Here is a 71,054-nt window from a genome sequence, read left to right on the forward strand (position 1 = left end):
CCAGCTAGTTAATGGCAGAACGAGAGCCTCAGTTCTTCCGGGTGTCCCCTCCCCTCTCCCCACCTATCCCAGTCCCACGCCTGATGCTCCTGAGCAGATCTCACCTGGCCCACGAGCTTCCCAGAAATACCTGTTTGGAGACAGTGGATCCCATTAGAAGTTCAGGGACCTCAATGTCAGACATGCCTCCTCCACCATCTCTGCACTTGCCCTCTGGAGGTGAGGTGGAGAACCATGTTTTCAAAATCCCCCTAGAGGATTTATGTCTTAGGGCTTCCCAGAAGCAGAACCTAAAATAAGGACTCACATGCAAATAATTTATTAAGGAAGTGCTTGCAGGGGAAACCCTTGAGCAGATGGAAGAGGCAGGACAGGAAAGGGGAGGAAGCCCAGCAGGGGACCTCTGAAGCATAGCTTCGGCCTGGTCCCCAGACAGCTCTGGAGTCTAAGCCTGACTGCAGGCAATGAGCTGGGCTTTCACAGTCACCTGTCAGGGTAGGCGCACCCTGGACATAAAGTCCCAGGCTTTCCTCTTGTGAAGGGAAAGGGCTCCAGCAGGCGGAGGGCAGTCCTGCAAAGAAAAGCCACAAGCACTGGTTGTTGGGAGAGAAATCACAGGGAGGAGGTTAGAGGGCACATGCATGCAGCCAGGAACCCATGGAGATGTGGAGTACTGACACTCCCTGCTAGAGACGGGAGCGCTGGAGTCTCCGTATGGGGGAAGAAGGGAAGGCCAATTGGTCATTCCCTTCCCTCCCCATCCAGTCTTGCCTCACTTTAAGAAGTGCTGTCCTAGAATTCTTCAGTGGGTTGGTTACAATGGCTTGAGGAGAGTAGAACTCCAACAGGAAGTCAACCAAGGATAAATAGAAGTTATGTCCCAGACACTGAGGGCATTGCCTATTGGGGGGTGGCTGTGTGACATGCCTTGTGTTAAAAGCTGCCTATGGATTAGCTTTCTTAATCCTCTCCCCTGGCTGTCTGAATCCAAACCCCCCTATATGCCTCCCTCTGTGATGAGGTGTATCAGTCAGAGTTCACTCAGAGGAGCAGAGCCACCATTCGCATTGCAGAAAGAAGGAAGTTATTAGGAATGAGACTACCCAAAGGTGGGAGGAGCTGGGGAAGAGAAGGTCTAGAAGGAATTGTGAGATGATCGCAGAAGAATCACTGCAGCCTTGAGGACTAGCTAGTATCTATCTGATGGCACATCTGTCTGTCACAGTATCTGACTATGGAGAACTCCCAAGAGGAGTTGCTGAGGCTTCCATTGCTTTTCAAATCTCACACTAGGTCCTCTTTTGGCCAACTCTAACTCACAGCCCCGTCAGGAGGGGATTCCAGGAGCGTACTTCCCAGCTTCACCAACTTGAGTCAGCATAGTCCAGCACATCAAGATGTCCTTGATGTAGAAAGACTGTAACTGACAGGATGTCCAAGCAGAAGAAGAAAGTCAGGGTCACATTTGTGTGTATTTATCTCCCCATTTTTAATGGCTGCATAAGCCTTTTTGTAATATGAGTCAGTATTTTATTTGTCACAATAGCACTTAAAAAGCATTTGAAAATAGTAATGCCTTCAGAGCTGCACCCCAAGGACTAAGCAGAGTGAATGGTGCATAGTAGATGCTCAGTAAATATTGAATGATGGAATGGATACTGAGTGGCTAGAGTTTATATAGGACAGTGAGCTCTTACTCATAAACTCCAGCAGATACCTGACAATCACCCAGGAGCAAAAAGTGGCCTCATCCCTCTAGGCAACTGGGACATAATTCTGCTCACCAAAATGCCACTACTTTCTGTCTCTGGCCAACACCTAAGGTGGGATAAAAACCCCTTGTTTACTACTTCTAGGAGGAACTGATCATCACCTTTTTTAGATGTTGACCTTGCTCACAATGATCCCTTTAATAGGCCTTCCTCGTGCACAAGGGTGGGGACCTAATACTCATGTTTGTTCTCTGAGACCCTATCTTTTGGGCATAGCTGGGCCCATCAGATCCTTTCTTCTGGGAATTTGGAATTAAGACCAGAAAGATATTGAATTTTCATGCATGGTATAACAGAATAAAGCAAGCATAAAGAAATAAAGGGGATAGAAGAGTCATCACTAGAATTGAGATAACTGACAGGCAATTTAGGCAAAAGACATTTTTGTTTCTTATGTTACACTATACATAAAAAAATCTGAGAGCTTTTAGGAGCAAGAAACAGAGAGAAAATATTCACAAAGGACACATATGCAACATATATAATGAACAATAACAATAAGTAAAAGACAGCCATTAGAAAAATGGGCATAGAAAACTTAAACAGGTCCTTCACAACAGAGGTTTCTAAAATAAACATATGGAAAGGTGTTTTACTTCATTAGTCATCAGGAAAATGCAAAGTAAAACTATAATAAGACACTATTACATTCAACAGAATGAAAAAAACACACACGAAAATACCAACTGTTGCTAAGAATGTGGAATAACCAGGGTGTGTGCTCACTTATTGCTGGTGGCAGTGTCGACAGGTACAGTCAAACACTGTGTACCTATTTATTATTTAGGAATATTTACTGAAACGGAACATGCAAATAGCCTATCACATAGCAGTTGGTATCATAAGTATCTACCCAAGAGAACTGCATAATTAACTTTACTAAAACACATATTCAAGAACATTCATAGTAATGCTATTCATAATAGCCCTAATCTAGAAATTCTCAAATGTCCATCAGTAATAAAATGGATAAAATACATTGTGGTAGAGGGAGATAGTGAAATACTGCACAGTACTGAGAACGAATGAACGACAGCTACAATCTCACAGATATTATGTTGAAGGAAATTAGTACTTACTATATAATTTCATTTATATATAGAACAGGCAAAACTAAAGTCTGCTGTTAGAACTCAGGCTATTGTTTTCCTTGGGGGAGTAGTAACTGGCATGAGAAATGGATTCTGGGGATGCTGGTAATGCGTTCTTTCTTTATCTGAGTCTAGTAACAAGGATATATTCAGTTTTGTGAAAATTTTCATTAAACTGTAAACTTATAATACATGCTCTTTTCTTCACTACATACTATACTTCACTAAAGTTTTGTTAAAATAATAACTTTTAGGAGCTTCAACTTTTAGGGGCAGGTCGGTTGCCTGTCTGCACATAAACCTGCTGACAACTTCCTCCTTTAGCCTTCACAGAGACCCTGAGGGCAATGAAGCAGCGAGACCTCGAGGGCCCAGAGAACCTCTCAAACATTGTTGGATGAATATTTTCCCAATCTGAGTTTACTTAGACAAAGAAATGTAAATTTTATTTATTTTTTTTTAATAATCATCACCCGAGGATATTTTTTAAATGATTTTTAGAGAGTGGAAGGGAGAGGGAGAGACAGAGAAAAACATCGATGTGAGAGAGACACATGGATCGATTGTCTCCTGCACATGCCCCGACCAGGTTCCAGGGGATCCAGCCTGCATTGAGCTTGCAACCAAGGTACATGCCCTTGACTTGAATAGAACCTGGGGCCCTTCAATCCACAGGCTAATGCTCTATCCACTGAGCAAAACTGGCCAGGGCAAGTAATAATTTTACACAGAGGTGGCTGTGGGAGTGGGGATGAATCAGACTTTAGCTGTTCCAATATTCATTAGTACTCCACCCAGGTTATCCTAAATAAATGTACAATCTATTTTTTAAAAATGTTTAATATACAAACGTCACTTCAACTATTATATAAACATCAATAGAGGAAAAAGGGCTTGTGCTTGCTATGCAAACAGCCTCAGGACAGGTGTCCCAGGCATCCACCCTCCCCACCCCCTTGCAAGCCGGTCTCTGCTTCCTAAAAGCTTCCACCTCCAAGAGTGCTGCCTGAATGCGGTGTTGCCTGTTGACTCTCGTGGTTAAAGCGCAGAAGGTGGAAGCACCCCCTGACGAGCCATAAATCTGAGGTCGTTGGGACGTTTGGGGGTGGCAGGACGAAGCCAGTCAGGGCCGCACTCAGAGCAGCAGCTCAGAACTGTCCCGGCTCCCCTGCAAAGCAGTTCTCCATCGACAGCAGGACTCGTTTAATACACCGGCGTGTGAGTCCCTCTGTCCCCGGCTCTTCCTTTTACAAATCCCATTCGGAATCCCCATCACTCTCCCCCCCCCCCTCCGCCCCCCGCACGTCACCCCCCCTACCCCCACTCCCACCCCGCAATTGTTCTCCCCGACAGAACCCAATCTACCAAGTTTAAACCAGTTCCAGTCACTTCCAAGCCTCCACCCACTTTATCCTAATGGGATTTTTGGCTTCTACGCCAATCGGTTGAGCAAACGTTTATTTATTCAAGAGACAAAGTTAAGAGGTGGGATGTAGTTGAACTCATTTGTTGATTTATTCCATAAAGTGCCAGCATTGTGCTGCCGCGTTACAGGGAATAGGGAAAAAGTTAATTTGTGTAAATTATTAGATTGCATCATTTTCCTACTTAAAAACGTCCAGTTTCATCCCATTTTAGAATAAAAGCCAGACCACAAACACCTGGAAAAAAGAAACCTCGTTTAAAATTACAATTACTAAAAAAAAATAATAATAAAATAAAATTACAATTACTTTGATTTGTCTTTTGTTATGAAAATTATTTTTAAGTTATACAAAAATGCAAAGGCGTTGGAATTGTTATGTCTCTTTTAAAGTGTTGTTTTCCAATGAGCAAATGCAAAGGGGTTAATCGCGCCCTTGGTATCAGCAAACTTTCCCGCATCCCAAAACCGAACTTGACTTTCTCACAACGCTTCTCGACAAACATCGCGAGAAGAGAGCGGTCCCTTTGGCCCCACCCTCTCAGTCAGCTCAACCACGCCCACTTCCTGCCGGGCGATCTCTGACGTCAGAGGTGCGCTGTTGTGCGCGGACGACAGTACCGGGAGCGGAAGTGCTCTTGGCGGAAGTGCTCTTGGAGGAAGTGCTGGTTGCGGAATTCTGGGTGGGATGGCCGCAGGCAGGCGCTTTCTAAGGCTGCTGCGAGCTCCCTCCAGTTCCATGGCTCAGAGCCCCCTCCAGGGCGTGCCCCCCTCCAAGGGCCTGCACGCGGGGCACGGGCCCCGAAGGCTCTCCATCGAAGGCAACATTGGTAAGGGCCGGAAAGGGGCTGCCAAGCCTTGGCCTCCGCTAAGCAGGTGTCTGAGAGGCTGTGAAAGGGAGCTGGGCCCGGAACCCCTTCCCTACCCCCTTCTCCCCCGGTCAGTGCAGCGAGGCTGCCAGTTCTGAGGACCATTCCCCTCCCAAAATGCACTGCGAATCCATCCCTCTCTGGTTTTTAGGACGTCATTCCTCAGTACTCGCCCACAGGGACATAAAAGCCACGCAGTCTGTTGGTAGGACAAGAGTTCAACCAGCTTGTTATGGATAAATCTAAATGGAAGCGTCAAGGCGCTTGGTGTGATTTCTTTGTCCTAAGAGAGTTGCCAGATTTAGGGGGAGGAAAAAGAATGCCCATTTAAAACAGGATTTCAGATGAGTAATTTCTTAGTGCCGTTGGGTGCCATGCAATATTTGGGGCATACACTAAAAATACCATCTATTATTTATCTATAACTACTTTACCTGGTTACTCTACCCTAAGAGAGTTCTTAAACTTCAGGCATTCAGATACTACTTTCACTATTTTTGTCATGTTTCTTTGCTAGTCCCAATAGAATTTATTAATGTCTTTCTTAGAAGAGACTCTCGTTTTAAGCTTAAAAACATCTATTAAGTTAAAAACTGTTACAAGAACAAATAGAAACCCCGTGTCTTAAATAAAAAGCGATTGAAAAGAAAATGCAAGCAAAACATTTTAATTTAATGTTACTAAATTCTGACTTTATACTTTTACCTGATAAGGTGATGAACTCTCAAAGAGGATTAGCAATGTTGAGGGTCAAAAGACATGCTAGCAGTAAACTGAGAATTTCTCATTTTATTCATTCAACAAATAACCTTTTGAGCCAGATCCACAGGCCAACAGGGTTCTTGGCCCCGAAGCTACAGCAGTGAGCAGAACAAATATCTCTGCTCTCAAGTGGGGAGAGATAGACAATAAAATAAATTAAGCAAAGTAAACCGTATGTTAGGTAGTAATGAGTGTGATGAAGAAAATTCAGGGATGAGGGATTGAGGGAAGTTGCAATTTTAAATAGGGTAATCAAAACAGTCAAGATTGGGAAGGTGACATTTGAGCAAAAACCTGAAGGTGAGGGAGCGATCCATGTGGAGAACTGGGAGAAGAACTTTTCAGGCAGAGAGAAGACCAAGTGCAAAGGCCCTGAGATGGAAAATGTATTCAGGGAACAGGAGGGAAGCCATTGTGGCAGGAATGGAGTGAGCAAGAGGGAGAGGGAGGTGATAAGGTTAGAAGATAAGGGATGGCCAGATTGGTTATAAGCCTTGTAGTCCTTAATGGGAAACTGTTGGAAGGTTTCATGATCAGTCAAGTGATATGATCTGACTTAAATTATAAAATGATCACTTTGACAGGTATGTTGAAGGTAGAATGTGTCAGGAAGTTACTGCAGTGATGAGTTTCGGTGAGTTGGACCAGGGTGAGAAGTGATTGGATTTTAGTTACATTTTAAGGTAGAGCTAACTAGATTTGTTAAAAGATGTGGAGTGAGATAAAGAGAGGGGTCAGTAATGACTCCAATCATTTTGACCTGAGTAACTTGAAAGATGGAGTTCTGAATTTTCTTAAATGGGGGAGAATGGGAAGAACATATTTGGGGCAGGGGATGGTTTCAAGATTTTGTTTTTAGTTTTTATATGGTTATTAGATATTTATGTAGAGATGTGGAGATGTTGAATAGGCAATTGAATGTATGAGCCCAGAGTGCAGAGTCTCCCTGGACTGGAGTTACAAATGTAGATGGTATTTAAAGCCAGGAGTCTATGTATGTTGATGGAAAGGACTAACCCCTGGGGCAAATGTTAAAGAGATTGAGGAGATGGGGAAGGAACTAGCAAAATAGACTGAGAAGGAATGACCACTGAAAAGCCAAAAGAGAATGATATCTTGGGACCCAGCTGAAGAACCTCTTTGGGGGAGAGAAAAATCAACTGTGTAATGCTCTTTAATGGAGCTCTTTGGTGAACTTGAACAGCTGTTGGGAGCAATAAGAGTGAAAGTCTGATTGGCGTAGGTTCAAGGAGCATAGGAGGTAAGGAATTGGAGACATCGAGGTAAGCAATGGTCTGGAAGTTTTCCTAGAAAGGGGAAGACATTGGGTGCTAACTGAAATGGAAAGAGGGTTTGAGATAGTTTTTATTTTTTGGTTTTTGTAAGAGAAATTAGAAATAGTCTCAGAGAGAGAGACAAAAATGGTGAAACAGAAGAGGGGATAGAATTGCTGGAGTGATGTTAGTAAACAAGAAGGAGTGGAATCTATAGACCAAGAAGAGCAAGTTTGGTCTTAACTAGGAGCACAGTTTATTTCTAATAATGAGGAGCATGGCAACTAAATGAGTCCTGACTTGAGTGAGTGAAAGGGAGAAATGTAGAATTTCGGGGAAGCATTAAGGACCCACTTGGACTTAGTTGTCATGAATTTAAAGTGAGGCCAGTCACCATGGCTGTGTGTGTTTCTCCGGTCAAATCAGAAACACTGAGAGGAATGAGAAGGGAGGGTCCTGCTTGTCTGCCTGATGGTGTGCAAAGCTGTTTTGTCTTGTACTTTGAGAAACATGCCCCCAAAGGAAGCTCTAGCCTTAGAGCCCAGAGAGGTACAAAGTACTTCACAAAGCAAGTACTTTGCACAGGACATCAGGTTAGGTGTGAGCTGCCTTTCCCAATTTTCCTGACCTTTGCTTCTTAACCTTTCCAGATTGCTATGCTTCTTCCTTACTTTTTCATGCAACCAAAGGTCACTGAATGTCTACAGTGAAGGTGGACTCATGTGTGATACAGCTCCTGTCTTGTAAGGAGCTCACAGCCAAGTGGAAGAAGCAGCCTTTTAAACATGATTTATATACCATGTGATGAGTGCCACGTTTGGGCAGGGAAACTTGGAATCTCTGGGGTAAGAATCCCCAAGGGGGAGAAGAGGAAAGAGTGTTCCAGCCACAGGAAGTAACATTTGCTAAAGCAAAACCTGAAGAAACATGAGGTTTTAATAACAGGGAAGTAGCTGGATGTGCCTGGAGTTTAAAGGGCCTGTGAGAGGATGGCAGAACAAGAGGTTGGAGGGGTAGGATTTGCCAGATTTTCGAACAGCCTTGTGGTCCATGCTAGGAGTTTCTCCTTTAGGTAGTGAGAGGCTACTGAAGACTTGAAGCTAGTATGTGTCAAGGCCAGATTAATTTAAAAAAGAAATTTGGCTGGAAGGAGCAAATAGGAAGTCAGGCACATTCTTTGCATGTCTTGTTTGCTGCAGTACCCACAATGCCTTGCATCCAGTTGAATGGATAAATGGAAACAGTTTGGAGAAGATAAATTTTGTGGCTACCATAGTAGTTGGAGGGAGGAAAGTTGTAGGCCTGCACAGAAGGAATGGAGGGACAGAGAAGAAGTGATGGTTTGAGAGAGATTTTGGAAGTAGGATTGATAGGACTTGATGGCCGCTTGGAGGTGAGAGCTAAGGAGGCATAGAAGATGACAATGAGGTTTTATAATTTGGCCACTGACTGAAAACTGAGGATGGGAATAAAGGAAGAAGTCTGGGGAGGTAAGAGAGATAGATGTCTTTTATATGAGCTACCTCTGAGACATACAGAGATAGGTGTTCTGAGGTAGATGAGAATATGTGCCTGGAGTCAAGAGAGAGATGGGAGCTGAGATTTCATAGACGGAGGTTGTTGACCTGGGGGCTTGTTGAAGCCTTGGAAGTGAATGCAGTTGCCCAAGGGAAGTGAATAATGAGAAGGTGATTAGGGTTCTTTAGTCCGGCTCTCCCTAGTTGTATCTCCCATTATTCTCCATCACCCCACACTGATGACTCTCCAGACAGAATTAGTCACAGCCTCCTCTGTGTGCTTTCAAAACATTTTGTACCCACAACTGCTGTAGCACTTGAGTTCTGTTGAGATTGTTTGCGCATTCAACATCTTCCCTGGGTTGGCACTTAGTGTCTTATTCATCTTTGTGTCACGAGCACCTAATCCCCTGCCTCATCCATTGTACTCATTCAGTGTTTACCAGATGCGTGAATCCTGTGCTGTGATATCCACATGGAAGTTAGTCATTGGTACCCACAAAGGAAGTATTTGAAACTGCTCATATAATCAAATCAAATAATTTTTTGGTTCTTTATCACAGGTGACATCTTTAAACAAATCAGAAAAAAAGTACCCATTCAGGAAACCTGAACAGGGCAAGGTGAACTCCTGTTTTAAATGAAGTTAGATATCTTTCAAGTAGCTTTTCTTACAGGCCTGCTGCTCTAAGTCTTGTTATTCTGATCCTGCAGGTGTAGACAGCAGCATGTGTAAGGGAAATAGATAAGTAAAGTAACAATTAATGGCATCTAGTTTGAGTTGTGAAGCCATATGCCATGTGTGATTGAAAGTGAAAAGCTTGGGCCCTGTCTGGGTGGATCAGTTGGTTAGAGCAATGTGTCATACACTGAAAGGTTGCAGGCTCGATTCCTAGTCAGGGTGTGTACAGCAAACCGGTATCTGTCTGTTTGTATCTCCCTCCATTCCTCTCTCTAAAAAATCAATAAAAACATATCCTCAGGTGAGAATTTAAAAAAAAAGAAAAAGTAAAAAGCTTGATACTTAAAATCCCTTAAAAAAGAAACTACCCAGCCTATTTATTAATTTATTATTATTATTAATCCTCATTTGAAGATATTTTTCCATTGATTTTTAGAGAGAGTGGAAGAGAGAAGGAAAGACAGAGAGAAATATTGATCTGAGAGAAAGAAATATACTGATTGGTTGCCTCCTTCATGCGCCCTGACCAGGGCCCTGGCCAGGGAAGAGCCTGCAACCAAGGTATGTGCCCTTAACTGGAGTTAAACTCGGGATCCTTTGGTCTGCAGGCTGATGCTCTATCCACCCAAAGTGGCTAGGGCTAGCGTATCTTTTTAAATATATTCATCACTAAAGTGATATATTAAGTATATCAGTTATTTTATGACTATAAACCTAGATTGAAGAAAGGAGTGCGATTTGAAATTTGTGAGTCATCTCAGACTATTCTTACTTTGATTTTAGAGACCCTACCAGAAAAGAGGGAAGTGTTTTACACTTTTGCAATCTAGAGACTTGAACATAAAGCTTTCCTAATAACATGTTTCCTCTGGCATTCAAGATTAGTAATTTAAGATCACCAATATGCATCTTTAACTTTTTGCTGTTGTTAATCCTCACCCAAGGATATTTTTTTTCCCATTGATTTTAGAGATAGTATAGTGGAAGGGAAAACGGAAAAGGAAGAGAGAGAAAAACATTGATGTGAGAGAGACATTGATTGGTTGCCTCCCATATGTACCCTGACCCGGCAGGGATTGAACCTGCAACCCAGGTCCATGCCCTTGACTGGGAGTTGAACCCAAGACCCTTCGGTGTGGGCCAGCGCTCTAACCACTGAGCAACCAGCCAGGGCACATCTTTAACTTTTATTGAGTATAAACAATTGGGCAAAGAATCCTAGGGGAAAAGAAGACCTATTTATTCCATACATTGTAAATTGGAGTCTGTTTTATATGATTCACTTCATTCCATCTATCCATCTCCATTCTTTTTTTTTTTTTTTTTTAATATATTTTATTGATTTTTCACAGAGAGGAAGGGAGAGAGATAGAGAGTTAGAAACATCGATGAGAGAGAAACATCGATCAGCTGCCTCCTGCACATCTCCCACTGGGGATGTGCCCGCAACCCAGGCACATGCCCTTGACCGGAATCGAACCCGGGACCCTTCAGTCCGCAGACCGACGCTCTATCCACTGAGCCAAACCGGTTTTGGCCATCTCCATTCTTTGTACCTGGCTAGATACTCAGGATGTAAAGGGAATAGGTGAGTCTGTGTCTTCAAAAAGTGAGTTGGTTGGAGAGAGTGATGAGTCACAAATAATTACAGTGTAATATCTTGGTAAACCAGAGCAGGCAGTAATTAACTCTGCCTAGAGGTGAAGGAGCTGGAGAAGTTCAAGGAGAAGGCGGCAGTGAAAGGATGAATCAACTGGTGGGCAAATGTGGGGGAGGGAGGACATTTCAGATCAGTGAGGTTCTCAGGCAGGATGGAAGATTTTGGGTTGTACTTTGAAAGCTGTGAGGAACTTTATTTTCATGGTAAACGGAATCAGGGCAAACATGTACTGAATTTCTTTTAAGCCTGCTGAGTGGTTTTTTGGAAGTTTCCCCAGAATGCCTATAGGCTCAGAACCTACATAGTGATCGTGGATAAAGTTCCTTTAGAGCAGGGTCTCAGCCTAGGTTATCATTTTAGTTATAGTACCTACCACTTAGTAGCTACATCTCTTGATTGAATGACTGAGTAAATGAATGCAGCATCAAATGAAGTTCCGGAAATAAAGGCTTTAATTTTCTTTAAAGAACTTTTGTTTAAAGATAGATGGTTTTATATTTACTGCCATTGTTTGCTTTTTGGTAGAAAGTTTTAAAATGAATTTTTTTTACCGTGTTTTTCATTTTGTTTTGGAGAAGAAAATGCTTGGAGGTGATGATATACTTAAGAGTCTCCCATGAAATACAACTGTATGAAATTTAAAAAAATATATTATTTTAGGCATTACATCAGATACTATCTTACTACTAGATTTTAGCATAATGTAGTTATAGCAGGCAATGTAGTTTATAGAAAAATTTGTGGGAGGAAAATAACCATGACTTAGGAATAAGATGACCATTAACAATAGAACTCTGGTCCAGCTTCTGAAATGATAATCCTGGTGCCAATAAAAATCAACATGTTGAAGTAATATACTCTAAGAAAATAGCTCCCACCCCTTTTCAAGTCATGGCACATATAATAAAGTACAAGGATATCCAAGACTCTCAGGAAAGGTTTGATACTGAGATCTGATACCTCCCAGATGTAATATTAAAATATTTTGAATGGTAACAGTTAAGCTGGGATATAACTAAATTATGATAATGATATCATAAAAGGATGATGCTCTGCATAGAGACCAAAGAAAGAAAGGAATTTGTCAGTTGGTCCAGTGCTGCATGAAGAAGAGTGGCTTTCCGTAGACACGAGGGTTCTGGTCACTAGGAGCAGGGCAGTGTAGCCGTGGAGAGCCAGCCAGTACCACTGGGAAGCCCCTGGGAACACTTTAAAACATTTATCTTAAAAAAAATCAAAACCCAAGCAGGAGGAAGAAACTATTAGTGTCAGGTATCACAGCACTAAAAATAATTATGCTGTGTCTGGTTTTAATATAAAAATATAACCTTTAATTATTTTTTTAAATTAATTTTTCCATATCGATGGGTGGTGCCTAGCACAGCGAGTTCCTTTATAATGCAGGTTAAGGACTAGTGCCCTGTGGTAAATGACCCAGGTTCTCCAAGCCCTACAGCAACATGGATGGCACAACTCTTAGGACCTGTCTTTCTTTGCTGAAACCAGCTTCTGATTACTAAACGGGCTTTCCAGAAGCTTTGGAGTGGAGAATAGAGCGCAGGGTGGAGGTGTTGCCCTGCTGTGATTGTTCCAGTAATTGGAACTGTGTTTTTCCCATTACATCTAATTTGTTGGCATTCCGGGTTTTGTGTGTTTAAATGGCATGAGTCGGTTTCTGAGAGTCCTGACTGCTTTTATTTATTTATTTATTTATTTATTTATTTATTTATTTAGTGTCTGACTGCTTTTAAATGAACTAATAGTGTCTGATCTGGGAGGTAAAGTTGGCACTCCCTGGCCCATAGGGCTCTTTCTTTCCATAGGCAGCAGTTTCTTACGTAATTGTTTTTAACTTTAAAAAAATTTAAGTAATTCTAACAATCACTCAGTGTCACCCAGCTAACAAGTACCTTCATCTTTCATATTAATTAAAATAGCTTTTCAGCTGAATAGCAGAGACCATGTTTCAGATTTAATCAACAACTTGCAATCTAAATGTTGATCATCTTTGCCAGATATTTTAAAATAGGGGCTACTTGGGGCAGGCAAGTATCTGATAATATCAAACTCAATCAATTTGTAATTCCTGCCACTCTTAGGTGCTCCATGGTAAGCATAGAAAGTTGTATTTAGTAGTTTAGTATGTAGTTTCAGAATCTGTGTATTTCTTGTTTTACTCAACTGCCCCAGTGTGGTAGGAATTTGGTGTGAGTTAGAGAAGTCCTGAGCTTATGGGAGAGGTGGGACCTTAGACTTGGTAAGGGAGAGGATTTAGACACTGGTTATTCACTGATGTGTGGGAAGAGCAGAGGCTGAGTAAATGTGCACAAGTGGTGACGGGGCTGAGAGAGGAGCATGACTGTACAAAATGCATAGATTCATAGTGTTTGTTCCTGCCCTGTGTGTTCAGAGAGGAGTGGAGTGGGGTGTAATAAATGTCACATTGGATGTGTGGGCTCTTCTGCTGAGACATCTCTTCGCTCCTGTCAGTAGCCGTGAGTGGCTGATAAAATTGACTAGAAGGGCATCTTCCTCTTTTCTCTGGGTTCCATTTGGATTTTTCCTAAGGGTAGAAGTCACTTGAGAAAGATCAACTTCAGTAGAGGAGGTTAAGTTCCAAAAGCACTCTTAAGGTTTTTTTATTTTTAACAAATGTGGGTTTTAGAGGGAGCTAAAATTAATAATGTTTAAAGTGTTTTATTCATTCAATCAGCTCATTAGGCTAGGCTTTGGTTCCTGCCCTGGAGGAGCCCCATCTTCTACCTGGAGAAATGCAATTGCAATGTCAGTAATGGAGTCTTACCCAGCATGCCAGGGCAAGCACAAAGGAGGATTAGCTAATTCAGTTTAGGGGTGTCAGGGCCAGAAAGGCTTCACACAGGAGTTAAATCTAAGCAGATTCTTGCAGATTGAGTTGGAGTTAGGCAGCTGAGGGGAGGAAGTGTACCAGGAAATGGGAAAGCATATGTATGGTCACATCTGCAGAGAACATGGCATGATTGGAGTTGTAAGGAGTTTGGTCCAGAGGGAGCTCAGGATAGCTAACGGGAAGCTGAGGCCAGAGAGGTGTCTGCAGGGGCTATTCCATGATGTGTCTCCCAGGCCATGCTATGGGTTTGGGTTTTGTCATGAAGGCGCCATGGAGCTGTCAGAGAGTTTTACGCAATGTTATTCTGTGTTCACTGTGGCTACGGTATGAATGATGGACTGAAGAGGGCAAGGCCAGAGTTGGAGAGGCAAGAAACGTTGAGAGCCTGGTCTTGAGCAGGAGATGGGAATAGAGAGAAAAGGACAGATGGGGGAAATTAAAAGGTGGCCCCTTGAGGTTGGGCAGAGGAGGAAGTTCTGACAGTGAGTGGTTGGTGCTGCCATACTTGAGGTGTGGAATAGGAAAGAAGTCAGTTTGGTGGTGAAGATGATGAGGTCATTTAGGTAATATGTTGACTGTGAGGTGTTTGTGGGCCATCCAATAAAGATGTCTGGAGGGCTCTTAGACAGTGAAGTCTGGAGCTCAGGAAAGTACAGGCCAGACCTTGGTGTAAATGGGAAAAGATTTGAATGTTGTAGTACTAGGTTGATTTAACCTCCGAAGTATTTCTCAAAGCACCTTGGTTCCAGCTACTGTTGCCTTCTAACTGGTCTGCCTACTTTCATATCAGTCCATTCTTACACAGCTGGCAGAGGAATCTTTTAAAAATTAGTTGGAAATTTGACATTTCCCTGCTTAAAACCCATCATCATTGACTTCCCATTGTCTTTAGAATAGATTCAAATTTCTTACGATGGCCCAGGCCCTACATTACCTCGCCCCAGCCTGCCTTTCGCCTCTCCACACACATATCTTGAGTCACACTTCTCCCTCATTTCATCACACTATCACGGCTCTGGCTTCTTCAGGGTCACACATAGACTTCTCTTCTGTCTTGCTATACGCCTAGTTCTTTCTCTTTTCCCATGCTGCTCTCTCTGCTTAGGTTACCGGTCCCCTACCCTTGTTCTGGCTAACTCCTTGTCTTTCAGGTTTTACCTCAGATGCTTTTCAGAGCCTTCCCTGACCTCCTGAGCTATATTAGCGCCTCCTGCATTTTTCTTATCTAGCACTTAACACACTTTGTTATTAGTTCCTTGAGTGTTTGTTTAGTATCTGTCTCCATACAAGCTCTGTGAGGGCAAAGTCCGTCCTGTGTTTATCATTATACCCGCAGTGTCAGACAGTCCTGAGCATTCGTCACATTTGTTGAATGAATAAGGGTCATAAATTATTCTGGAAAACTTGCAATTTTTACACTTTCACAGAATAAATAGGACTGTGATTAAAGCTTTACAACAGCTGATTTCATCAGCTTTTGATAGTCTATTACATTTTTAACTCTTATTAAATACTTTTTGCTTCTGGGAGGTTGGGACAGTAAAACTTCAAATCAAATGTTAGGGGTATTTTTCCTCCCTGTTGCCTGCATTCATTATGGTGACTCTGGCCCTAGCCGGCTTGACTCGGTGGATAGAGCCTTGGCCTGTGGACCAAAGGTTCCCAGGTTTGATTCCGGTCAAGGGCACGTACCACATACCTTGGTTGCAGGGTCCTCCCTGGCCTGGGCCTAGGGCCCGTGCAGGAGGTAACCAATTGATGTGTTTCTCTCTGTCTTTCCCTCTCTCTTCCACTCTCCCAAAAAATCAATGGAAAAATATCCTCAGGTGGGGATTAACAAAAACAAAATATTGTGATGACTGTGGTTAGGGTGGCCTTGACCCATTGTCAGTCTGACAGTGGTAAGGCTACTGTTGAATTTTGAAATTAGAAAAACTGGCAATTGTTCCCTTAAATTGGGCAGAATTTAATAGCCGCCTTTTCCTTCAGCCCTGGTTTGGGAAGTGTCCCAATACATGCTGTTTGCATTGCAGCTGTGGGAAAGTCCAGCTTTGTGAAGTTACTCACGAAAAGGTACCCAGAGTGGCACGTAGCTACAGAACCTGTAGCATCATGGCAGAATGTCCAGGCAGCTGGCCCGCAAAAAGTAAGTTTTCAGTTGTGCATAGGTGGCAGGCATGGGTGAGTAACTAATCGTAATAATCTAATTTGCTCTGCGTAGGTGAAGTAGCCCAGTTTGAGTCTCCTTTTTAAAATATCTTCCTTCCAGAAAGCATACCAGAGAGGATATGACTTGTTTGAATATGTTTAGCTTTGATTTTTGTGGTTTTTACATGTCTGCATAAGTGACTGCTTCTGTTCTGTGTGGGTTCCCAAAGCATGTCCAGCTCTTCTGGCTTTGAAGATTAATTTTGTCATTCCTACCCTTAAATATATTACTGAAGCTGACCATCAGGATTAATAGTTAATTATAGTGATTTTAACTTAATTATGAAGTCTTAAAAATTGGAAAGGACCTTAGAGAGCACCTTGTCACATTTTGAATGAATGCAGATATAACTAACATGTATAAATCACATACTGTGTACCAGGCGCTCCATTATGTTAGGCCAAGCACTGTACATTTCATTGATGCCTCGTGGCTTAGGCCTTTGTATTAGGTCTACTGCCTTTGGTAAAGCTATAACGTTGGTTTCACACCTCACTCGGTGTGAGTAAGGAAATAGACGTTTGGACATGAACCTTAGAGGTAGCGAGGGCGTGGCAGCATCATGCTCAGTTGCCACAGACCCCTGCAGCCAATGGGAACATCCACTGAGTGGCTCATTCTGGTTTTTAACAACTGTTAGAAAGTTCTTGTATGAACCACTTTGCATACCTGTGACTCTGAGTCATTGGTTCAAGTTCTGCCTCTTAAGTCCTTTTAACTTTCCTACGTGGCAACCCTTCATATAGTTGAAGGCAATGATTTGCCTGCTCTTTCTCCCCTTCAATTCTTGTCTCTTTCAAGCCAAATACCATTTTCTTCCAGACTATTCCTCATTCTGAAGTAACTTTGTCTAGGTGATGAGCTCCAGTTTGTTAGTTTTCCACCGAGAATTTACTAAGAGTGGTACTCAGAGCTGAACAGGACATTCTGGATATAATCTAAATGGTCTACAATATCATAGAACTTGTTCTGGGTGCCATTATTCCAACTCAAGGATTGTGTTACCTTTTTTTTTGGCAGGCACATTGTGCTTAATGAGAATATTTGTTTTTTAAATTGTCTTTTTGTGTTGTGTATTTGTGTTTGTGAAATTAACTTCCATTTAGAAAATAAATTATGTGTCTTTTTCTGAGTATGCCACAGGTCACCTATTGTGGGATTTAAAAATATGTCCACACATTGTTTGATACCCTTCCCTTCAAGACATGAATCTTAACTCCCTCCTTAATGTGGACTAGACTTAATAACTTGTTTCTAATGACTAGAATGTAGCATGAATAACAGTATGATTTCTGCAGTAGGCCATAGAGACATTGTCTCTTTAGTCTTGTTCTCTCTTAATCACTTTTGGCTCTGGGGATGCATCCAGCCAGCTACCATGTCATGACACATACCCTCTTGTGAAGAGGCCCACAAAGCAAGGAACTGAATCCTGACAACAGCTTTATTGAGTGAACCTTCTTGGAAGTAGATCCTTCAGCCCTAGTCAGGTCTTAGATGACTGTAGCCTCCGCCAGCATCCATTCTAAACCTCATGAGAAAGCCTGAGGCAGAACCACCCAGCTGAGCTGGGTCCCAAATTCCTTGCCCACAGAAACTGAGATAATGAATGTTTTTGTTTAAACCACTAAATTTTGGCATAATTTGTTATGCAGCAATAGATAACGAATACTCCCATATAATGCCATTATCCAGAGGTAAAATTAACATTTTGTCCTTTTAGATTTTTTTCTACAGAGAAAATGCATTTATTTACATATACTTACATAAATATATAAAACATATGCATTTACTCTTTTTAAACAAAAATTGTGATTGTCACCTGCACATCACTATATACAAGGTCTTCCTTTCATGGTAATGTCATTTTAATGGTGGCATATACTGCATAATATATTCTATTATTTACTTATCTGGTCTTTCTTTAATATTTAGTTTTCTTATTTCTCCCTATTATAAGTGTTACAGAGATGAATAGCCTTGTAGCTACATCTTTATTCTTTTTAATAGCTAAATTTTGTGCCTCCTTGTATTTTCTTAGGATAATCTTGAACTGGAATTTTGATCTACAAAAATTATGCACTTTGTTGATACTTTTGTTATAATTTCCAAAATTTCCAGTCAGAAAAGTACCAATTTCATTTTGATATACAAAAATTATGCATCTTGTTGACACTTTTGTTACAATTTCCAAAATTTTTCTTCAGAAAAGTTGTATCAGTTTCCTCATGCTTTCTGCAACACTGGATATTATTCTTTTTCATTTTCGCTAATGAGCGTGGCAATAAAACGGTGTGTTGTTTTATTTTACATTTCTTTGATTACAAATGAACTAAACATCTTTTTATGTTTATCAGCTGTTCTTTAGTGAATTCCCTATTCAAGCCTCTTTGGGTTGTTTTTTTTTTTCCTTATCGATATCTTTACAGTTTTATAATGGCTTTCCTAAGAACTTATCATATCTTAAGTATCTTAATTGTTATATACTGCTACTTTCCCTAGTTTGACATTTTTTAAATCTTTATATGTGATGTATTTTTAAGTATAATACTTATAAGTTTTTATGTACTTAAATCTGTCTTTTTCTTCATAGTTGCTGCCTTTGATGTTAAAGTTTAGAAAGAACTCTCACAGACCAAGATTATAACAAATGCACCTATATTCCTTACTCTTGCTTTTTTGGTTTTCCTCTTTATGTTTATTTTTAAAGTTATACGAGTCTAGGGAGTGCCCTTCCACTTGCTACATGGGATGCTGCCTGATTCATGATTGCTAATAAAGCCAATTAGATCTTCAAAAAACAAAAACAGAAGTTATAGGAATCTAATTTTCTCCAAATAGAATTTACTTGTCCCAGTAGTATCCTTGTTTAGTTTATGCCTAGGTGGTTATACATTTTGTTGTTATTGTGACTGGGATCTGTTTTCCCATCATCTTTTTTAACCTATTGCTTTTTTATTTATTATTTTAATTAATTAAATTTATTGGGGTTACATTGGTTAATAAGATCATACAGGTTTCAAGTGTACATTTCTGTGATACATGATCTATATCATTGTGTGCCCATCACCCAAAGTAAGATAATCTTCATCACCATATATTTGGCTCCCTTTACACTACTCCCCACCCCCCTTCCCTCTGGTAACCACCATACTGTTGTCTGTGTCTCTGAGTTTTATATTCCACATATGCATAAAATCATATGCCTCTTAGCTTTTTCTGACTGATTTATTTCACTTAGCATAATATTCTCAAGGTCTATCCATGTTTTCGAAAATGGCAGTATTTCATCTTATGGCTGAGTAGTATTCCATTGTATACATGCACCGTATCTTCTTTATCCAATCATCTATTGTAGGACACTCGGTTGTTTCCATGTCTTGGTCACCATGAATAATGCTTCAATGAGGTGCATATATCTTTGCAAATAAATGTTTTGAAATAGTTTGATATAGTCCCATTCATTTATTTTTGCCTTTACTTCCCTTGCATTTGGGGTCAAATTCAAAAAATCTCCTCTAAGACCAAGGTCCATAAGTTTAGTACCTATGTTTTCTTCTATGTAATTTATTGTTTCAGATCTTATATTTAGGTTTTTTATGAATTTTGAATTAATTTTTGTACATGGGGACAAACTGTAGTCTATATTCATTCTTTTGCACGTGGCTTTCCCATTTTTCCAGTACCATTTATTAATGAGGCCTTCTTTTCTCCTTTATAACAATATGCACCAATAAACTAAACATCTTTTTATGTTTATTGGCCATTTATCAGTATTCTGTAGGAATTCCCTATTCAAACCTCTTGGAGTTTTTTTCCTTATCAAGATCTTTACATTTTTGTAATGGCTTCTTTGTCAAAAATGATTTGCCCATATACATGTGGTTTTATTTCTGCTGCATTCCTATATACTAACAATGAAATTTCAGAAAAGAAATGAAAACAACAATTCCTTTTGCAATTGCAACAAAAAGAATAAAATGCCCAGGAATAAAATTAACAAAAAAATGTGAAGGACCTATAGTATACTGAAAACTACTAAGCAGTATTAAAAGAGATAGAAAAAGACACAATGAAATAGAAAGATATTCCATGTTCATTTATTAGAACGGGTGGGCAACCTTTTTGTGAGTGCGTGCCAAAACCAGCAAAATCTCTGACTCAAAATTCTTCGGCATGCCAACCCTAATTTTTTGAGAACATGTTACGCCTACTTGATATCTCTTAAGGTGTACATATGTGAAGAACCTTGACGAAATAATAAAATTCATTTGAGCGACAAAAACACAGCATATGATGATGAAAAATACATTTATTTTTTAATGTATACATGTACACTGATAGTCCGACAGAAAACTTTATGACTCCGTTTGATATTATCAGTGGGACTTTTGCTGCTGCATCACTGATGACAGAGATTTTACATCAGGTTTATATTTCGTGACCTTCAGAGATATGAACGAACTACTACTTTCATCCGTCAGATTACTCCTATTATGAGACTTAACAAAATTCATCACTGAGAACAAAGATTCACAAGCGTATGTGGATGAAACCAAAACACTGGTCGGATCTAGGAAGGCAGGGAGAGTTAAGGCAGAGGCATAGAAATTGCTCTTCCCCTCTCTCGTCAATCCATGTCTATGGTCTTTAAGATAACTTGTTATGTAAAATTACTTATTTATCTAAGATGCACCTACACTGAATTTATCTGAAAATAAAGTCGATATTAAGAAAAAAATTGTAAATGGAAGATTATAAGAGAGGGTTTCGCGTGTCAGCAAAAGTTACTGGCGTGCCATGTTTGGCATGCGTGCCAGGGGTTGCCCACCCCTGGATTAGAAGAATCAACATACTGGTAACCACCATACTATTGTCTTGTATTGAGATTTTCAAATTTAATACAGTAAAATTAGTACATGTATTCTTTTATACTTTAAACTCTTCTGAATCTAGAATTACTTTTGTCTAATGTTGCTTCTTTGAATATTTTTGGGAGGAATAGATTTGATAGATTTTGTCTATTTGCCTTGTTTTATAAAGACCTAATTAATGGGTTTTATTTTTTAATTCTATAGGGGCTTATAGTATTGTTTTTACCTTTAAATTTATTTGTTTCTTTCTCAGAATTTCCTGCATTTTTAAAGTTCTTTGGTTTGAATGATTAGTTTGTGTACTTTTCCTTTTTTTCTGCTTTAATAATAAAAGCAGTTGCAACTGGAAATATTTTCATGGGATAAACTTTGGCCCTATCTTCTAGATTTTGACATACAAGATTTAAACTGAAATTTCTAGAGTTTATAATTGTAGTTTTGACTTATTTTTTGTCCAAGAATTATTTTAAAAATATTTTACATTTTCTGAGTAGATTTTGTGTGAGCATTCTTTTGCTATTCTAATTTTGTTATGGTTAGAAAATGTGGCTTATATAGTTTCTAATTGAGGGAATTACTTAGATTTTCTTTATGGTTTATGTATGATCAGTTTTTATGTATGAGCAATTTTCATAAATGTGCCATGAACTTGTAAGAAGAATGTGTATTATCTGTAAGGTATAGAGTTTGATGTGACATATTTTGTAAATTCTAAGATGCCATTGATCATAAGACACAATGAATTTAATAACCCGTCTATGGAATAATTAAAATATCTATTAAGTTTAATTTAGTGAACATTGTAAGATTCATCCCAGTTTCAGATATGTGAAAAAAGATGATTTCGAGTTTTATTCTCCATGTTCTCATTTTTGGGATCTACTTTTTATATTCTGAGAGAAATATGTTATTTAAAGCTTTGTGCTTTTATTGTGTTTTGTCCATTTCTCATATTTTTAATTGTCTTTGCTCTATATTTATATATTTCAATGCTTTATCATTCCATGTAAAAAGATTCATGACTTCTTTGTGGAGTCTTTACTGGTTTATTAGTATTTAAAAACCTCTTCTGGCATTTAATGCTTTTTTCTTTTTTAAATGTTTTTATTGATTCAGAGAGAGAGAAACATCAAATGATGAGAGAGAATTACCAGCTATCCCCTGCACACCCCCTACTGTACTGGGGATCGAGCCTACAACTTGGGCATGTGGGAATTGAACCGCAATTGCCTGTTTCATGGGTTGACACTCAACCCAGCCGGGCTAATGCTTTTTTCTTAGTACAATTTTGCCACATCTTTCTTTTTATTTGCATCTACTTAGTGGATTTTTCTGTCCATTTGTCTTTAACCAATTTGTCATCTTAATTCAGGTTTTTCTTGTTTTAGGTATTTCTTTTATGAACAGGATTTTTAGTTCTTACCCAATCTCAGAGTTTGCCTTTTCTGGGAAATTTTCTCTTTTATTATGATTATGTCTTATTTCTGCCACCTTATGTTGTGCTTTCATCTCCTTTTTTTTTTTGCTATATTTGACGTTTTCTTTCATTTTTCTTCCCTTCACTTATATTGCAAATTTACTGTTTTTATTCTGCCATAAACATTTAAATTCTAAATATATACATGTTTAAACCTACCTATCAATGGTAATGGAGTCTCCGTGAAAGAAAAGAAAACCTAAACCTCTACTACTTCAAAAAAAGTTTTTTTTTAATTGATTTCAGAGAGGGGGAGAGAGACAGAAACATCAATAATGAGAGGTAATCATTGATCAGCTGCTTCCTGCATGTCCCCTACTAAGGATCGAGCCCACAACCTGGGCATGTGCCCTGACGAGGAATCAAACAATCTCCTGGTTCATAGGTCAATGCTCAACCACTCAGCCACCTAGTAGATGCCTAGGCTCTACTACTTTTTTATTACTGTTTTCTCCATGCTCTATCCACCAGGTATATTGAAATCAGCTGAAATTTTAGAGCTCCAGAATGTTTTTACGTTGTGAAATTTCTCTTTTAACAGTAGAAACTGGCATTAAACTTTAAAACCACATTAAAAATAGTTACTTTATACTTAACTCTGCTCTAGCAGTTGATCATTGACCACTGTTTTCTCATTATCACATCCTCCCATTTCTTAAATCTTTATTTTGATTAATGTTTTAATTGGTTTTAATGTTTTAATTAAATATATTTCAGAGAAAGTTTTGTTTTGTTTTTTTAAAAAAGGTATGTGGGTGGAATAATTTTTGAGTGATTGTCTAAAACTATCTTTCTTTTGTTTAGATTTTTTTGTTTGTTTTTATGAATTGTTGACATTTTGCCAGGATAGGTCCAGGTGTGTGTGTGTGTGTGTGTGTGTGTGTGTGTGTGTGTGGTGTGTGTGTGGTGTGTATGCAAGATATATATATATATATATATATATATATATATATATATCTCCTATCTAATAATAGACAAACATGGTAATTAACCATACCTCTGACACGCTTCCCATTGGCTAATCAGGGCGATATGCAAATTAACTGCCAACCAAGATGGCGGCCGGCAGCCAGGCAGCTGAAGCAAACAGGAGGCTTGCTTGCTCCAGTGATGGAGGAAGCCAAGGTTCCCCGCCTGCCGCTGCCGGCCTCTGAGCTGCACTCTAAGAAACAATGTTGCAATTATAGAAGCTAAACAAACCCCAGAAACCTGCTTTCAGCCAGCCGGGCCTCAGAGCTGGAGCTGCAACAGTGTTTCAGTTATAGAAGCCAAACAAACCCAGATAACTGCTTTCAGCAGCCGAGGTCTCAGAGCTGGAGCCGAGCCTCAGAGCTAAAGCCAGCTCTCAGTTCCAGTGACAGCCATAGAAGGTAAATAAATCCCAGAATAAAAAAAAGAAAAAGAAAAATAGGAGAGGTTGGGAGCTTCAGTCACCCGACAGCCTGAAAACGGCCCTCAGCCCCTCACCCAGACTGGCCAGGCACCCCAGTGGGGACCCCCACCCTGAAGGGGGTGTGACCAGCTGCAAACAGCCATCATCTCCTCATCCAGGCTGACCAGGCACCCAAGCGGGACCCCCACACTGATCTGGGACACCCTTCAGGGCAAACCAGCCGGCCCTCACCCGTGCACCAGGTCTCTATCCTATATAGTAAAAGGATAATATGCAAACTGACCCTAACAGCAGAAGGACTGGGAATGACTGGTCACTATGACACACACTGACCACCAGGGGGCAGACGCTCAATGCAGGAGCTGCCCTCTGGTGGTCAGGGCGCTCTCACATGGGAGGAGCTCTGCTCAGCCACAAGCCAGGCTGATGGCTGCCAGTACAGCGGTGGTGGTGGGAGCCTCTCCTGCCGCCTCAGCAGCGCTAAGGATGTCCGACTGCAGTTTAGGCCTGCTCCCCGCTGGCAAGTGGACATTCCCCGAGGGCTGCCTGGCTGCCAGAGGGATGTCTGATTGCCATCTTAGGCCGAATCCCCCGGGGAGCAGGCCTAAGCCAGCAGGTGGTCATCCCCTGAGGGGTCCCAGACTGTGAGAGTGCACAGGCCGGGCTGAGGGACTTATATGCTTAAGCAACCATTCGACCAGTAGCTATGATGCACACTGACCACCAGGGGGCAGACGCTCAACTCACAGGCATGGAAACATGGAACAGACTCAGAGTTTGATGAATCTCAGAGTGAAGGGGGGAGAGGGGAAGGCAGGAAGAGATTAACCAAATATCTTATATGCATAGTAGAGGCCCGGTGCATGGATTCGTGCACCAGTGGGGGCCTCGGCCTGGCCTGCAGGGATCGGGCCAAATTCATGCACCAGGCATCCAACATCCCCCAAAGGGTCCCAGATTGCGAGGGCGCAGGCCAGACCAAGGGACCCCACTGGTGCATGAATCCATGCACTGGGCCTCTAGTATATTTATAAGGTGTCCCCAAAAAATGTGTACACACTTAATAGTTGATAGCTCAATTGATGTTTCTCTCTTTTCAGATTTAACCCATTGGAATTAATTATTCAAAGTGTATATACAATTTCTTTGGACACCCTGTATATGTAAAATCTTTTCTGGTACTCAGTGGATTTCTCTGGTGGAAAATCTTGTGTCAAAAAATTTCTTAAAAATTTTTTTAAGAATTTAAACAGCCGGAACCGGTTTGGCTTGGTGGATGGAGCGTCGGCCTGCGGACTGAAAGGTCCCAGGTTCGATTCCGGTCAAGGGACTGTACCTGGGTTGCGGGCACATCCCCAGTAGGAGATGTGCAGGAGGCAGCTGATCGATGTTTCTCTCTCATCGATGTTTCTAACTCTCTATCTCTCTCCCTTCCTCTCTGTAAAAAATCAATAAAATATATTTAAAAGAAAAAAAAAAGAATTTAAACAATTCTTTAGTTTTTTTAAATAAATTTTTTCATCTGATCAGTTACTTCTGACTATAACTCCGAGTTGTACCATGACTTTAAACTTTATTTCTGTTCTTACATACCTAGAGATACAAAGGGTTTCTATTAGACAGTGATTCTCAGTGATGGTGACATTTCATGTGCAGGAGACACACATCTCATGAGGAGTGGTCTTCTCTGTAGGTGACTCTTGTTGTTATTGAGGGTTGCATTTCATCTCTCTGTATGAGAAGAAAAATTGTTTCCTTGCTTGGGTAGCTTTGTCTGATCTACAGGTACTGTGGATTTGCAGATCATTTTAGCCCCTGTTTGAAAAGTTGTATGATTCGCAATTTAATTAATTGCTTGAGATGAAGCACAGGTGGCATTACATGTTGATGCATCTTTTCAGAGTAAAGAAAGAACAAGAAAAACCAACCCTCCCACGATATTGCAATATACACTAGATGTCCTTCTGACCTTCATGCATGTCTTTTCATTCTTCATAATTTCCTGCCCCCCCCCCCCCCCCCCCCCCCCCATTTTAGGGAGAATTTCTTGAGCTGATACTCTATATGACATTCAGTCATCAGGTTTACTGCAGTCTTCACTGGGTGTTTTGTTTTGGAAATTGTATTTTTCTCCTCTAAGTCTAAGAATGTTCTTTTCACATTGCTCCCTTTTTTATGACAGCCTGTTTTTATCAATGTGGCCATCTCTTGAATCTCAATGAGATTCTTCTGTTTTTTCCTGTTCTTGGCAACAGCTGTCTCCTAAGAGGCTGCTTGTCTTGAGCACACAGATTGATCCTCTCCTTTTGAATTGCTGAATATTTTTATATCCAATGATTATTCCTCTATTTGTTTATATGTTAGAAATGATGTTTGCATTTGTTCTGTGGCTGAAATGTTTCTTTCAGAAATTATATAGGCCTTTGTGCAGTTTTTTGTTCTGGAACAGTTTCCCTTTGGTGACCCAAAGCTCCTGGTGGAATAGCCCCCTCCCAGTCAACCTAATACATCTGTCATTACAGCGCCCCACTCGTTCAGTGGGCTTCCATGCCAGCTCAGATCTGTGCCACACCACAGGCTGGTGACATCAGAGGTGCCAGTTGATTCAGATTTGTTCCCCTGCTTCTACCTCCAGCTCTTAGCCAGGGACTGCTTGTCAGGCTGGTGTGTGTTGTGGTTTGGGGGAACTGGAAAGAGGGGAGATCATTTTGTGACTCACTCTGCTCTACATGTATTGCTCCTGCTGAAGCCTTCTGAAGGTCTGGGACCCTTTCGGGAATGTAGGGATGATAATAAGCCAAACTAGACCACTTGTGGTTATCCAACCTTTTCTCCCCTTTTGTATCGTTGTCTCTACCTGAAATGCTTTTCTTAATCCCCATTTCCATCTATGAAAATTCACATATCATTCCACATAGCTTAATGCCACTTTTTCCCCCAGAAACTTTCTCAGATTCCTTCCACCGTAAGTGAGCAGCCCTTCATCACATGTTCTGCCTTATATTCTAGCTCTTTATGTCCTTGTCATCCTCTTCCCTTTTGCATTGTGAGCTCCTTGAGCTTGGGAATCATGTCTTGCTTGCTCCTATATAGAGAAATATTAGAACGAAGAAGTTAGAGGAAGCCAGGTTTGATACCTCATTCAGTACTTACTCACCATGAGACCTTGGACAAGTGGATTTTCTCCTCAGGAAAATGGGCATAATAGTATACCTACCTCATGAAGCTGTTCTGAAGATTAAATGAGATAACATAGCATAGTGAACATGGAAATAAATCTTAGTTATGTTTTCTATATCCCTTGTAGCACCTAGCTCATGTAATGCCTCATTCACATAGGCCTTCATTTAATGGTGACTGAGTGAATTTGGGTCCAGAGTGCTTTGTGCAAAACTCACTTTTGCCCTGAGTCATGCCAGAGCTCAGGAAAGAATCCAGGGCTCCTGAGTGTCCCACACATGCCACCTGCACGTACCGAGTAAGTGGGTCCTCCATAAAGTCTGTAGAATGGAGGAGGAAGGAGGGTTTTGTTTGTTAAAAACTTGTAGCCCGTGTGTGTGTGTGTGTGTGTGTGTGTGTGTGTGTGTGTGAGAGAGAGAGAGAGAGAGAGAGAGAGAGAGAGGAGAGGGGGGGGGGGCGAGGGAATTCTGTTTGGTTGGTCCTATTTTCACATCAAGCCATCACTTGCTTTCTTCTCTGGGTTGAAGTTTTATAAACAAATAGTGACAAAGGGAGCTCCAAAGGGAGGTAACAAAGTGTTACAATAGAAAACATTGTTTCCCAGTAGAGTTTTAGATGGTTATTGACTATTAACTCCCCCTCAGACAGACTCCACAAATCCACCAATCAGTAAGTACGGCTCAATTCTATGTGTGGTCCTTCCTCTGCTCTTCTCTGGTATGTTGAACGTGACATGTCATCTCCCTCTATCAGATTCTTGTCTAATAAAGTAGGAAAATCTCTTCTTTAATTACGTAGCATTGACTAAAGGAAACCTTTGTAATTGCTTCTCGCGTTGATTATTAAACCTGCTGGGGGGGTGGGAGAAGGTAAACACCATGAAGTAAACATGCCTTCTAGGAAATTCTCTCTTTGTTTGTAATTTCCCTCCAGGCCTTCAGTACCCTAAATCCTGGAAACTTGCTGGATTTGATGTACCGGGAGCCAGCACGATGGTCCTACACATTCCAGACGTTTTCTTTTATGAGCCGCCTAAAAATACAGCTGGAGCCCTTCCCCGAGAAAGTCTTACAGGCCAAGAAAGGGGTACAGATCTTTGAGAGGTCTGTGTACAGTGACAGGTAAGACCCTGAAACCGCCCCAGGCAGGAGCCCCACGCTCAGCGCTGCATGTTTTCTCTTCTTGCTCAGACTCTGCACCACTCTGGTCATTGAACATTAAACTTTAAAAAATCGTTGTCTTTTTTAAAGACAACACTTTATAGATTTGTTCAGACTTACAGTTCCTCAGGGCTGTCATATATATCAAGAGGGGAAATTATATTTTTCATAAACTACATGCACTAAATTTCCCACATTGCCACTGGTTATTTTTCCTCTTCTTTTCTGGCACAGAGGCCAGCTGGTAGATACCTAATAAGAACATTGCATGTTAAAAGGCACAGAACGGACAATTAAGAAGCAGTGTGGGAAACAAAAAAAGGAAGCAGTGTGTGTTCTAGGAAACCAAGTGGATCAGTGGTTGGTTTTTACTTAGGAGAAGACAGTAAGCAGAATTAAAAATGTGTTTCTAAAATGATGGCAGAGACATATTCATCCTTTTTTTATTCTTCAAGGAAGGATTTCTAAGAAGAAATAGCACAACTGTGAAATTGACGTCTGTTTTAGATTTATCCTTCTTTGACCCCTTGTTATGTGACAGGGCTTATAGTGCTGGCCCGAGTCTGTAGTGGACATACACTGCCTCTGTCAGGTCATGGGAAGGGCATTGCCCTGACCACCTGAGGGAGTGAGGTGTGGAGTCACTTTTAATGAAGGCCAACAGCTAACTTGGGGACTCAGCTCATCTGTTCCAGAGGAGACAGTCCATCCAGGCTCCAGCATTCCTGGCTGTGCCACGAGGCCAGGCTGCGACTTAAGCCATTTGGAGACAAGCGAGGGTGCCTTGATCTGGATATTGCTGTTTTGCTTTGTTTTGTTTTGACCTGAGGCCCTGAATGACCTGTGTCGGTGTGCAATGGTGGTTTAAACTTTAAAGCATCATGGTCTATCTTAAGCCCCTTTGAGTTATCAAAATGGAAAATGCTGCATTGTCATTGTCCAGTCACTTCTGAAGACACTGTTGGTTACCCTTTAATTCCAAGTTAGACAAACTTGTTCTACTTTTTAGAGCTCCGTAAAGCCTCCTGGAGGGAAAAATAAGGGTATGTTTGTTAATATGATGTGATTTGTTTTAGTGTTACTTAAAATCACACAAGATATGTAAAGCAAACCCTGTGGGCTACGCATTCCCTTGCTGTGTACTGCAAGGGAGAGCCCACTCTTTATAAAAGCTTAATTTGTGAATTACAAATGGTTGGGCCCTAGATTTTGTGTTGTTTTTTTCACCTGTTGGGTATACTGCTTCCTATTTTCCTCTCCCAAGCCGTGCCTCCTGGACTAGGAGATGAGTTGCATAGAACCACCTAGGTTACTTGGAAATGTACTCACCATCATTTCTAGCCCTTTAGTGAGGTAGACATGTGAGAGACCCCTCAGAAATAGAAATACTTTGTTTAAAATAGATCCAGAAACACAGAAGCATAGAATAGACTGTGGAATCTCAGAGGGAAGGCAGGAGTGGGTGGGTGGGTGGGTAGGAAGAGATCAACTAAAAAACTTGTATGCATATATGCATAACCCATGGCCATAGACAATAGGGTGGTGGAGGCCTGGGTGGGGGGCGGGGGGTGGGGAGTGGGGGCGGGCAATAAGTGGTCGATGGGGGGGAAAAGGGGGACAGGTGTAATACTTTCAACAATAAAGATTTTTAAAAATAAATAAACATCCTAAAAAAAGAGAAAGAAATATTTTGTTCAGAAGCTACAAGATCTTACCATTTACTGGGAAGAGATGAGAATTGATTGCACTATAGGCAGCTACCACATCCTAGATGTTTTCTTCAGAAGGAGCATTTTTGAGACAGAAAGGATAACTAATTACACATTCTAGTCCTGATGGTAATTTAGAGCCTTTTCACTCTTAAACATTCATTCATGTGTGCATTCACTCAGCACAGATACATTGAGTGTCGTCTGGGTGCAGGCGCCAGGCCAGGCCTGGGGGCTGCAACAGGAAGCAAAACACAAACCCTCCTTGCCTTCACAGTGACCTAGTCCAGCAGGGAGCTCTGAGACTGCACGTGTGATCGCATGTTACATGTGTTTCAAAGGAGGAACACGGGTTGTTTGGGAGAGTGGATGACGGGGAGGAAGAAATTGAAATCTTTTCTGTTCGAGTTATGAGAAACAATAGCATGTGGTTTTAGAGCAGGTTCTTAAGTTGATTCTTGGCAGCCCCTGCCCTGAGACAGCTGTGGTACTCTCTCTCCCCTTAGCATTCAGCACCAGGCCCTTCTCCTCACCCCTCATCACCCCTGGCTTTGGAAAAATGGGGAGGGCCCTTTTATAGGGCTTATTAACTGAAAGTCAGTTTCTCTATATAGATCTTAATTTCCATGTTACCTGTGAAGAAGTGGAAAAGATTTTTCAGAAATTGAGTTACAGAAGTCACCTCTTTTTACCTTTAGCTCGGCTCTATCTAAAATTCCAGCTTGGAAGAGTTGACCTCTGGAGCTCTCAAATTGGTTTCTTCATAGAAGAAGTAATGTGCAAAGAAGTAGTTACAATGACAGTTAAGACGCCTTGAATACTAGGTGCCGTTCACTCCTCTAAGTACTTGTGAGTTACGTACAATCCTCACAACTCTGTGAGTTCGTTTCTACTGTTCTCTCCTTTTTAAAATATGATTTTAAAAATCATATTTGGTTTCAGAGAGAGGAAGGGAGAGGGAGAGAAACATCAATGATGAGAGAGAATCATCCATCAGCTGCCCCCTGCACACCTCCTACTGGGGATCAAGCCCACAACCTAGTCATGTACCCTGACCAGGAATCAAACCGTGACCTCCTGGCTCACGGACTGACTCTCAACCACTGATCTACACCAGCCAGGCATCTACAGTTCTCTCTTTAAACAAAGGAAGAAACAGGCTGAGAGAGTTTGATGATGTGCCCACAGTGACAGAGCTAGTGAATATCTGGAGCTAGGATCAGACTCAGGAATGAGATTCTGCAGCCCATTCTCTTAACCACAACACACAACCATGCAGTGTATGCTTCCCTGAGCCATTCGTACACAAGAACTCCGAATTTCATTTTCTCAGAAGTGGCCAGTTGCTGAGCGTTGCCTTAGAAACTGCAATTCATTGTTTAGGATGTAAGTTGTGTTTTATATCAAGATGCCTCAGATTGAAAGCAGAATTGACCCTTCTGAAGCCATGGTTTCTGGTTGGCTCTGATTTCCTATTCACCAGATGCTCCTTTAGTAAGTAAGCAAGGGGCAAAGCTAGTCGATTTTTAGCTTTAGCTTTCCTATATCTAGGAGGCTCAGCAGCAGATGAAGCAAGGAAAGAGCTCGTGTACTTTGGAGGAAAGTCTGCTTCCTTGGTAATCCCGCAGTTAGTAGGAAATGCATCTCCTGCTTCGTGGGTGATGCCACCTATGGAGATCCAGCCCCTTCTCCACTTCTCAGCTAAACAGCAGGCTGGCTCAGCAGCCTGGAGACGCAGAAGCCCCCAGTCTTTAAATGACTTGTGGTGGGTGCTTTATGCTAGGTTGGCTTTTGTTTGGGGGCTGCTACAGTAATAATAAGGAAGTCTCAAACGTTTGAGTATACATGCACCATTTTCCGTATGTTCTGACTGGTTTCCGGCAGGAAAAGTGGTTAGTGACCAATGATAAATACACTCTTCCAGGGCCCTCTTTCCTCCCGTGGATTCGTCTGGAGAGCTGTGATTTGGGCCTCTAAAGTCTAAATGCTATTTTCCATCTTAGTGTTGAGCAGGAGGGGGATATATGTTAAAAATTCAGATTTCTTCAAAATTGAAAAGGGTTCATTGGTTTGAACAGACGTGGAGCAAGTTGGTTATTGATTTTTCTGCTTCTTTCTCTCCTTTGCCCATTCCATTTCCCATTCTTCTCCCCTCCCACCACCCCGCTTACATTTCCAACCAGGTATATCTTTGCAAAGAATCTGTTTGAAAATGGCTCCCTCAATGACATGGAGTGGCATATCTACCAGGACTGGCATTCTTTTCTCCTGCAGGAGTTTGCCAGCCGGCTCCAATTACACGGCTTCATCTACCTTCAGGCTACTCCCCAGGTAATGCAGAACCCATAGCCTTTGACTTAAAGGCCATATGAAACTTAAGAGGAGACGTCCCCTACTCCCCTGATGTATTTCCTGGTTGGAGAAATTAGACTGTGGGTATTATCTGGAGCACGGAGAGCGGTAGGTAAACCCTCTCTCATTCTAACATCCAGCGCCCCATTTCCCGCAGGCTTTCTGCAGCAGAAGGCTGAAGCAATTAATTGCATAGAAAGGGGCTCTCTTGATGTAGCAACATCGTAGTCGTAGAGCAAGGGCGGGGGGGCGTTATCTTTATCACCCAGGGTTTACAGGTTGGACCCTCTGACTAGGTAACCTATAGCCAATTGCCTCCACTTTTCCCTCCCTCTGTGCTGGTCTTAGTGGTTTTCTGAATGGGAAGTGGGGAGGAAGAGGACGGTTTCCTCACCTCATCCTGGTACTGCCCTGAGCTATAGCCCCATCTTGAGCCTTGAGGATACTGCCGGTAAGGCAGGATGGAGTACAGAAGTTGCTTTCCATGATTCTCTGACTTGGACCATGGTGCCAGCCGAGCACAGAACAGGGTAATATCAGAGAGGGAGCACCAGAGTCTCTGGAGACGGCAGTGATCTTGGCCCCTGCTGACTGGCAGGGACCTTGGGCAGCCCCTGGAAACCTTTCCCTGGAGGTTCTTGTCTCTTAAATCCAGTGGTTCAGACCAGCAATCTCTAAGGGCTTTTCTGGAGTGGGATTCTGAATCAGGAGGTTTGCTTTTTAAAAATATATTTGCATTGATTTCAGAGAGGCAGGGAGAGAAAGAGCGAAAGAAACACCTATGATGAGAGAGTTATCGAGGCAGGAGATATTTTTGAGATGTGTTGCTCTCAGCCTTGGAGGCATTTTTGTAATTTATAGTCCAGTTCCAGATAGCCCACATAGTCTTCGGAGGGAAAGCTCTCTTCAGGCTGGAGGTCTTGCTTCTTAGAGACAGGACTGATCCGTGTGGACAGGAGGAAGCCTGAGAGCAGGCTGAGTAGGGTCCAAAAACAGGTGGGAGAGCCCCATTGCACAGGCTCGCTGGAGCCAGAGAGGAGAGGACCAGGAAGAAGGAAAGGACTCACCTTGTGAAGTGGCAGCCAGGAAAAAGGGAAGGAGTGTGATGGGACCAGATACTGGGGCCTTTGTGTCAGGAGTTTCTGGAGATTGTGATGCAGAAACTAGATCATAGAAGGAAATAAAGAGATTCCACAGAAATAATAGGGTCTACGGTTTAAAGTGGAACTGCACTGAAGATTCAGTGAGGCCACAGGGCTAGAACCTTCAGGGATAAGAAGCAAGCTGAAATTAGGTGCACTCCTTGCAAGTTGACTGGCTGGGTCACAATTATGTGACTTCTCTCAGTTAGTCCTCATTGCCTGCGAGTATTAATAGAAGAGGTGTGTTATGAAAGTGATTACGCTTGGGTGGCAGGCTGGGGGATTGGTGTCGGTGATTAGGGGAAAGAGACCTTGCCAAAGAGGATGGCTTCAAGTAGCCGAGAATGGGTTCACCTCGGTGGGAGGAGTCCTGGTCCCTCGAGGGCTCATGGCCAGGGCCAAGGAGGAGTGAGAGGCTGTGGGACTGAGTGAGGATTGTGGTTGGAGTTTGAAGGGGTGACGGGTTTCTAGTAGGAGTCATGAGATGGACGGCTGCAAGAAGCAGTGGGCTGGGGGCTGAGGATGAGCAGGACTGAGTGCTGACCTAACCTTTTCCAAGAGAAACAACTTCCACGTAATCAGCTCAGTGCCATGAAGACAGTATTGATGACAGGGAAGCGGTGGACTCACTCCCGAGAGTGAACCAGGGCGCTTGGCTAGCTGCAGAGGCTTTGTTTCCGGGAGCTGAGGTTGAACTGGGACCCAGCAGGGAAAGCAAGAGAGGCTCCCTTCTGGTGCACCCGGATGACTGTGGGAAGGGGCATTGATGTGGACAGTGGTGGTGACCACTGTTATGGTGGTGGCGTGGCTGATACACCTTTTCGGAGAGACTAATGGAGATATTTCAGCTGGGAAGAATGAGGGGAGTTGAAAGATTATTGCAACCTAATGGTAGAAAAGGAAAAATAGTTTGTTTAGAGACTGGCTGGGGATTTTGGTGCTGATTTGATGGCATTGGAGTCAGGGACCCAGGAATTCTGATAGCCTTTCCCTGAAGTCACCCTGACCTCTCCTATGAGATTAAGAAGTAACTATATCCAAGAGAAGACCAGAGCAGAGGTTAAAACATCCGGATAAAGAGCTGCACAGTAATCAGTGTTCCAGTGCAGAGCCCTGTAAACATGAGCTCAGAGCACGGGAGATGGATCTAAGTAGGGCCTTTTGCTCCTTTCTACCTTCTCCCCTAAATGCCAAAAAGCAAGCAAGCCAACAATAACATAAAATTAAAAAACCCACACTTTAGAAGAAAAATGGCGGGGCCTCAGTGTCCCCACCCAACCCCAGGGACTCAGGAAGAGAGAGTGCAGCCGGCCAGCGTGCTGCAAAGAGCCGGCCTTGCCGGACACTGTTCACAGGGAGACCGCGTGGAAAGGCTGGGAACGGGCACCTGCGTTTGGGAAGCAGTGGGCTGGCCACTAGTAGTCACCATCAGTGTCTGCCTCTGCCTCCAAGCAGTGTACGCAGCAGCTTTTCCTGAGGGTGGAGGGTGAGGTGACTGGGCAGATGGGCAGAAGGGTCCCACCCAAGCTCATTTGAATACACACTATCTTTCCCATTTACATTCAGGTGTGTCCTCCCCGTGTGACTGAGGTGAAGAGGGACCAGACTGAAGCACTGTTTGTGCAGGATTTTTTTTAAAAGAATTTTTGTAACCGTGTCAGTAAAGCAAGAATTATGCCAAATGCTCAGAATAGTTTACCTAGACTTCTGCAGGATAGAGTTTGCTCTGTTAAGCAAATTAATAGTCAAAAGGGAAATGTTAGCCTTTTAATAGGAGAGACCTTAGCATCAGTGTTGGCCTGCCAGCAATGAATGAGTAAATAAAGCTTTTATAAAAATTGCTCTGCCCCTGTGTATAATTGAAAACATAATGTCACATTTTTTTAAAAACATGCATTTTCATGAATTCTGATAACATTTTTCTCTCAGAGAGGAAACTTAGGGAGCTTTGCTATGTTTAGAAATCCTGAAGCTTACCTTGCTGGCGGGCATTTAGAGTGGTTAGCCTCTAAGGAGGCAGTTTGGCAGTGTATACCAGCAAGTACACATGCCTTTTGACCTATTAATTATGCTCCTTGGAACTTACTCCATGATTATACGCCCACGTGGGCAAAATGTCTCATATTCAAGGCAGCATTGTTTGTGAAAGCAAGTTAATGGAAACAATCGAAGTGAACAGAATATATAGTAGGACACTTTTTACATATATATATTTTTAAAAAGATTTATGTAGATATGTGTATGTAAATATGGGGGTAAGAATACATATGTGTACAATATTTCTGAAAGTATAAAAAAAGTAACATTGGTTGGTTGTCAGTGGGGTAGAGAACTGCGTAGCTGCAAGTCGGGTGTAAAGCTGTGTGATTGGGGAGGGAGGAGAATAAGGGGAAATGTCTTGAGCTATTGGCTGTAGGGTGGGGATGAAAGGGCAGAAAGGTAAAAGGGAAGGAAAGAGGCAGGTTCAGAGTGAAGGAAAGTAGAAATGAAAAAGATAAAAGTAGGAGGAAAAGGTAAACGGACGGAGGGAGGCTACGTCAGATATTAAAACATTAAATGAATGCCTGCAGCAAATACTTATTGACCTCCTACTCTGCCAGGCCCAGGGCTCAGCCCTGAACAGGATGGACTCTGGCCTGCCTCCTAGGTCTCCCCCGCCCCCTTAATGTGCCGTTGGAGCACCTTGTGCAGACCTCCCTCTGTCACCCGATACAGCCAAAATGCCACTGTGTTTGCCCAGGGCCTAGCACAGCAGCCGGCTCTCAGAGTGGTGCTCAGTGAGCTGGTACCAGAGATAAAGGGGGAGCTCCTGCTCTTTCCAGGAAACACCTGTCGGACTGTTGGGGCCCAACTGCTCTCTCCCTTATCTGACTGCTGCACTTCAATCCTAACCTCACAGTTTGGCACTTGAGTCCCTATTTTGCATATTGTTTTCCTTATTATATAACTACACTATAGAATTCCTGGTACAAGGACTTCATCTGAGTTTGGAACCATTATTGATTCAGGGAAGAGGGAGAGACCAGAACGCATAAGTCCTAAGAGTATTAACATGTTAGATCTGTCTCTTTTATTTATTTATTTTTTTTTTTAAATTAAATCTTTATTGTTCAGATTATTACATTAGTTACTCTTTTTTCCCCCCATAACTCCCCTCCTTTCAGCTCCCACCCCACCCTCCGCCCTCACTCCCCACCCACTGTCCTCATCCATAGGTGCACGATTTTTGTCCAGTCTCTTCCCGCATCTCCCACTCCCCTTTCCCCGCAAGAATAGTCAGTCCATTCCCTTTCTATGTCCCTGATTCTATTATAATCACCAGTTCATTCTGTACATCGGGTTATTTATTCACTTGATTCTTAGATTCATTTGTTGATAGATGCATATTTGTTGTTCATAATTTGTATCTTTACCTTTTTCTTCTTCTTCCTCTTCTTAAAGGATACCTTTCAGCATTTCATATAATACTGGTTTGGTGGTGATGAACTCCTTTAGCTTTTCCTTATCTGTGAAGCTCTTTATCTGACCTTCAATTCTGAATGATAGCTTTGCTGGATAAAGTAATCTTGGTTGTAGGTTCTTGGCATTCATCACTTTGAATATTTCTTGCCACTCCCTTCTGGCCTGCAAAGTTTCTGTTGAGAAATCAGCTGACAGTCGTATGGGTATTCCCTTGTAGGTAACTGAGTTTCTTTCTCTTGCTGCTTTTAAGATTCTCTCTTTGTCTTTTGCTCTTGGCATTTTAATGATGATGTGTCTTGGTGTGGTCCTCTTTGGATTCCTTTTGTTTGGGGTTCTCTGCGCTTCCTGGACCTGTAAGTCTATTTCTTTCACCAGGTGGGGGAAGTTTTCTGTCATTATTTCTTCAAATAGGTTTTCAATATCTTGCTCTCTCTCTCTTCTTCTGGCACCCCTATAATTCGTATGTTGGTACGCTTGAAGCTGTCCCAGAGGCTCCTTACTGTTATGCCCAGACTTCAAGATTCCCAAGAAACCACATCAGGGAGCCAGCCAATCCGATGCAAAAGCAGAAGAATCTGTATTTCAAGCTAGCTTGAGCTCTCCATCCACCAGACTCACCGACACATCGGCTAGCCAAGTGGCCAAGAGACAGAACCCCGCCTAGAGACCGGTTATATAGAGGGGGTTGGAGTAAGGGGAGGAGAAAGGACTGTGCTCTGCCGATTGGCCAGGCGCAAGTCGATGTCTTGTTCCTGGGTGTGGCTAGCAGAGTCTTAGACTTCCGGGAAGAAGCTCCTTGCCAAACACGTGGCCAAGGTAAGATGGAGGACGTAGCCCTTACCCTGGGGCAAGATGGAGGGTGTAGCCTTTACCCTGGGGCAAGGTGGAGGGCCTAGCCTTTACCCTGGGGCAAGGTGGAGGGCCTAGCCCTCGCCCTTTCACTTACACTATCTTCGTATTTTTGGATTCTTTTTTCATTTTGCTTTTCTGGTTGGGTGTTTTTTGCTTCTTCGTATTTCAAATCTTTGAGTTGATTCTTGCGATCCTCTGGTCTGCTGTTGGGAGTCTGTATAATATTCTTTATTTCAGTCAGTGTATGCTTAATTTCTAGTTGGTTCTTTATCACAACATTGAGGGTTTCACCAGTCTTCTTGAAGATCTCACTACATTTATCGGCGGTCTCACCAGTCTTCTTGAAGATCTCACTACATTTATCAGCGGCTTCTAGACAGTTCTTTAAAGACCTTAAAAGTGAGGTTTTGAACTCTATATCCAGCAGTTTGCTTTCCTCCAATTCTGTCGTTTGTGTCCTGTTTCTTTGTCTCGGCATTTTTTATGCTTCGCTGTGTCGATAGAGTGCCTTTCTGTGCTAAGTGTCCCAATTACCTGAGGTAGACACTCTTGGTGCACCCCCTTGTGGGCTTTGTGCACAGTCTTGTTGTAATTAAGCCTTGATTGTTGTAGTTATCACTGGGAGGAATTGACCTCCAGGCCAATTGGCTGTGAGAATCAGCTGTGTCTGCAGTGGGAGAACTTCTGTGCTGGAGACACCCCTCTGGGGCTAGACTTGCTTTGATGGGGCTTTGGTGCTCACTGAGTCTGCCCCCTGAGTGTGTCTTTTATGGTTCCACGGAGCTGCAAACTGGATGGTCCCACTCTGACCTCTGGGCTTCCTGGCTCCTGGATCTCTACGGAGGTGCTAATCTAGCCTTTGCCTGAGGCTATCCAGCAAAAGCCTCCCTGCAGGGCTTGGGCGGGGCGGGTCCCACGCGATCAACAGGGCAGGGTTAGCAATTATGGCTGCTCTCAGTCTTGCCCTCAGAGACTCTGCTTCTCAGTGTCCCATTAATCGCTGCAAGCCCCTCGGAGAGAAAGCTGCCCTCGGGTTCTGACCGATGCCAGACAGTCCCGCTTCTCCCGTATGAGTCTGGGTCCCTAGAGACTCGCCCGGAGCTGGTGCTCAGAGCCTGAGACTCCCTCCCGATTGAAAACGACAACCACGCCCTTAGCCGCCAGCCCGCTCCGCAAGCACCTCCGCACCTTAGTATTTCACCTCCGCACTGCGCCTCCTCTGAGTCTCGGTATGCTTTTCTCTTTCCTTCTAGTTGTAGAATTTCCACTCAGCCAGCCCTCCTGTGGTTCTGGATGATGTCCGTTCCGTCTTTTAGTTGTATTTTTGAAGTGGTTGTGCGAGGCAGCAATCTCCGGTGTTTACCTATGCCGCCATCTTGGTTTCTCCGATCTGTCTCTTTTAATCAATTTGAAAAGTTGGACATAAGATCGTGAATGAGATCTGTGTATGTGACTTTGTCTCCTTAGAGCAAGCACATCAAATTCAAAGGCTAACACGGGCCAAATAAACAAGGTTTAAGTTTATGTGGGCCGCAAAAAAACAAAAGCTTCAATTTTCATAGAAACGTAGGTTTATTTCAATAGAGGCATGCTGAATACAAAGGGCTGAAATAAATGAGTAATCGTTAACATAAAATAATAGAAAATTTTAATAAAAATTAATATTTTTACTTGAACATTAACTTACCAGACACTGACTAACTGCACAAATTAATAAGTGTAACGCAAGTAAACCTATTTTTCTTGTTCTCCGAAAGCAAAACATTTCCTTTTGCACACACCAAACAAGTCAGTCCAAAACTAATGACGTGGCAATCGGCTGCTAAAATATTCCTCACTAGTATTAGTCGAGAGAAATAGTGCACCTGCGCATAAAGCGCGTAAGGGAAATGAATACAACACGATTATAGTAATCGGTCATTAGCGAATGTTGTAGTTTGTTATTAATAATTATGTATAACAGGATATTGTAAAAATTAAGTTATGAAATTGTTATTAAAACGTTTTTTACATACCATTATATTGGCTGGGCCGCAAAAATATTCGTTGTGGGCCTCATGTGGCCCATGGGTCACAAGCTTGACATGCTTGCCTTAGAGCAGTGGTTCTCAACCTTCCTAATGTCGCGACCCTTTAATACAGTTCCTCATGTTGTGGTGACCCCCAATTTCATTCTTACAAATTGAACATAGTGATTAATCACAAAAACAATATGTAATTATATATGTGTTTTCCGATGGTCTTAGGCGACCCCTGTGAAAGGGTCGTTTGACCCCCAAAGGGGTCACGACCCACAGGTTGAGAACCGCTGCCCTAGAGGGACGATAGGACAAGAGGGAAACAGCAAAGACTACGTCTTTGGGAATACTGTGCACTGTATTTGGGGATAAAGTTTACATTTGGGGATAGGTTTTTTTAAGTGTTTGGAAGAGGGTAGTCCTGAATCAGTGGGTTAATCCACCTGTCCTTCCAGGACAGATGACATTGAGTGATGAAATGTTTGCCAGGCAGAGAGGAAGGCAGGCAGGTCATGCAAAGCAGGCATTTGGAGCAGAAGCGTGGGGGGGTGAAAGCGTGGCCTGCCTGCAGGCAGGAGTGCAGCTCTGGCTGAAGCAGTGGGTCCAGGAAAGGAGCTAAGGAAGTTGAGAGTGGAGACAGAGGAGAGGTGCCCGGACTCCAGGAATGGCCTTGTGACAGGTAAAGGTGACATTCTCTGAGCCATTGTGCTTCAAACGTTTCTACCATGTGAGAGCAGAATGGAAATAGCACACTCTGGAAGGAGGGAGGGAAGGAGAGTTAGTCCCAAACCGTCCCCCCCCCTTTTTTTTTTGCTTTTTATCTTACCTATGCAGATTTTGCATTCTGCTGCAGTGAGTGCTGTTTGAAAGAGATGTTTCCGATTACTTATTCTTTCGTAAATATAATGCTACTCATATCTGCTCGAACCCAGGGGTGGTGGCTGTAGGTATACAATGAGCCTGTGAAGTGTTTTAGGCAAGGAGAGGAAGGCCATTATTTTGGAGTCCTATGGAAGAGAGGACTGAGCAACAGACTGAGAGGAAAGAACAGCTGTGACTAGGAATGTGGCATGCTCACCTGGGTGAATCCTCACAGCAACTTGTGGGAGAGTGCAGGTGAGGAAATGGAAGCCCATGAAGATTGCACTGCTAGTGCATGGTGGAGACAGGAATTTTATCCTGGACTTTCTGACATTAGGCCTGGGCCCTCCCCATACACATCACCGTCGCTAGGAGGCAGAGAGTCAGAAGGCTCTTGCTGTAGTTCAGGTGAGAGGTGATAAGGACATGACTGGGGTAGAGAAGAGAGAGACAAGGAGAGAATGAACTGGAGAGAGATTAAAGAACATGCAGTGACTTCCTGGGTGTGGTTGAGAGGAGGAAAAAGAAAGGTGATTCCAGATTCACAGGTGGATAATGTTTGCCCTTAACCTGTGATTGAATGAGAAAACAAGACCACAGGAGGAAGGTCTTGGCTTGTAGAGCCCATGATAGAACGCTTGAGTGGGTTTGAGAGTCCCCCAAGACTGCATTGTAACAGCCAAGAAAACAAATGAGCTCAATGGGGCCCGGGGATTATTATCTTTTAGGTTTGTTTGAAGAGACTACACCGGAGGGGCAGGGAAGAAGAGAGAGGAATTGAGCTGGAATATCTTGAGCAGCTTCATGGCCAACACGAGGCCTGGCTTGTTCACAAGACCACCAAGTAAGTGGAGTAGAGAGCAGCAGACAGAGGCCTGCTCTCCAGAGCCAGCCCTTCAAATACAGTTCAACATGCAGCCGCAGAGGAAGGTTCAGGATGTCCTGGAAGTGGTTGGAAATGTCTAGCGTTATCCGACTCAGAAATTTAATAGTGGGTGTAATCTGTATATTCCAAGAGACTTTATTAGAATTTATTTCCCCAGCTTTCTGTTTTTTTAAAGTTCCACTGGGTTGTACGTGGTGATTGGTGATGATGATATAGTTGGCTCAGGGTGAAGGGCTAAAAAATTTTAGAGAAATTAAGTTGACATTTCTAGTTTTGGCCTTTCCTCCCTTCAAGTGTGGTATGCTGTCACTTAAAATGTTTGGGGCTTTCAAGAATAAAGAGAAATTTCAGCCTTTGTCTTTCCAGCTAATTTTACTGAATTTTTTAATGACTAAATGGTATTTCTTTTCTTTTTTATCCTCACCCAATGGTATGTTTATTGATTTTAGAGAGTGAGGAAGGGAGAGAAATATTAGTGTGAGAGAGAAACATTGATTAGTTGTCTCCCTATACACTCTGACCAGAGATCAAACCCACAACATAGGTATGTGCCCTGACCAAGAATTGAACTAGCAACCTTTTGGTATACGAGATGATGCTCCAACCAATTGAGCCACCTGGCAAGGGCTAAATTTTATTTACATATCTATATGTCTATATATATATACAGATATATAGATATATAGATATATAGATATATAGATATAGATAGATATCTATATATCTATATATATATATGTTTTTATCAACGTTTTTATTTATTTATTTTTTTAAATATATTTTATTGATTTTCCACAGAGAGGAAGGGAGAGGGACAGAGAGCCAGAAACATCAATGAGAAACATCCATCAGCTGCCTCCTGCACACTCCCCACTGGGGATGTGCCCACAACCAAGGCACATGCCCCTGACCGGAACCAAACCTGGGACCCTTGAGTCCGCAGGCCGACACTCCATCCACTGGGCCAAACCAGTTAGGGCTTTATCAACGTTTTTAGAGAAAAAGGGAGATGAAGGGATAGAGGGAGGAGGAAGGGAGGGAAGGAAGGAGGGAGGGAGGGAGGGAAGGAAAGAGAGAGAGAGGGGGAGGGAGGGAGAGAGACATCAATGTGTGAGAGAAACATCAGTCGGCTGCTTCCTGTATGTCCCCTACTGGGGATCGAGCCCACAATTCAGGCATGTGCCCTGACTGGGAATCGTACTAGAGACCTTTTGGAGCATGGGACAATGCTCAACCAACTGAGCCACACTGGCCAGAGCTAAATGATGTTTCCTTAGGTGACAGAATTTCTTTGCATCTTTGTAACAATTTAAACATATTAATTGGTTTATTTATTTATTTTACTTTTTATTAAATTTATTGGGTTGATATTAGTTAATATGATTATACTTGAGGCCCAGTGCACAAATTCGTGCATGGGTGGGGTCCAGCCAGCTGGCCTGGCTCCAATTGGTGGATCGGGGCCAGGCCTGTTGGGAGGAGGAAACGATCAGGGCTGAGCCAGCTGTGGGGAGGGGCCATTGTCGATTGGCTGGCGGGCCCCGCCCCCAATTGGGGTGGGGGGGTCCAATTGGGGGCAGGGCCAGCCGTGGGGAGGAGCTGTGGGTGGGGGAGCAGTCGGCCCCACCCCTGAATGGGGTGGGGGGGCTGATCAGGGGCCAGCAGCCTGGGGGAGGGGCCATGGGTGGTTGGCTGGCTGGTCCTGCCCCTGGTCAGAGTGTGGGGGTGCTGATCGGGGACAGAGCTGTCTGGGGGAAGGGGCCGTGGGCCGATCGAGGTAGTAGGGGCCCATCGGGGGTGGGGACGGGGCCAACTGGGGAAGGGGCCATGGGGAGGTTGGCCGGTCTGCCCCTCCCCAATTGGGCTGGTTCGCTGGCCACAGTAGGCATCATAGCAACTGGTCGTTATGGCGTTCTGGTATACACACACACACACACACACACACACACACACATATAATGTTTCAGGTATACAATTCTATAATACGTCATCTGTATATCATATTGTGTGTTCACCACCCCAAGTCAAGTCTCTTTCCATCACCTTTTATCCTGCCCATATCCTCTTCTACCTTCCCTAACCCCTCTTTCCCTCTGGTAATCACCACACTGTTGTCTGTGTCTGAGGTTTCTATTTATTTGTTTGTTCATTTGTTTTGCTTAATCCCTTCACATATTTCACCCAGCCCCATATGAATTGTTTTTTTAAAAATATATTTTTATTGTTGATAGTATTACAGATATCTCCAACCCCCCTGCCTTAACCCCTTCCTCCCAGCCTCTATCCAGCCCCCCACCCCAGGTCTTCACTACCCTATTGCCTGTGTCCATGGGCTATGCATATCTATCTATCTATATATATATATATATATATATATATATATAAAAGCCTATGTGACCGTTATGACCAGTCCACTGCTCAACCGGTTGACCAGTCGCTATGACATGCACTGACCACCAGGGCGAAGACGCTCAATGCAGGAGCTGCCCCCTGGTGATCAGTGCGCTCCCACAGCCAACCTCCCACGGTTCCTCCCCTGGCTGGCCGGCCCCAGTCGCCCCGATCGGGACTGGGCAAGATGGCCCTGATCGCCGGCCAGGCCAAGGGTTCCCACTTGTGCACGAATTCATGCACCAGGCCTCTAGTAAGTGTATAAGTTCTTTGGTTTATCTCTTCTTGTTCCCCTAACCCCACATTGAGGTATGTTCCATGCCTCCATGTGAATTGTTTTTCAAATGCTGTTTATATGCCATTTCATTGAGGAGCCATGTGACTTTAGATCTGTTCTCTGAATTATTAAGAGGGTGTGAAGCTTGGCTCAGCTTCCTCTTTTCTGTTCCCTAAATGCTCACGCTTTGCATAGGCTCCACTTTGAGACTCTGCTGAACATTCCAGTGCTGGTGTTGGATGTCAGTGATGATTTTTGTGAAGATGTAACCAAAGAAGAAGAATTCATGGAAAAGGTGGGGAACTGCTTTCTAATGGTTTTCCTTTTTTTTAGTATGTTTATTGATTTTTAGAGAGAGAGGAAGGGAGAGGGATAGAGAGATAGAAGCATCAATGAGAAAGAAACATCATCGGTTGACTGCCTCATGCACGCCCCTACTGGGGATCAAGCCCGCAACCAGGACATGTGCTCTGACTGGGAATGGAACCAGCGACCTTTGGTGCATGGGTCGATGCTCAACCACTGAGTCACACCAGCCAGGTCCCTTTATTGCACTTTTCTCTCTACTTCAGACCTTAATATAATGGGTCTTGTGCTTTATGCCTCGAATTGCATTGCACATTCCAAAGTCTGTGGAGCCTTATACAAGTTACAAATATAATCCTGATTTTCTAAAGTATTTTGGGCTGATAATTGTTAAATAATTGACTTGCAATACATGCTTCCCAGCTAACTTCCTCCTCTAGAGTGTTGTAGAACTAGCGAACTGAGACTTCTTGATTCTGTTCCCGACTCCGCCAGCCACTCGATACCGTGTGGCCTTGGGCAAGTCACATTTCCTCTCCATTCCTGACTTCCCTTCTTCACAGAAACTCACGGGCTTAGCCACGTCCTCATGTGCATGGACTATTGTATAGTCTGCTGAAAATGTGAAATTGAACTTTGGGTTTCCTCTTTCCCACAGGTAAACACCTTCGTAGATACTTTGTAACCAATACTAGGATGTTGTGGCTGTGACTGGGGCTTCTAGGACTTTCTGAAGCTAGAAAAACACGGAGCCAACCACCTTTCCATCCCAACCCCCATGGCCTTTTGCTCTAGGGCTCTGACACTCCACTGTGGTGTCTGTTACCTAAGATTATGCCATGGTCTTCTTTTGTATCTCAAAGTCTTCTAAATAAAGTTTATTTAAGTTTTGTTTATTTTGCTAATCCCATTGTTCATTTATTTCAGCGTGTGTCTATTGGTGCCTGCTCTGAACTCCCCTCCAAACTAGCCATTTTCACCTGGGAAAGGTCTTAGCTTTTTTTCTTGAATCCTTCACCAACCAGACATGCCAGGGCAGGAATTGCTCCCAGGACCCTAACCAGGCCCTGCCATGGGCATGAAGAAGGGAAGTGAGTGGCTCAGGAGTGGGTGGGTGCTCAGGTGTGAGGCCCCAGAGCCAGGAAGTGGAGCCCGAACTCCAGGAAGCCCCCTTCTCTCTTCCCATCCAGCACTCGGTGTGGAGAATGGGGTGGAGATTCAGACCTTTGTCCTGGAGTTGAAGAACATGACAAAAGAAAGAGGGAGGTGGGGAGAGAACAAATCAGGAGCCCAAAAGCTCAGCATCTAATATTGAGGGTTTGGTCATCCTGTCATTGTGGCCTGCTCCAAACACCTTACCCAGTGAACTTCAGGTGACCCTAATGGAGGGATCCGTCTATGCTGGAAAGAAAGAAAATGTTTTACGTTGCACTTCCAGCTTCAAGGACAAGTTGTTGAGAGAGAAAAGTACGTGGTGCGATAAAATCGAAGTGCTCCATTGCAGGAAGCCTGCAGGCCCGTGAGTCACCGAGAGCAGCATTCCTGCCCCGAGCCCCTGACAGCCGTGCAGGCACACACGCGGCAAACGAGAGCGTCGGGACTCCGACCGTCCCGGAGTCAGAAACCCGTTCTCCTTCATGCTTGGGAAATGCTGTGGGAGCGGGTTCTAACAAATGGGATGTGTTGAAAAAGCAACACAGCATTTCTTAATTCAACTTAAAAATGTTAACAGCTTTATTGAGATATAATTCCCATACCATATATAAGGCACCCATTTAAAGTGAATAGTCAGTGGTTTTCAGTGTAGTCATAGGGTTGTGCAACCATCACCACAATCAATTCCAAAGTGTTTCATCAGCCCCAAAAGAAGTGTCATGACAATTAGTCACTGCCCATTTCCCACCCCCAACAACCCCCCCGTCAGCCCCAGTCCTGCCCCGGGCAACCACCAATCTTCTTTTTGTCTCAGTAGATGTACCTATTCGTGACATTTCATATCAATGGAATCACGTAATAGGGGGCCTTTTGTGACCGGCTTCTTTCATTTTCAAGGTTGATCCACGTTGTAGTGTATTAATGTTTGTGTTTGGTGTAAGGAAGGAATTCAAGTTCATTCTTCTGCATGTGCAAGTCTGGTTGTCCCAACACCATTTTTAGGAAGATTAATCTTTCTCCCATTGAGTTGTCTTGGCACCGTCAGAAGTCTGTCCCACTTGTTCTTGTGTTTGTTTTCTGCTTCAGGCTTTGACAAGACCAGGAATTAATACAGGGTGTTAGGTGTGTTTTGGAAACTCATTGGTTTTGGTCCTTTAGCTTTAAGGGTCCTTGGCTTTAATGTTTAATTCCTAGTTATGCTTCTAGGAACCAATAATGTAGAAATCACCTGTAAACCCAGGGGAAGAGCACTCAGCCCTCAGCCTTCATTCATTTATTCAATCAACAGGTTTGGGTATCTCATGTGCTAGAGACCAAGGAGAGAGCAGTGGACACCACAGAGGGAGACCTTGTCTTCACCTCACAGAACTTGTCGTCTAATGGAGAAGGTGATAGACACTGAACAAATAATTGCAGGTGTGGTGAGTGCTTCACAAGGAAAAACACAGGTGTACCGTGGGGCCTATAACAGGAGGGGCCAACGGAACCTGGGACAGCCCCCTGATGACGGTGCTGAATTCTGAAGAATGAATGGGGTAGAGTCTTCAGGCAGAGAAAAAGTCACAGGCCTAAGTCTTCCTGTGAGCATGAGATGTTCGGCCCAGACAGCCAAAACCAGATGAGGTTCGTGAGTTTAATAAGAACATACTCCTCTCTACATTCTTCACTTAGTCTTCAAGCCTGAAAATAAACAAATCCAGTGTTTATTTTCATTTGTGAACATAAATGTTCTCTCAAGATAGTCCAAGCCATCAACAGTCTCACCTGGGTGAAACGATTTGCCATTTTCCAAACCAGTAGCTGAGATGGTCTGGGAAGAGAGTAAATATTTTCATGAGGAGCAGTCATTTGGGACCGTGAGTCTCAGGGAAGGATGGGTGTGGGAGGAGTGTTGAAACGGTGACCAGGACTACACTGTCAGGCCAGCTTGGGGATGGTCCTCCAGAGTCAAATAACTTGAATTAACAGATAAAAATAGCTCCGTCTCTTTCTGGCTTAGGATGTGCTAAAACCTGCCATTCTGGAACCAGACTATTACCTTGATGGGTTTACAACATGGACTGAGGTTGTGAAAGTTCTCAACCTCTTTGGCTTTCAACATGAAGGGAGAAAGTGATCGATGGTTTCAGGTGGAAGAGGCTGTCATATGCAAATACTAGACTCACAGGGAAAAGGAAGCAAGAAATAACATGTGCTTTAAATTTCAAAGCCCGTTTCACTCCTTCAGCCCTCCCTTTAAAGAGGAGGAGGGTTAAATCTCTGGACCACTCTCTCCTCCTTGCAGCTCGCTCCTTGTTGGTCTCCTCCAGCTGTCTCACTGCTTGGTGTCCCTTTCTGTCTCCTTGGCTGACTCATTCTCCGAATATCGGTGGCCCCCAGGCACCCTTGACTCATTTTTTCCTCACTCCTCTGGGCGATCTTGACTTCATCTGCTGCTGCCGTATCCAATGGCCACCAACGTGACTTAACGCAGCACAGACTGATCACATCGCGGTTCCGTAGGTCAGCACCTCACTGGTTCTCACTGGGCTAAAATCCAGTTATCAGCAGGGCTGCATTCCTTTCTGGAGGCTGCCCACATGCCTTGGCTCGCAACCCCTCCCTCCATCTTCAAAGCCAGCAACGTTGCACCTCTGACTCTTCTTCCATGGTCGCATCTCTCTGACCACAGCCAGGAAAGGTTCTCTGCTTTTAAGGGTCCACGTGATGACACTGAACTCACCTGGATAATCCACGATACTCCTCAAGGTCTTTAGCCTTCCTACACCTGCAGAGTCCCTTTGCTAGTAAGTAACATCCACGGGCGCCAGGAATTAGGAGGTGGATGTCTTTGGGGGCTATTGTTCTGCCTTCCACAGATCTCAAACACTGACATTGCTGGTGCTATTGTCGTGGGGCGAGGACTTTTGTAAAACCTGGAAATGTCATGGAAAATGAATCATTTGCAATAGCTGAGGGAATAGTACAAAGACCTCCTGTATCCCCATTACCCATGTCCTGGCCCAGACAGCCTAAGACCGTAGCAACAAACCTGCAGTCTGACGAAATCAGACTTATTAACTCATCGCAACAAAGGAGACCACACACAAAGGGACTGTGGGGGGGATGGGGGTGTCTCACCAAACAGGCAAAGAGCAAGTTACAGGATTGGGGGGAAGGACGGAGTATAGGTAAAATGGAAACACAGCAGTGTTTTCCTGGCCTCAGAACACAGCAGGAGTCAACATCGGGGCTGACCTGTGCAGCAGACCCCGTCACCTCCTTCGAAAGTGCAAAGTTACGACACGTGGAATCTTGTGTTCAGACGCCCCTACCTGGGGCTCTGACCCCAGGTTGCAAATCAAGACCACATCTCTGTGTCAATGTGACTTAGATCCTCCTGGCGGCAGAGGGTGTTTCATTTTCACTGATAAAGTTTCAAACAGCCAAGTTTCTGATGGTCTGTCACGTTAGGGAACAGGATTTCTCAGTGAGTCAGGAAGCAGTAGTCACGCAGGGAAGGGGGTGGTTCTGACACTTTAGCTGCAGCTGCCCTGGGGGAGAATATTGTTTCATGGTAACTTTGTACCTGTGTCTGTCCTCCCAGCCTCATGAATGTCAGCCTGTTTTTTCCTAGTCTGAGCTAATTTTGCTTTCTCACCCATGCCGGCGATCTGCTCATAGCCAATTTTGTCTCACCTCTAGCCTACCCACTGCTCTCAGATTATCTTGAGGCAAATCCCAGACAGGAAGTGATTTTTAAAACTAGAACCATGTGAGCCCTGACCAGTTTGGCTCAGTGGATAGAGCGTCAGCCTGCGGACTCAAGGGTCCCAGGTTCGATTCCGGTCAAGGGCATGTACCTTAGTTGCGGGCACATCCCCAGTGGGGAGTGTGCAGGAGGCAGCTGATCGATGTTTCTCTCTCATCGATGTTTCTAACTCTCTATCCCTCTCCCTTCCTCTCTGTAAAAAAATCAATAAAATATATTTTTTTAAAAAACAACAAAAAACTAGAGCCATGTGGACCTGTGGATGTCATTACCTGGCATCCCTTATGCTCACTGCGTACGGAACAGGGTCTCATCCCACCTCCACCTCAGCCAACAAAGCTGCTTCTCCTGCTTCTCCACTTGCCCGCTTGCTCACATCGGAAGCCTTGGAGTCATCGTTGCCCCTCCAACTCTCTTCTCACTCCCCTTCTCACCAAATTCTGCCTGTTCATCTCTGCAGTCTCTCAAATCCCCGCTCCTCATCTCCATTCTCTAGTTGAAGGTGCCCAATTCCCACCTTTCCCACAGCCGCCCAGGACCACCACCAGTCCTCATCCCTTTCCCAAGTCACCCCAACTCAACCCTGCACAAAAAAGACCCGAGGTTGCTATGCAAAAGCACAGTGTCAAGGCCTCCCGCCCCATCCCTGCTCCCAGATAGCTGCCCCTCAGCCCTTCCAGGGTAGAGCTGCCATGTTTTTATAACCTCATCTCCCAACACTCATTCCAGAAAACTTACAAGGCTCCCTATGGTTCCGGAATATAGCTGTGTTTCCCACATGATGGGATGCTTCTCTCTCCCCCTCTCACCTTTGCCCCACCCTTTTACTTATCTTTTTTAAAATATCGTTTTGTTGATTTCAGAGAGGAAAAGAGAGGGAGAGAAATAGAAACTTCAATGATGAGAGAGAATCATTGATCAGCTGCCTCCTGCATGGCCCTCACTGGGGATGGAGCCTGCAACCCGGGCAGATGCCCTGACCTGGAATCAAACCGTGACCTCCTAGTTCATAAGTTAACGCTCAACCACTGAGCCGCACGGGCCGGGCTGCCCCACCCTTTTATCCTGGAAGAACGGCTCATTCTGTCAGTCTCAAGCCTACCACTCCTCTCTCTGCTCCTGGGCACGCTGCTTCAAACTATGTGTCAGACCTGAATGGAGGTTGCCTGCAGAGTCTCTCCCCTCCAAGGCTTCGCCAGTCTTGACACGGATCATGTCTTGGTACCTGCACAGTGTCAAGCCCCTCAGGTACTTCGGCATTTACTATGCATTGCTACTTAGTGAGTGCCTGATACAGACTTGTTAAATAAATGCACGCTGTAACTGGAGGCATGATCTGCCCTTTCTGAGGCCATTGGGTTTGTGAGCTTCATATTACAATCAATTTAGGAAGTATTTTCTGTGTTAAAGCACTATGAGGATATTCAAGAAAATGACTGGCCCAGACGCCGCCTTCAAGGGAACTGACGATTCCTGAATGCCCGCTGTGTGCTAGATCAGTGGTTCTCAACCTTCCTAGTGCCGCGACCCTTTAATACAGTTCCTCATGTTGTGGTGACCCCCAACCATAAAATTATTTTCGTTGCTACTTCATAACTGTAAATTTGCTACTGTTATGAATCATAATGTAAATATCTGATATGCAGGATGTATTTTCATTGTTACAAATTGAACATAATTAAAGCATAGTGATTAATCACAAAAACATATATGTAATTATATATGTGTTTTCCAATGGTCTTAGGCGGACCCCTGTGAAAGGGTCGTTCGACCCCCAAAGGGGTCGCGACCCACAGGTTGAGAACCGCTGTGCTAGATGCTCTACTGAACACTGTAACAATGTCAATCAATCCTCTCAATAGCCCCACGAAGGGAGTTGAAGAACCCAGTTTTTACCAGCGAGGAAACTGAAGCTCAGTGTTCAGTCACTCTCCCAGGGCCGCTTGGTAAGTGGTGGCGCCAGGGCTCGGCCCCAGTGCACCCTTACTCCAGGACCTGTTCTCTTTCCACAGCACCCAGCTGCCTGGTGAGGGAGACGAGACTAGACTTTCAGGAAAGAAGGCAAGCGTGCATTTCTCTGGCTGCCTCTCCAGGTGGGTTAGTCCGCTTTGGTTGCCTGGGCAGGAAAACCGTCAAACTCACCAGCACTGCTGGGGGCGCCCCCAGGTGCACCCTACGGATGCCCTGGTCTCACTAGGACACTGAGCGGGCCCAGGGATGCTCCCAGAGGACCAGGTTTCCTCTCCTGGCACCTGCACCTTCAAGGCGGCGAGCCCCCTCAGGTACTGGGTGTTGGGTGCATTTGGAGGTCTGGTGAAGGTTCTGGAATGCCTTCCTACCCGACTTCTGGGCCCAACCTGCACGTTGTTACCAAGCGATTCTCCTAAAACACCCTGATTCATGTTACTATTGGCATCTAAATGCCAAGTGGTATCCTGGGTTGATTCTTGGACTGGAAAAAGGACATCGGTGCACAAACTAGTTCAGGTGTGGAGTTTAGTGAATAGTAGTGTTCTGACAACCGCATCTTAGTTTTGACAAATGCACCAGATAGGATAAGGTGCTAGCATCAGGGGAAGCTGCACGAGGGGCACAGAGAAACTCTGAACCATCTTTGCAACTTTTCTGTAAATCTAAAATTATTTCAAAACAGAAGTTCGTTTTAAGAAAACGTTGGTGCCTCTTACAAGATGATGATCAGGCTCCTTCACTGAGCTTTGGGGTCCTCTAACCTTATCCCCTCTACCCCCTCCCTCCCCCCCCACCCCCCCCCCCCCCCCCCGCACCAAAAGGGCCTCTGCATTAGCTACATGGTTTTACCCGCTGTCCTCTGATGAAGTTGTGCTCTCCTCGTCCCTGCATTTGCCGTAGCCACATACCCTGCTGGACTGATAAACTGCCAAGGAATCGGTCCCGAATTGCAAACCAGACGTGAGTTACTGTGAACCTGATGAAACCTAAGCGTCAGGGCCCATCATTTGCAAGGCCCTGGGGTGCCACCGTGGCTGCTGTCACAGAAAGTTCCCCGTGAACCCCGGACTCTGGTGGGGATATCTGACCTGCAGCCGGGGCCACATGCCCCTAACCCGCCAAGTGGCTGCAAGGGAGTCTGAGAAGCATAGTATCTGATTTTTCACCTTCGTCGTGGGAGAGGTGGGTAAGTACCCAAACACGGACAGGGGATTCATTCGCTGGCTCACCACAAAGTGGCAGATGTTCACTGCAGGTGGACTTTCTAGAGCCACGGCTTCCTCGAGGGACCCTTCGCGAAACTCCAGCTTGGTTGCTTGGAGGTTGCACGGTACAGTCTATGCTTCTGTATTTGATTCGTGAGGCCAGGGTCATGGGGACTTCATCTCACTTAAGCTAAAGCCCTTAAAGTGAAACGGGCCATGGGCACACCTTGGGGAGAGCAATGGAAAGTGGCAACCCTGGGGAAGAGATGCTCTATCAGTGGTGGCCCCGTCACTCCTCTGACCGCCGGGAGCAGCTGTCTCCTCTGCTCACTCATCCCGACACCCAGGCAATCATCAAGGGCTCGCCACTTCCCCTAACATTTCTCAGATCTGTCTCACCAGCAAGCACTTCAGGAGGCCTTCGCCGGCCCCCTCCCCCGCTGGGTCTGGTCCCCCGCATTTGTGCTCCTGTGGAGTGCCTTTTGCATCTGTCTGATTGTGCACTCACCACATAGCATTAAAATGATCTTTTTTTGGTCAGAGCTCAGAATGTGTCTAGCCCTCTTTGAATCTCCCCAGTGTCTGACACGTAGGAGTAACTCAATAAATATTAGACAAATGGAAAGAAAGAAGAAAAGGAGAAGTAGGCTGAGCTTGAGAGGGTCCTCTTGGACTAAGCAATGAAATGTCCCCCATACCCTTACCCCGTTATGCTTCCAGCTACATACTGCCGAGTTGCAGGTCGACCCCCAGCTAGGTTTTGAGCAGCCTCTGCACTAGACTGATTGTAGGATCCTTAGAGTCAGTGGTAGAGTCTATTCCCAGAACACCCCCAGGGGGTGGGGGCCACTGTGGACCATGAAGGGCCTCATGAGGAGGGAATTGCCCAAATCATAAGAAGCCCCAGGCCCTGACTTGCTAAAATGGCAACCTCAGCCCTGGACTGCCTGCCTCTGACTTCTTTTATAAGAGAAAGCTATAAACTCTGTCTGGGATTTTATCTTATACTAGTGACCCAGTGCACGGATTTGTGCATATTGAAAGGAAATTAATTAGAAGGTGGCTGGCGGGGCAGGACTGGGCAAGATGAGCTGGACACCCCCTGGAGCCAACCTCCCGCAGTCCCTCCCCTGCTGCCACACCTGGGGCGGCCCCGTGGCTCAAAGGGCGTCTTCAGAGTGAGCAGGGTCCCTCTGTCAGGTGGGGTCTCTCGGTCTGTCCTGCAGAGATCGGGCTGAAACCAGCTCTCCGACATCCCCCGAGGGGTCCTGGCGTGCGAGAGGGCACTCTATAAAGTTGCTGTTGTACAGGGTGTGGAACGCAAATGCACTAAACCAGATTTGGGGCGGACAGTGCCCCAGCAACAACATAAACCACGGCCAAACCACGGTGGAATCATGTGGCCCCACGAGGAATCAGGCTCCCTCCTCTCTGGTTTCGGGGTATGTCACCCAAGAATCTCCACTGCCAAATCACTGCAGCTTGGCAGCTCCTGCGTTGAGCATCTGCCCCCTGGTGGTGAGTGCACGTCATAGCAACTGGTTGGCTGGTTGGACACTTAACATATTAGCCTTTTATATAGAGAGATACAGCGGTGGCTCTGAGCTTGTTGCAACATTCTTTTGCCTAGTTTGGGGCCCTGTTTGCAGGGCAACTGTGTGTCAGGTGGCTTGTAGCTGGGGGCCCCAGGGAATGTTACCTAGTACCAGGGACCCCCTGCAGTGGATAAACGGTTCCTGGGCTACCAGTGCTGGCACGTGGCAGGAACCAGGAAAGGGTGTAGGGAGAAGCTGCATCACCTTGGGAAAGTCATCAGGCCTCTCTAGGTTCCTTGCTTTGAAAACAAAAAAGATGATCTTCAAGGTCCTTATAGTCTCATGCTCAAAATATTCACCTTATGAATGAAAAAGTAGCATGGAATAGATGGAGAGCTTAGGTTAAGGTACCAGGCACACCTAGGTTCCAATCCTGACTGGGCCACTAACCTACAGTGCAACTTGGACAAATTACTTAACCTCTCTGAGCTTGTTTTCTTTAAACCTGAAAGTGAAACTAACTTTGCACCAACTTTGCAGGGGTTAGAAATACTACCGATAAACATCTGGATACAAAGTAGCCACTCAGTAAGTGGAACTGGCAGGTCTATGTGGTTGGAAAGATTGGAGAGAGTCTAGCTGAGCTGAGACTTGAAGGATGAGGTGAGGAACATGCTGGTAGGCAGAATGGTCGGGCATGCCAGACAGGTGGGCAGCACGGGCAAAGGAAGGAATACCCATGACATGATGAAGAGTGGGTACAATGGGGTCCCACATGGGGAGAGACAACATGTCCCTAAGTGTGACACAGGACGGATTGTAACAGGTACTGCTTCCAGCTGAGGCAGCCATGGATCTGGTGGCTTTTGAGCTGGGCATTAAATGATAGGATTTTCAAAGCAAAAGTTGGGATGAAAGTGGCTTTGGAGCAACATCATAGACCAGTGATTCTCAACCTTCCTAATGCCGTGACCCTTTAATACAGTTCCTCATGTTGTGGTGACCCCCAATTTCATTGTTACAAATTGAACATAATTAAAGCATAGTGATTCATCATAAAAACAATATGTAATTATATATGTGTTTTCCGATGGTCTTAGGCGACCCCTGTGAAAGGGTCGTTCCACCCCCAAAGGGGTCACGACCCACAGGTTGAGAACCACCACCATAGACAAAGGCAGGGAGCTAAAAAAAAAAGTGTCCTGTGTGTCTGAGGGAGGGGAGGCCATGAGGCCAGAGGAGAGGACAGCAGTGGAGGAGGAATGCCCAAATGTTTAAAACAGAGGCTTGGGTCCCTCTTCTCTGTGAGCCAAGACAACACAGGCCGGCCAAGCCTCCAGTGCTCACACCGGCTCAGACCTGGGTCCCTTCAGCCCCTCTGTGAGGGCTGTGTCTGTAAGGCCAGAGCCGGAACGCCTGGGTCTGGAAGGAGCCTTTGGGGTCCCGTGGGGCCCTGGCACAGGGGCTGGTTTGGGACTGGCGTTGAGAAGGTGGAGGGCTGGAGAGCAGCAGGCAGGCATTCACTGCAGCTTCCTTCCCGCCTGGCGGCTGGCTGTGTGCCCTGAACTTGACCTCAGATGACCTGGTGTGTTCCCTTCCTGGAAACAGTTCTATTGCCAGCAGCAGTTGGGCTTCATCTTTGGCTTTCTTCCTCCTTCAAAGCAGGGACTTTGTCTCAGCCCAGACTGGCTGCTGCTGCTCCAAAAGTCTCCCCATTACCTGAGCAGGGCCTTGCTTTCCTCTCGGCTGCCCGCCAGGGGGGCATCTCCTGTTAGCAACCTGTTCTCCTTGCCTCGTCAGCGCACAAGATCATGGGACAGATCAGGACAAAAAGACTGAGGCGGGAGCTGTGAAATATTTTCCCCAGCACACAGCTGGAACAGCCCAGTGGTTCAGAATCTGAGGCCCATGCTCTCTGTCCTGGCTACGCGCTGCCTACCTCTGCATTCCTCAAACTTATTAGGGCGTGGAGGTGTGGACCTCAGCTAATTTGCAAGTCTGGATTAATGTTAGTGTCTTGGAATCCTTGTGTGAAAAAGTGAGTTACATTGTCCTTGTTAACAATGCCATGCTTGGATGGTTCGTGGATTGACTTGGCATAAAAAATAATTCCAGTCCTGACTGGTTCGGCTCAGTAGTTAGAGCATTGGCCTGTGGACGGAAGTGTCTTGGGTTCAATTCAGGTCAAGGGCACATACGTCAGTGCAGGCTCAATCCCCAGCCCTGGTGTGGGAAGCAACCAGTCTGTGTGTCTCTCTCACCTCAATGTTTCTCTCTGTGTCTTTCCCCCTTCCTTCCATTCTCTAAAAAAAAAAAAATCAGTGGAAGAAGTATCCTCGGATGAACATTAACAACAACAACAAAATAATAATAGTAACAATAATTCAAAAAATGCCTGGATGTGCCCAGTGTTGCCTTGGGAGACTAAATCCAGTTCTAGCCTCATAAGGGGAAGGCTCTGCATCACTTTCTCCCAAGTCAGATGCATACACAGCTGACTTCCAAAGGCAGGGGCTGACTTCCAATCAGCGTCCAAGCTAGAATTTATTAATCCCCAATGGGCTGATGTTGCTCAAAAACCTTTTCTGATTTACCTTTGGAGACAGCTCATGGGCCTCAGTGGGAGCCAGGCTCTGTTCACCGCTCAACAGGAATGCCTTCAACATTTGGGTCCCACAGCCCTGGGAATACACTGGGTAGCAAGACAGACAGACAGACAGACAGACACACACACACACACACACACACACACACACACACTTTACAAGTGCCCTCTTTGCTTAAACAATAAAATGTCTTACCTCGGTTCCAGTACCGTCTTCATCACCAGGTCTGGCTGCTTTCGAAAATTAAGCTCCTCTTCAAAGGATGGAAAGTGAATTCGCTGATTGAAAATACTCGGAAAAACATGTAGCTTAGACAGAGGCAATCTCAAAAGAGAAATGTCCAGGACGTTTTAAGCAATGGTTACATAACCTCCCAAGAAGACAATTTAGATAAGAACATTGATTTGGCCCCTGGCCAGGGTGGCTCGGTTGGTTGAGTGTGGTCCCATGCACCAAAAGGCTGCCGGTTCGATTCCCCATCAGGGCACATACCAAAGTTTCAAGAGTTCAATCTCTGGTTGGGGTGCACAGGAGAGGTGACCGATGGATGTTTCTCTCTCACATTGATGTTTCTCTCTCTTTCCCTTCCTCTCTCTCTAAAATCAATAAAAACAAATCTGGTGGGGATTAAAAAAAAATTAAATGATAAACTGAGAGAAAACATTTCCAAAACAAATGAACAGGAAAGTGTTATATACATACGTAATATGTAAGAAAAAAAAGACAAATACCCAAAGTGGGGTTGAAGGCAGGGGCCGTGAACAATCACAAAAGAAGAACTACAAGTGAGCAATAAAGACATAAAAAATTCAACCTCGTTAATAGCAAGTTGACAGATTACAAATGAAAATGCTCAATTTTGCCAAGTCTGTAACAATTTTCTTTCCCAAGATATGCCACTGGTGGAACCATAAACTCGTGTACTCTTCTGGGAAGCAATTTAGCAATGTTTATCAATAACCTTCAAAATGTTTATACCCTCTGACTCAACAATATCACTTCTGGGAAAATGATGCCCAAAAAGCTGGTACAAGGATCTTCATTGAAGACAGCAAAAATTGAGAACAACCTAAATATCCAGCATTGAAGAGTGATTAAATTATGGGCCGTGAGCACATTAGAATATAATATAGTCATTACAGTGGTTTTATTAATTTAAACTTTATATACAGGTTATAGAAAAAGAAAAATATACAAGTGAGCAAACAGAAAAATCTGAAAAGAATCTGTAGTCCATTGACAATCACTGTGACTGTCATGACCATATCTTTCAAAATCTTTTCTCTCACCCTGACCAGTGTTTCTAGTGATTAGAGCATTAGCACGAGCACCAAAGGATCTCAGTTCAATCCTAGGTCTGGGGCATGTACCTCGGTTGCAGGTTCACGCTCTGCCCTCAGTCAGGGCATGTGTGGAAGGCAATCAGTCCAGGTCTCTCTCACATTGATGTTTCTCTCTCTCCCTCCCCCTGCCTTCTCTCTCTCTCTCTCTCTCTCTCTCTCTCTCTGAAAAAGCATGGGAAAAAAATATCCTCATGTAAGGATTAACAAAATAAAAAATATTTTCTGTCTTAATATTCAGATAGTGTTTTTGAAAAACATTAGAAAATATTTACCATATGAAGACAAAAGAAAATAATCAGTATATATTATATTATCAAAATTTTGTATGTAGATATGCACAAAGTTTGGAAGAGAATACATCAGAATATTAACAATGAATCTCCCACTGATTTTTTCTTCTTCATAACTTCCTTCTAAAGTTTCTAAAATAAATAGGTATTATTAGTCCTATAATTTAGAAGTAGAAAGTTACTTTTGAAAAAAGATCAGTAGAACATCGATCAATGCGTTAAAGCAGGTCTTTAAAAAAGAAGCAAATCCTGATTCCTAACTAAATGTTGTGACTTTGCACATTGGAACCACCTGGAGAATTTTTTTTTAATATGGTTTTATTGATTTCAGAGAGGAAGGGAGAGAGAGAGGAATGGAAACATCAGCGATGAGAGAGAATCATTGATTGGCTGCTCTTGCACACCCCCTACTGGGAATTGAGCCCACCACCCGGGCATGTGCCCTGACTGGGAATCAAACCGTGACCTCCTGATTTATGGTTCAATGCTCAACCACTGAGCCACACCAGCCAGGACCACCTGGGGAATTTAAGGAACACTGATGCCCAGGCCCCACTCTCAGAGAGTCTGACTGAGGGGCCTGGATGGGGGCCCAGGCCTCGTGTCCTTGGCAACATCCAGTCACATCTAGGTTGGAGAGCTAACGTGCAGCCACTGGGACCACGGCTACATGAGCTCCTAAAGGAGTTTGGGTGACTGTTCTCTGATGGAGGAGTGACTTCAATATCTGGTTTCAAGCCCCGTAAATGACTCTCTCTAGTTGTGTGCTTAAGTCAAGTGGTTTAACCAGTCCTTAGTTTGTCTATATGCAAAATGGGAATATTTAATACCTACTGCAAGAGTGTGTGGCTTCAAGGAGAGGATAAATGAGAAAGTGCTGTATGAAAAAGGAAGCATAATTGAATACGTTGTTAAGACTCTGGAAACTCACATGATAACAATCATTATTATATTATTAATCCTCACCTAAAGGCATTTTTTCCATTGCTTTTCAGAGAGAGCGGAAGGGGTGGGAGAGAGAGAGAGAGAGACATCAGTGTGAGAGAGACACATCAACTGGCTGCTTTCCGCACTTGCTTGGACCGGAGGTGGAGAGAGAACACGAAACCCAGGTACCTGCCCTTGACTGGGAATCGAACCTGCACACCAGCTGGAGCTGATGCTCTAAGAAACCCCAAGCCAGGGTGATAGCAATGATTGGATCAATGAAATATCCTTGGCAACATGGGAAGCCATGCAAATAAATGAGTGTGTTTCTAAGCTGCCAGCCTTGTAATTTGAGTTGATTTGGAGATCCTGTAGGCAGGTGCTGTCAAATGCGGACGCCTGGGGCGGTACTAGCCAGAGGGCTCACAATGGTGGACAGCAGCCAATAGATCTGGGTTTGTTTAGACCATTTGGTCATCTTGCTGGGAGAGGTGGCTGGCCTCCAGGAGCCTAAACCTTGTTCTCATGAAAATGTGCCTTTGCTTTAAACAAATGTCACAAAATGTCTATTTTCAAATAAATGTTCTTTTTTTCTTTTAATGTTTTTATCGACTTCAGAGAGGGAGGAAGGGAGAGTGAGAGAGAGAGAAACTTCGATGTGAGAGAGGAACGTCAATCAGTTGTCTCTTCTATGGACCCTGCCGGGGCTTGGCCCGCAGCCTGGGTATGTGCCCTGCCTGGGAATGACCCCATAGCCTTTTTGTGGACAAGATGACGCTCAGCCAACTGAGCCACCAGCCAGAGCTAATTTGCTTTTTTCGACATCCAGAAGGGTTTGCTGATTCTATGATTAGAAATGCCTGTAGATTAGATTACTTGCTCAGGTAAATAGTTACCAACATTTTCTTCACAGGTCTCAGTAAAGAAACGCTTGCTTATGGAAGAGCAATTTGTCTGGGTAAACAGGATTTTGTTGGTCTGAACTAAGGGACAGTCCATCTCCTACAGGAACTTGACTTGAAATCAAAACTACAATACTTTTATAGAATACAGTCCTTGAACTACCCCAACTGATAGTGATCATGTAAATAAAACATGTTGGTAGTTCCCACCTACTTCGTAGGGCAAACCATTTTCAAAGCAAACAATATGGCATAGCCTCTCACAAAAGACTGCCCCACCCCCCCAAACTAACAAAGCCCATTTCTGCTCTGTATTGGAAAATGGGGTGGGTTTTAGGATGGTATCACTGGGCCCCAGGTGGAGCCTGTCCTTCAGCCCAAACCTGCCCTGGTCCCAGGCCTTGGGGATTTCTCTAATCCTGAGTAGGGCCGTTCTGGCAATGTAATATTTGGGACATACGTACAGGGTGTCCCCAAAACATGTATACACACTTTAGCAGCTGATATCTCAATTTTGAAAATGAAATATATATATTTTTAAATATATTTTTTATTGATCTCAGAGAGGAAGGGAGAGGGGGGAGAGAGAGAGAGAGAGAGAGAGAGAGAGAGAGAGAGAGATCATGAGAGAGAATCATTGATTGGCTGCCTCCTGCACGCCCCACACTGGGGATTGAGCCTGCAGCCCGGGCATGTGCCCTGACCGGGAATCAGACCATGACTTCCTGGTACATAGGTCAATGCTCAACCACTGAGCAACGACGGCCAGGCAAGAAATGCATTTTAATAAGCACTGCTTTTATAATTAGTCAAAGTGTGTGGTAGACATTTTGGGGGGACACCCTATATACTAAAAAATGATTTGTTGTTTCTCTGATATTCCATTTTAACCAGGGGTCCTGTATTTTTCTTTGCTGAATCTGTGTGCACCCTAATCCTGGGATTTCTGTTGGGTGTTCATGTGGGGGCTGTGTCCCCGTGGTGCGCACAGGAGGCAGTAGATGGGCACCTCTGGCATAGCAGGTACGGGGACCTCTAGGCCAAGGAGCAGCTTCCTCCAGGGCCATAGAGAGACATATCTTTTAAAAGCCACTCTATTGATTTCTCTACACAGATCAGCACGTGCTTATAAACCTGACTCTTTGCCTGGCCTCATGGGTGCTCCCAGGCCTCCTGCACTTCCCTGTTCTTGTTCTTCTTCCTTTTTTAAGCAGCTGTGAGGCTCTTTTGGGGCCCTGCAGGCCACTGCACATTCCTATTTGAGTGACCAATCTGTTTGTCTCCTGTGGCCTCTCTCTGCCTTTAACACCCTGTTTTCTGTCTTACCGTGTTTTGCTTGACTATGAATAATGAGATTGCTTTCCAAAGGCTGGATGATCAAAGTCAAGGCTTTTTGTGGTTTGAGTTGCTGCATGTCATGTGCATGTGGGTCATGGCCTCGTCCTGCAACCATTAGGACCGTCCTAAAGGACGTCAAGAAGACTGAGACCTCAGCAGGTAACTACCTCCCTGGCTTAGGAGGTACAGTGTTGGGAGTGCAGTGTATCTGCCCAGGAACGATGCTAGCCTGACCTCGAATGACCATTTGTGCAGGTGTTTGCAAGATGCCTTTCCCAGCTCAGGGGGTGGGTGGGGGCTGTGTCTTTTTACCTCTAGCCTACTTATCCCTGGCCCCCGAAGGCCTCGAAAGCAGAGCAGAGTCCGTAGGGTGCCTCTGAATCACCTGGGCATCTTGCTAAAACGCAGATTCTGATCCGGGCGCTCTGGGGCCTGCTGAGATTCTGAGCTTCTACCAACTCTCAATGGTACCGCTGCGGCAAGCCTAGTGATCACACTTAGAGCAGCAAGAGGCTGAAACTTCTTTTCCTGATTGGCTGCAGAATGGCCCAGGCACCTGCCCTTTTTAATTCTGGGACTCTGGGTAGGACTGCCCAGACCCCAGGAGGTCTGAATCAAAGGCAACCTGATCCACATCCGGTGAGAAAGGAGGGCAGCGGAGGGACGGCCAGGGAGGTAGGCTGGAATGCAGAGAGCCTGAGAGAGGGGACAGGTGTAGGGTAGTTTAGAGTGGAGCGGACAGGACCCTGGGCTGGCTGGCTGTGTCTCCCACTAGGGAGGCTCAGTAGGGGCTCCTTCTCAGTGCCAAGCTTCCTCCTGGGCACCTGGACATCATTATTTCCGTTACCTTAGGTGGCACAATGTCCCCACTGATTACCTGTATACATTTTAACTTTGGTCGTCATGGATACATATGATTAAAATACTGTAGACCTACCCTGGCCTGGGTAGCTCAGTTGCTTGAGCGTTATCCCATGCACCAAAAGGTCGCCGGTTTGATTCCTGGTCAGGACACATACCCAGGTTGTGGGTTTGATCCCTGGTTAGGGTATATACAGGAGCCAACTGCTCGATGTTTCTTTCTCACATCAATGTCTCTCTCTCTCTCTCTCTCTCTCTCTCTCTCTCCCTTTCTCCCTCTCTCTCTCAAATCAATAAAAATATATTCTCCAGCCTGGCCGGTGTGGCTCAGTGGTTGAGCATCGACCTGTGAACCAGGAGGTCACGGTTCGATTCCCCATCAGGGCACATGCCCGGTTGCAGGCTCGATCCCCAGTGTGGGGCATACAGGAGGCAGCTGATCGATGATTTTCTCTCATCATTGATGTTTCTATCTCTCTCTCTTCCTCTCTGAAATCAATAAAAATATATTTTAAAAAATATATATATATTCTTGGGTAAGAATTAAAAAAATAAAAATAAAATATAGTAGGCCCTTTCTCTGTGAAGAAGGAAGAGGAATCAGGAGGTGGGGTGGGGATGGAAGAATGGGATAGTGTGAGTGCCTGCTGTGTACCAAGGTCTGAGATAGGACTTTGCTATGCTGTGGGTCATTTCATCCTCTGCAAAGGAGGCATCATGGGTCCCATTTTTACAGACGGGAAGGAGGCCAGAAGAGGGAATGACCTCACCCGCAGTCACAAACCAGGACATGGAGGAGCTGGAAATGAAGTCGGGGAATCTAGAGGGAGCCTCTCGGTGTGTGGGAAGGGGGGTATCAAGGAGGGGCACCATGGCTGAGCAAGAAGAATGAGGTCCTGATAAGGTCTATGAGGATCAGGCCCCTGCACGGCACAGTTCCTGCAAAGGGGGCTTGACCCTCACCCATGAAAGGATGCAAGGAAGGGGGTGCCTCCAGGATGAAAGGGGTTAATATCCAGTTCAGGCCTCAGGTGGGACAAGTGGGAGATGGGACTGGAGTGACACGTGGAAACAAGATGATGGACAAACCAGCTGAAGTTGGAGCAGCCTTTCAGGGACGCTCGGCTCCTCTATGAGCCTTTGCTGTGCTCTGATGGATTCGCAGGACCTTTAGTCAGGAATTTCACCATCGTTACAGTGCACATATTTCTCTGCGTTCCTCATCCCCTACCCACCTTTTCTTCCTTTCTTTCTTCCTTCCTTTCTTTCTTCCTTCCTTCCTTCCTTCCTTCCTTCCTTCCTTCCTTCCTTCCTTCCTTCCTTCCTTTTTCTTCCTTCCTTCCTTCCTTCCTTCCTTCCTTTCTTTCTTTCAAAGTTCCTTTTTAAAAAAAATGCTGACCTTGTTAGAGGATTGGATGCTGAAGTTTAACCAAGGGGTAGATCATAGGACCTGGGCCCAGGCAGTTTTCCTACTGGAACCTCAGGCCCCTGTGTCCGCTGCTTCCTGGGTGTCTCTGTGGCCATGTCCCATAGGGGCCCCAGAGGGGCATGTGCTTGCTGACCTCATTTAGCAACCTGCTCCTCCTCTGGGCCTCTTGGTGCTACCATCCATCCTGCTGCTCTTCCAGAAATCTCCTCCCTACCCCCTCACTAATCAACCCCATCCTGTTGATTTGACCCCCTAAATCTCTCTCTAATATCTCTCTCCATCACTTCCACTACCTGAGTGGAGACAGGACCTTTTTCCTCACCTGGGTTCCTATCACAGCCTTCGGCTGGTCTCTGCCTTCATTTTCAGACCCTATTCTCACACAGTCTCCATACCACAGCCAGCGTGGAGCAAGATGTGGTCCCTGTCTACAGACGGCGGGTGGGACAGACCTACGCTCTCTCCCCATGTGATTCGCAGGCCCAGCCATCAAAGGCTTCCTGGAGTGTCACCTGAGTTTAGCCAGGAAGGATGAGTGGGAGTGAATGGCAATAAGACAGGAAACGCATCTACCAAAGCTTTGGTGTTTTAGAAGTTTCCTTTCGCAGGCAGGCCCCACGTAACACATGTACCCTGAGTCCTTTCCTTTGCTAGAGTCTTTCTCTAGTTACAAATTAATCTCTACAGAGTTTGCCCCACTGCCACTTACCCCTTCCACCATGCTTCCCTCAACTCGGATTTTTCACCTGAGTCTAAACTTCTGAGCCTGCTCTAGGGTGAGGAATGACAACCCATCAGTGTGGGAATTTCAAGTACCTGTTCCCAGGAGGGAGAAGCACGCTGGAAAGGGGCAGAATTGATTGCACCTACACATTCTTCAAGCGCACCCTTACACACCCATCTCCCACACACACACTCCCTGTGTGTTAGCTAGCACGGCTCTTCGCCAAATGTTTTTGCTTCTCCTTCCAGGCACATGAGAGCATTGCGTCTATTGCGTTTCCCTGCCCCTATTGGGTTTGATCCCTGGTTAGGGTGCATCCAGGAGCCCCCCAACTTGCTTTGGAGCAGAAGTGATGTGTGTTACTTCCAAGTAAAAGCTTTCCGAGTCAGTGCTCCATTTGCCCCGTCCTTGTCTCCCGCCTTCAGGGTCAAGTAGGCAACATGTCTATTGTGGCAGCCTTACTCCCTGAGTGGCTGTGGGAAACAGAGCTCCTATTGACCTACAATGGACGTATTTTGTGATTGAGACAGACACTTTTGTTATGTCAAAGCACTGAGATCTGGGGATTGTTTGTTACTATAGCACAAGCTAACTGATCCTGACTGATACACCCAGTCAAATCAAGGTTTGGGGGCACCAAGGTCTTTATCCCTCTTGAATGTTCAGCAACCGGAATCTGGCGTCCTCCTTATAAGTTATACAGTCCATTTGATTCAAACTAGATTCAAAATGGAGTCACAGAAACAGTTGTAAAACGTGAAAGCACTTGCTGAGCTTTTCACAAGCATAGTCTAGATGGCCTATACATGTTAAACTAACCACAGCACGTCCAAAAGCAACCCACTATTCAACCTCCGTTTCCCCCAGAGCAGAATGCCAGCTTCTGTCCCGTATCAGCGCTGGCGTGGGTAGGCTAATTGCTCCAAAGCAAGTTGGGGGGCTGTGATTGACCTTGGTCAAATTACCTTTCTGAGTCCGTTCCCTTACCGGTAAAATGGTGATAATAATAATAAAAACTGTATCATACAGAGAAATGTAACATTTGGTGTATTCGCCTGCCTGTAAACAGAATGATAATGTGTGTGGCCGTGCTTTGAACCGAGAAAGCTGTATGAAGATAGTAGCTGGTAAGATTCTTAACCACTACATGACGAAAGAAGAAACTCATCCCAAACCAAATCAGCTTCCCAATGCTTCCCATCGTCACAACCCAGCCCAGGTGTGAACATGGGTGTCTGTGTGCATTTCTGCTCTGCAAGAGGTCCCAGAGCACAAAGCTCATTCTTCAAACAGGACAAATTGCTTATTAGCTACGGCGAAGGCGTGGGGTCAGGCACCTCCAAGGTGGTTAGTCACAGTCAATCATTTGCAGGTTCGGCAAACACCCAGCCCTGGCGGTTCCACGCGGTGACTTCCCCGGGAACCGCAGGCGCACGGTCAATGCATGCCCGGCGCTGAATCAACTGCAGGTCATCAACGGAGCGGGAGGTCCTCCGTACTCCCCCGCCCCAGCTCCCTCTCCACCCGGGGACACGCTCGCTCTCTGTCAGCACCGTCGTGCCTGCAGCCTGGGCTTTCCCTGGCGACGGGATTTCCCTTTCTAGCCCTTGGGGCACCCGCGCCGCCAGCTCCTGACCTCACTGAAGCGGTGCCCGAAAAGGCTCAGCCCCTGGCCGCTGGGGGTGGGGCCGCCGAGCCGGATCAAAGGAACCTTCCTCGGTCCACCTCCCCGAAGCGCCTGGGGCCTGATCCTGGCCGCCGCCTGGGTGCTGAGCTTGCTGTTGGCCCGCTTCCTCCGGTCCGGTGTCTCTTAAACTTGGAGCGTTCATCCCCCGAAGGGCCTGTTAAAACAGGTCGCTGGGCCCCACCCCCGAGTTTCTGCTTGAGTAGGTTTAGGGTGGGGCCGGGAGAGAGCTGGCCGTTCCTTCTAACAAGTTCCCAGGTGCTGGTGATGCTGTGGCCCTGGAGCCCCACGGAGCGAACCCACGGGCTGTAGCTTAATGCCGTCCGCCCGCCCGCAGATAGAGGCTCCCTGGGCAGCCCACGCCCGCCCGCCCGCAGATAGAGGCTCCCTGGGCAGCCCACGCCCGCCCGCCCGCAGATAGAGGCTCCCTGGGCAGCCCACGCCCGCCCAGCTGCTCTCTGCCCCGAGCATTGAGCGAGTCGGGAATAACTCAGCGCCTGAGGATCTGGGTGTTATTTGCGGGGGAGGAGGGGGCTCCTGAAGGGTTTGTGCGGGTAGGAAGTTAGGGGGGGAAACACCTTGGAAACCTGTGGGTCCTGCGTGTTACTGGGATATTTCATTGACCTAAGGTTACAAAGGTGAACAGAGTCCCAGCCCTCCAGGGGCTCAGAGTAACTGGGAGGGGAATGCTTATGCCAATGCCTATGAGATAACTGTTCCCAGGGAGGGTGAGTGGGTGGGTGGGTGGGCGGGGCTCCCGGAATCTGGAGGGGGCGTGGAGCTGCATGAAGAACTGGCATGTACTTGGAGACCCGCAGGATGCGTGGGAATGTGGCAGGTAGAAGAGGTAGCTGGGAGGGGGTGAAGTGGGAAGAGGTTTCCCAGGCAGGAGGAAAGGGCAAGGAGACTGCCAGTGTGCCAGGTGGGGGTGGGGAAGCAGTTGAGAAGACTTGACAGGCAGGTCTCAGGCCTTGGCCTGGTTTTATTTAGTTGATTTCTGCTTTTCTTTCTGTTTTTCTATTTGGTTTCTCTCCTTCTTCTGTCTCTTTTGCTGGCGCCTCGTCAGATGCTGGTGCTCCCAGGGCTCTGGCCTGGCTGCCCTTTCCTCTCACTCTCCATGTCCACCCCTTCTGAGCTCCTCCACACCCGAGGCCTCACTTACGATCTCCTCACTGATGGGGGAGGGGGGGACCCTGTGTGTGTTCCAGACCAGACTGTGCCCCCTCACCTCCACACAGATGTCCCCAGGCATCTATCTGTCCTCCTGTCCTCTGTCTTGGTGAATGGCACCATCGGCCCCCTAGTTACCTAAGCCAGAGGATTTTGTGAAACGACCCTCTCGCAGACAGCTGGTGAAGAGTAAATTGTCACAGTAAATTGCTGGGACCACTCACCAAGAAAGAATACAGGAGGAAAGATTCCGGGCTCAAGTTCTGAGTCTACAATTTACTAGCCGAGTGACCTTGAGCAAGTTACTTCATCTGTTCCCTTACCTATAAAATGGATTTCGTGATCGTCTGTACTTTACACAGTTGTTCTATAGATTAAACAATCATTGCTGCCATTGTTCGAGCCTTTGGAAGCTTGTGAGCACCTGGTCCAAGGTCACTCTGCTAGCAAGTGGCAGAACCAGGTCTGGAACCCAGAGTTCTCCGCTCCGGAGCCTCCTTCTTCACCTCGTTGTCACCGTTTCTCTGGAGATCGTATAACAAATAGGGAAATGCTTGTGGTATAATGTTGAGTGAGAGAGGACAGCAAATTGCATAATCAGCGTCAGTACACCATTTTATTAAAAAAGGAAACGAATCTGCACATAGAAAAGGCGACAGGGAAATGCAGCAAATGGTTCCACGTTGTATTGGCACAACGTTTGTCTTCCAATTCTCTGTATTTTAAGATAATTTTATTAAAAAGCACATTATTGAAAACATTAAAGTATAACATTTTAAACAATTACAAGTGCACAACCTGTTTTCATGTTTGAAAATTACACTCTGCTGGTTTCTCTTCTCAGTTCTAGACTTACTTCCCTGAACAGAAACTCTCAAAGGCCAGGGTAGGAAGAAAGTATTGCAGCCTCGTTCACCAGCCATCCCACAGCTGACAGCCTTGCACGGGAGCAGGCTGTCAAAATCAAGCCTCCGAGCAAGTAAGTTCCAGACAGAACCCGGGCTTCTCCACCACCCTCTCTGGACAGCGCTTCTGGGGATCAGTTACTTTTTTCTTTCTTTCTTTCTAAATAGCCGGCCCAGTGCTCTTTTTCCAGTTCTGGCGGACTTGTTAGCTACAGCCTGGCAGGGCCGCCTGCCAGGTACCTGGCTCCGTGAGCACCGCCCAAACTGGTCAGGCCAGTCCGCCCGAGGTTGTTTCTGCCAGGACTTGCCCTCGAGCGCACGCGCGCGCGCGCGCGCGTCCCCGTGTGTATGTGGGGTGGTGGTGGTTTGTGAGTGCGTGTGTGCGTGTGTGTGTGTGTGTGTGTGTGTGTGTGTGTGTGTGTTAGAGACCCGCCCTTCTCCCCAGCAACCCAGGTAGGTGGAAGGCAGCTGCAGGCACCAGCCTGGCAGTCAGGCCAGATGGGTGGAGTTGAATTAATCTAACCTGGAATTTCAACTTGGCCTGAACAACAGGTGAGGGAAAAAGGCAACAGAGAGAAGGGGCAGTTTGGCAACTTGGAAATATTCTTGTGCCTCGCACCCCACACCGCCCCCTCCCCCCCAACCCCCGCCTGAAAAATACCCCAGGGTGACTTTTCAAAGTGTCTGCGCCTGGTTACAGGATCCGGTTGCGCTATGCCCCCCTCTGAGGCTGCCAGGCCCCTCCTGAACGCTGTCCTCCTCCGTTACCCTCCGCGACGCGCCCGTTCCCCCTCCTCCGAGAGGCAGGGCGGGGGTATCGGATTAGTCTTTGTTTTCGACGCGAAAAAAGCCGAGCGCCGCAAGGGGGAGGCTCGCCACGACAGGGTCCCGGGATCCGCCTGGGCAGGGCGCTGGGCCGTGACCCCCGCGAAGGCGCCCCCCCCCAGCCGGCCCGCGTGGCCTCCGTCCCCGAGTACCCTCTCTTTGCGGCCAGGCTGACTCGGTACGCAAACGCGCGATGTCCCCCATTGTCCTGCCTCGAAATGAGCGAGCAGCAGCCGGGAGGGGGGAGGTCAGTCGGGTCGGGAGCTCAGGGCTCTCGGGGGCGCCGGGGCCGTCCCCGACCGCGCGGGCCCGCAGGGAGTGGCAGGAAGTGGGGACCTCGGGCCGGCTCGGAGAGGGCCCAGGCGGGGAGGTCCGCGTGCCCCACCCGGTGCGGCCCGCCTCGCCCGCCCGGGCTGCAGAGGCCCCGGAGGGCGGGAGTGGCCATCCCCAGGGTGGCGGCCGGGCCCAGGGAGGGCCCCCGGCGGGGGCGGGGAGGTTCTGCAGGTGCAAAGGCTCGGCGCCCGGAGCAGACCCTGCCCCCACCCGCTCGGGGGTCGTCCGCTCGGTCCCCTCCCCCTCCCGGGAACTCCCCCCTCGTGCAACCCCAGGCCCGGCGGAGGGGGCGACGGCGGGGCTCGGCGGGGCCGCACGTGCGCGCCCTCCCGGGCGGGGGAGTCCCCGGGCGAGCACGTGCCGCGGCGCGCGGGGGGCGGGGAGTCCCGCGGACGCCTTCATTGCTGCTGCTGCTGCCGCCGCGGCCGCCGCTGCCTCTTCCTTCCTCCTGCGCCGTCCCCTCCTCGGCCTGGGCGGGGGGCTCCGCGCTCCGAGCTCGGCTGGGCCAGGCGCTCCAGGAGGCGGGCGCCCCAGGCGGCGGCGGCGGCCGCGACGGTGGTGGCAGCGGCGCGGGCCGGGAAACTTTGCCCCTTTGTGCGCTCCGCCCCGGAGGCGGCGGGCAGGTCGGTGCAGTCGGTGCCTTTCCGGCTCCGGGGTGGGGGAGGGGCGGCGGGAGGCGTGGGGGGCCCGGCCTCGGGGGAGGGGACGACGCGGGGCCGGCCGGAGGGGCCGCTACTTTGTGGCGGGGGACGGGGCGGGGGGTGCGACGGGTCACCGTGTAGCGGAGCCGGGCGGGGGCGACGGGGCGGGGCGGGGGCCGCGGAGCCGCCGGAGCCAAGCGGCGGAGGCCCCAGAACAAAGGAGCCCGAGCGGCGGCGCGCGCGCGGCCCGGGCCGAGCCGGAGCGCGCCCCCCTCCCCGCGCCCCCTCGGCGCAGCGGGCCGCCCTCCCCAGACTGGCCGGGGCGCGGGGCGCGGCGGGGCGGCCGGCGCGGGAGATCCCTTACGCGACCCCCTTGCAGGCCGCTCCCGCGCCGGGCGCGCCCGGGCAGCCCCGCCGCGTGCAGCTCTCAGCAAACTTTATTTTGAAAGCTCTGCTCGGCTGGGAGGCCCCGGCGACCTCGAGCGAGGGGTGTGTGTGGGAATTTGGGTGAAACTCTCAAGGCCCTCCCGTGGGGGTGGGGCAGAGAACAACTTTCTTGCAAATCACCTTGACCACCACCTTCAATGAGTCGCCCAGGTTCCCCGAACACCCCATCCGGCCCTCGGCCTCCTCCCCAGACAGGGCGTGGGTGCTAGTGCGCCCTGCCAGGGGTTCTGGGCAGAACTTCATTGAGCGAGCCCGGCTCTTCCCCCCATTTTCTCTCTCCCCGGCAGCAGCAGCAGGAAAAGGGAACACGTGAAAGTTGACTGAGCCCCAGGTGATGCGCTCCCTTCCCCTTTCTGTCTTTTCCAGGCAGCCTTGCCTTCACCATCCTGACTCGGGAAGAGAAATAATCAGGAGAAACTCCCCCTGCTCTGCCCCCACCACACACCTGTCCACCTCATGCCTGCACCCAGGGTGGGTGAGGGTGAAGCGCCCTCCCGGCCAAGATGATCCCTGCTCTGGGTGCTGCTGCTGCTGTCCTCCCCCA

The 71,054-nt window shown here is 45.8% G+C and overlaps 2 protein-coding genes across 5 annotated transcripts in view; both read left to right on the forward strand.

Moving 5' to 3' along the window:
- The first annotated feature begins 4,929 nt into the window (after positions 1 to 4,929).
- On the forward strand, positions 4,930 to 45,364 carry DGUOK (deoxyguanosine kinase). 3 transcript variants are annotated; one of them, XM_070428468.1, is made up of 7 exons: positions 4,930 to 5,116; positions 15,953 to 16,065; positions 27,986 to 28,173; positions 32,105 to 32,252; positions 41,337 to 41,452; positions 44,358 to 44,457; positions 45,127 to 45,364. In XM_070428468.1, exons 1-7 carry the CDS (start codon positions 4,975 to 4,977, stop codon positions 45,151 to 45,153), a joined length of 834 nt encoding a protein of 277 aa, XP_070284569.1. In that variant the 5' UTR covers positions 4,930 to 4,974; the 3' UTR covers positions 45,154 to 45,364. The 3 variants fall into 3 exon arrangements, with proteins under 3 accessions (XP_070284569.1, XP_070284570.1, XP_070284571.1); XM_070428470.1 differs by lacking the exon at positions 15,953 to 16,065 and having other exon boundaries at positions 5,036 to 5,116; XM_070428469.1 differs by lacking the exons at positions 32,105 to 32,252; positions 41,337 to 41,452.
- A 22,829-nt stretch (positions 45,365 to 68,193) lies between these two features.
- Positions 68,194 to 71,054, forward strand: part of TET3 (tet methylcytosine dioxygenase 3) — a 93,502-nt gene continuing 90,641 nt past the window's right edge. The window contains exons 1-2 of one of the 2 annotated variants that reach the window (XM_070429499.1): positions 68,194 to 68,338; positions 70,877 to 71,054. The exon at positions 70,877 to 71,054 is cut by the window's right edge and continues 535 nt beyond it. The gene's annotated coding sequence lies outside the window, so the exon portion shown is untranslated. Of the gene's footprint in view, positions 68,339 to 69,998; positions 70,046 to 70,876 lie in introns of those variants that run through there. The other variant, XM_070429498.1, reaches the window with a different exon arrangement.

Source organism: Myotis yumanensis, unplaced genomic scaffold, assembly GCF_028538775.1.
Source record: "Myotis yumanensis isolate MYYU_CA2020_CCGP unplaced genomic scaffold, mMyoYum1.0.hap1 SCAF_11, whole genome shotgun sequence".
Lineage (NCBI taxonomy): Eukaryota > Metazoa > Chordata > Mammalia > Chiroptera > Vespertilionidae > Myotis > Myotis yumanensis.

Excerpts from the sequence above, each read along its gene's own strand:
- DGUOK (XM_070428468.1), top strand. The coding sequence starts at position 4,975 with ATGGCCGCAGGCAGGCGCTTTCTAAGGCTGCTGCGAGCTCCCTCCAGT. Across the intron at positions 16,066-27,985 it reads AGGCAGCTGGCCCGCAAAAA|GCCTTCAGTACCCTAAATCC; the intron begins GTAAGTTTTCAG and ends ATTTCCCTCCAG. Across the intron at positions 41,453-44,357 it reads CTTGTTCACAAGACCACCAA|GCTCCACTTTGAGACTCTGC; the intron begins GTAAGTGGAGTA and ends CGCTTTGCATAG.